This window comes from Pelophylax lessonae, assembly GCF_965119305.1.
Source record: "Pelophylax lessonae genome assembly, chromosome: 1".
NCBI lineage: Eukaryota > Metazoa > Chordata > Amphibia > Anura > Ranidae > Pelophylax > Pelophylax lessonae.
In genome coordinates this window covers 513534538-513606626 of record NC_138768.1, presented here as the reverse complement: position 1 = coordinate 513606626, position 72089 = coordinate 513534538, and the positions used below count along the sequence as shown (strand labels likewise).

The window sequence follows — 72089 nt, the reverse complement described above, 5'->3', positions numbered from 1 at the left end:
TTGATAAATCAATCAACTTGGGTACAACCAGCCTGCTGAATTTTAAATGCGATTATTGAAAGTGGCTGTTATAGCGAGTAGCAATAATCACTGTCTTCTCCCGGGTTCCACAATGAACACAATGGCTCGGCAGGAGAGATTTCCCTCTCAAGACAGTCTGTAATGTAATGTGTTGGGAATGAAAGGATGGCACATCTTTTGATGGAAAGGAAAACTCTCAACCAACAGAGAGAGCTGAATTCAAAGACCCCCTGAAAATCAAAGTGAACAAATGATGCAGCAGGCTAGTCCATTTTGCTGAAATTTAATTGCAGCAACTCAAAATGGTACTCAGTAGTTTGTTCTGCCCCCACATGCTTGTATGCATGCCTGACAATGTCGGGGCATGCTCCTAATGAAATGATGGATGGTGTCCTGGGGAATTTCCTCCCAGATCTGGACCAGGGCATCACTGAGCACCTAAACAGACTGAGGTGCAACCTGGTGGCATCGGATGGACCGAAACATAATGTCCCAGAGGTGTTCTATTGGATTTAGGTCAGGCAAGCATGGGAGCCATTCAATGGTATCCATTCCTTCAATCTCTAGGAACTGGCTGCATACCTTTTCCACATAAGGCTGGGCATTGTTGTGCACCAGGAGGAACCCAGGACCCACTGCGCCAGCGTAGGGTTTGATAATGGGTCTAAGGATTTCATCCCGATACATAATGGCAGTCAGGGTTCCATTGTCTAGCCTGTAGAGGTCTGTGCATCCCTCCATGGATATACCTCCCCAGACCATCACTGACCCACCACCAAACCGGTCATGCTGAATGATGTAACAGGCAGCATAACATTCTCCACGGCTTCTCCTGACCCTTTCACATCTGTCACATGGGCTCAGGGTGAACCTGCTCTTATTTGTGAAAAGCACAGGGCGCCAGTTGAGGACCTGCCAATTCTGGTGTTCAAAGGCAAATGCCAATTTAGCTCCACGGTGCTGGGCAGTGAGCACAGGGCCCACTAGAGGATATTGGGCCTTTAGGCTAAGCTGATGAAGTCCTATTCTGATTGTTTAGTCAGAGAAATACACACCAGTGGCCTGCTGGAGGTCATTTTGTAGGGCTCTGGCAGTGCTCATCCTGTTCCTCCTTGCACAAAGAAGCAGATACCGGTCCTGCTGATGCATTATGGACCTTCTGCGGCCCTGTCCAGCTCACCTAGAGTAACTGCCTGTCTCCTGGAATCTCCTCCATGCTCTTGAGACTGTGGTGGGAGACACAGCAAACCTTCTGGCAATGCAAGTATTGATGTGCCATCCTGGAGGAGCTGGACTGCCTGTGCAACCTCTATAGGGTCCAGGTATCGCCTCATACTACCAGTAGTGACACTGACCCTAGCCAAATTCAAAAGTAGTAAAAAACAGTCAGAAAAGAGGAGTAGGGAAAATGTCAGTGGCTTCCACCTGTAAAACCATTCCTGTTTTGGAGGTCATCTCATTGTTGCCAATCTAGTGCACATGTTGGTAATTTCATGAATACCAAAGCAGCCGAAACTGATTAACAACCCCTCTGCTACTTAACTGACCAGATCAATATCCCAGGAGTTTAATTGACTTGATGCTTGTACTCTGATTAAAAAGTGTTCCTTTAAAAAAATTTTGAGCAGTGTATTTTTTTTAAATAATCTTTATTTAACAAATTCAAGACAGTACAAGTATATGCAATTAATCTGAGTATCCTGAAGCTTATAGTGTGCTGAAATGCCTCAATGACTTCAAATGTATCAGACTGACATTCTACAGTGAGATCTATGTTTGCTGTATTTATATAAACCCAAATAAAATCTATATAGTAAATCAATATAAAATATATACATATGTATAATTTAAAAAATAATGTGTTAATAAGAAAGGTAAAATGCATGTCTAGCAAGCACACAGGAGTTACCACTTTCTAGCATCACATTTACAATTCAGCATGCGAAGACTATAAATTCTACAGCAGACAACTATAATTACAGGCTAAACATGAAAACACTCTGACTTGGAGTCTGGGGAACAGCATAATCACTTGTCATAGGTATAAAAATAAGACAAAATACAATTTTTTTATGTACTACAGAGGAAATGGTTATTATAGTTGTGTAATATACATAAAATATAGGTTTCCTCTTCATAATGCTTGGTTAAGATGCATAGCTGCTCATCTCTAGGGAAGTTTTGCCAAGCTACTTGACGGTTATCTGACTATGATAGAACATTGAAGAATTTGAAACTTATAGAACTGCCGTGAGCTGCGTGGAATAGTAATTGCTGTGAAGCCCCTGTGAATTGAATCGTTTATTATGGTATAAGTACACTGCTCAAAAAAATTAAAGGAACACTTTGAAAACACATCAGATCCCAACTGGGAAAAATCTAATGCTGGCTATCTATACTGATATGGACTGGGTAATGGGTAAGAAAGGATGCCACATCACTTGATGGTGATGAAAATTATCAACCTACAGAGGGCTGAATTCAAAGACACCCCCAAACATCGAAGTGAAAAAATTATGCAGCAGGCTAGTCCATTTTGCTGAAATATTATTGCAGCAATTCAAAATGGTACTCAGTAGTGTGTATGGCCCCTACCTGCCTGTATGCATGCCTGACAACATCGGGGCATGCTCCTTATGAGACGACGGGTGGTGTCCTGGGGTATTTCCTCCCAGATCTGGACCAGGGCATCACTGAGCTTCTGAACAGACAGGGGTGCACCCTGGTGGCGTCGGATGGACCGAAACATAATGTCCCAGAGGTGTTCTATTAGATTTAGGCCAGGCGAATGTGGGAGCCATTCAATGGTATCAATTCCTTCATCCTCCAGGAACTGGCTGCATACTCTCGCCACATGAGACCAGGCATTGTCATGCACCAGGAGGAACCCAGGACCCACTGCACCAGTGTAGGGTCTAACAAAGGGTCCAAGGATTTCATCCCGATAACCTGTGAAGGCCTGTTTCCCTCCATGGATATGCCTCCCCAGACCATCACTGACCCACCACCCAACTGGTAATGCTGAATGATGTTACAGGCAGGATAATGTTTTCCACAGTTTCTCCAGACCCTTTTACATCTGTCACATGTGCTCAGGGTGAACCTGCTCTTATTTGTGAAAAGCACAGGGCGCCATTGGAGGACCTGTCAATTCTGGTGTTCAATGGCAAATGCCAATCAAGCTCCACAGTGCTGGACAGTAAGCACAGGGCCCACTAGAGGACATTGGGCCCTCAGGCCACCCTCATGAAGGTGGTTTCTGTTTTTTTGGTAAGAGATATTCACACCAGTGGCCTGCTGGAGGTCATTTTGTAGGGTTCTGGCAGTGTTCATCCTGTTCCTCCTTGCACAAAGGAGCAGATACCAGTCCTGCTGATGAGCACAGACCTTCTATGGCCCTTTCCAGCTCTCCTAGAGTAACTGCCTGTCTCCTGGAATCTCCTCTATGCTTTTGAGACTGTGCTGGGAGACACAGCAAACCTGGCAATGACACAGATTGATGTGCCATCCTGGAAGAGTTGGACTGCCTGTGTAACCTCTATAGGGTCCAGGTATTGCCTCATGTTACCAGTAGTGACACTGACCCTAGCCAGATGCAAAACTAGTGAAAAACAGTCAGAAAAGATGAGTAGGGGAAAAAAAAAACATCAGTGGCCATCACTTGTAAAGCAATTCCTGTTTTGAAAGTGGTCTCACTGTTGCCCATCTAGTGCACCGTTTGGTAATTTCATAAACACCAAAGCAGCTGAAACTGATTAACAATCCCTTCTGCTACTTAACTGACTAGATCAATATCTCAGGACTTTAATTGACTTGATGCTATACTGTGAATAAAAAGTGTTACTTTAATTTTTTTGAGCAGTGTACATAGGTCTGAAGAGGTTGTCTTTGGATTTTTTCTAATTTACAAAATCTTTTTACTGTGGGAAAAAGCTTTAGCTTCACTAGTTTTAGGTCACCAAGAGCTTGCTGGTATAGGATCTCAGGTAAGGACTGGTAGATTTTGTTGTCTGATGGCCTAAAAGCATCTTTCAGTGGTTAATCAGTGTAAAGCCTCGTACACACGCAACGAATTTCCGCCGACTGGTCGTCCGTCTTTTGTCCAGAGTGGTGTCTGTTGGTTGGAATGTGCTCTAAACTACACACGAATTTTCCCGCACGACAGAATTCTACTTCAGAAGTGATGTCATGTGTTGGATTGATTTCTATGTGTTCTTTCATCTCTGAGCATGCCTAGTCTTGCTCATAAGATTTTTCCCCATCGAAATCTGTACTAATGAGACGAAAATCGGACGACACCAGGATTTTTTCAGCCGAAAAGTCGGAGTCGGTTGTCGGAAGCATCATACTAACAAGCCGAAAATCGGCAGATCGGTCGTCGGACGAAAATTCCTGGCCAAATTTCCACTCGTGTGTACGGGGCTTTAGAAATTACTATGTTCCGGAAATGCGTCGTATATGCACTTGCATGGGTAAACCCCCAAACAAACAAGCATCAGCTAAGCATTTAAAAAAGTATGGCCACATACAGCCAATGACTTGTATGGCAGGGTGTATGTGGCATCTGTGGATACTGGGCATGGGAAAATGTCCAGATTTCTATGCCTCCCACCACTTAAGTTCATGAGGCCTAAGGGTTAGAAACTGTATACATTTTATAGTGTATTGTAGTCTCAAAGTGAAACTGTAGGAACAGCAACTTTGCACATTATAGCAGACTTACCTTTTAGTTTGGTCTTCTGCAGGACGGACAGGTTCATGTTCCTGTTTGCTAAAGCTGCCACCTTTTCCTGTTTTTTTTTTTAACAGCATGTTCTCTCCTGAGCCATTGGGTGGCCACTAATGATGCATGTATGCACTCGAGTTACCTTACAGATCCTGGGAGTGAGTTGAGGGTGTACACTGCATGCACAATGTATACACATTAAAAAAAAAGCCAGCAGACAAGTTTTATTACACCAAAAACTAGTGGATAGCATTTTTTCATCATTTTATAAATGATGGTTTAGGTTTTAGGGGTAATATTAACAGTTTAATTGAATAATAGTAACCCTAGGCAGAATAGAACCCTAGGCGGTATGTAGAGCATACTTGGACTTAATGGCAGACTAGTCTGCTTTTGCAGCAATGACAGGTCCACACTCACTGTCACCACTATTGCTATCTTCTCCAGTAGCGGGGTGCCCATTTATTTACCATGCTCAGATGCACACAACTACCTGGGTTTCTGGACATGCCAGGGGAAAATAACTTTCTCAGCAGCTCAGAGATGCCACACCTGATAAGGTGGAGGTAGCTAGGTAAGTGATTTGCAGACAGGTGAGATTAAGCCCTGTGAAAAAAGAAATGCTGAGGATGGTTGGATGGGGAGGATTTGTTTGCTCTAGATTGCCAAAAACCTGGTTGATCCTGTGTTCACTGCCTCTTCCTCCTTGTCTGTGTTCCAGCTGCAATCTGAAATTGTGTGGACCAACTTTTGCCATAGCTAGTGATCATGCTCCAGTTTCAGTTCCCTTCTAAGCTGTTCATTTTCCTTATCTGTGCAGCCCATGTGACTATAGATTCACACATGGTATATTACACTCCGCCCGTCCTCTACGTCCTCATATTGCTAAATACTATGGGGCCAGGATATAAGATCTTGATTTATGTAGGCATCACCTAGCTGTTGGTCCCAGCACATACACACCATAGACACAGGATGGAGGGGTGTGACAATGCCTGTGATTAGCAGAACCTTCTTCCATTGTCAGACTGTAGACTTCGCCTACACCATGTAATTACAAAAAAAATAACATTTACTTTTAAATATAGTTTTGTAATAAGCTTTAACCACCTAAACCCCAGGAAGGTTTTAGCCCTTTCATGACTAGGCCATTTTTTCCTATTCAGCACTGTGCTCCTTTAACTGGCTATAACGTCATCATGCAACATTGTATGCAAATTAGATTTATATCTTTTTTTTTTTTTTTTTTACACAAATAGAGATTTCATTGGGTGGTATTTGATCACCATTGGTTTTTTTTTTTTTTTGCTATATAAATGAAAAAAAGACCAAAAATTTTGAAAAACAAATCCCTCAATATTTTTTACTTTCTGTTATAAAATCAAATTTCTTCATAAAGTTAGGCCAAAATGTATTCTGCTACATGTATTTGCTAAAAAAAAAGTGTATTTTAATTGGTTTGTGTGGAAGTTACAGCCCCTACAAACTATGGTGTATATATTTAAAAATTGATCTATCCTGATGTAGTGACGACCTCATATCTTAAGGTCATTAAAATGGCAGGACAGTACAAATATCCCTCAACGACCCTTTTTGGAAGGTATACAGTCTGAGGTATTTAGTAGGGCTCTGCTCACACCATGGTGTTCCGGATCGCGGGCAGACTCATCGTGATTCTACCCGGTATCCCAAATTGCCCCAAAAAGCTTGACACGCCCAATTGCGGTGCGATTGTACCTACGATTGTCGCCCGATGAATTGTGGTAAAATCGGCTGTTGTCCAAAAGAAGTTCCTGGCGGATTTGCTGCGATTGGGGTGCAATGGAAAGTAACGGGAATGGCAAACGCGTCCCATGATTTGTGGCAATTCTGGATCATGAGCAGAATCGCTGCGTTTCCACCCACGATCCAGGACGCCTATGAGACATGGCGAGTTTTTTTAAGTTGCAATTTTTTGTCACAATTTTTGGAAAAATTAAGAAAGTCAAAAAAATGTTTTTATTTTTTTTTTTTACATACTGTCACCAGTGCAGTACAGCGTCACCATATGACAGGTGTGGCATTGATCAGAGATACTGACTGATGACAATCAGTAAAAAAATTAATTAATTAATATTTTTTTATGAAAAGCTTTACATTTTTTAAACATTTTATTTTCTTTAACATTTTTACAATACTCTCAGAGTAGTTCAGTGTCACCATAATAACACTGTGCTACTTTGGAGGGAGTGATCAGGGATTTTTTTTTTTTTTTTTTACACTTTGATTGCTGTTACAATCATGATCATTGTAACATCTTTTTGAACTGTCATGAATGGGTTACCTTCATAGCAGCTGTAATTACTAGTGATCTGTGATTAGCTACAGCTAATCACATGGTACAGGGCGCTGAGTTTTGCCCAGGTACCATGTGATAGCTGTGGGCCAGTCACTGCTTTACTCTATAGGAAACGCAATTGTTATGAATGAAATTCATTTATAAATGCTTTGTTGACATTGTGATCATGTGATTGCATAGGGATCACATAAACCCCCAGCTGCCGAATGTGGCCATGTATCAGGATCCGCAATCCTGTGTCCAGTGGGAGCAACTTGCTGCATGCCCTTAACCCGGAACAGGCTGGATGACGTACATGTACGTCATCCAGGCGCCTGTGCCCACTGCCCGCAGTAAATTTTATTTTGTTTCTCTATTTTGAAAGCCATTTTTTTTTGTCATGTGACTGGCACAGCACCAACCAGCACTGTGCAGATGTTTTTTTTTTTTTACAATAAAGTAAATACAGTGGCATGATTTTTATACTTCAATAGGAGTGATAATGGGAACTAAATATTTGTATGTGTAATATAACTTTAAAGTGGTTCTACATGGCTAAAGTGGTACTAAAGTCTCGTTTTTTTTTTTATGTTAAAAAATAACAAACATGTTATGCTTGCCTGCCAAATGCATTAAGATAAAAAAACCTCCTGCCTTTACAACCACTTTAAGGTTTTTTACCTTTATGCATTCTATGAAAACCTTCTCTATGCAGCAGCCCCCCCCCCCCAAAGCTACATCCACACCTGAGCGTAATGAAATCGCAGGTGGGAAAAACAGGGGACATGTTTGCAATGCCATTATTTCTTAATGGCACCCCAAACGCGGGGCGATTTTGCCACAAGTCGTGCAACAAAACACACTAAAATATTGGCAAAAAAACGCGCCTGGCTCTGTGCCAAAATTTGGTACATGAGCTTCTTTGGCTCGTTTTTGAAGCAGAGGGAGGCCCACTCCAATGAATGGTGTCGCTCTAAAAACGCGCCACAAAAACACACTAAAAAAAAGCTAAAAAAAATAAAAAGTGGTGCAGCAGGTGCCGCTACAGAACACTTAGGTGTGAATAAAGCCTAATACTTACTTGAGCCCCATCTTCCTCCACTGCTGTGCACGAGAGCCTCGGCTCTCCGGGGACTCCGTCTCCTCATTAACTGAGACAGGGATCAGGGAGATTCTGGGGTATGCTTTCTTTTTTACTTGTTTATATGAAAAGAAACCTGTAAGAATGTAACTATAGGTGCTTACATCACTGATCTGGTTGTGAAACTACATGTGGTTATCTCTATTCTACATGTAACTACCCAAAGCATCACTGACCTACAAGTATAATCATATTAAGTTGTAAAGCGCTGCGTAACTTGACGGTGCTATATAAACCCTATATAATAATAATAATATTAGGTGGCTGAGATTTAATAGGCAACAACTTGTTAATAGTCAATAACAAACTAAGTAATGAAGGAATAGAGTGACACCCAGAGTTTTTAAAAACAAGTTAACAATAGTAGCCCCCTTAATAATGTCCTGACAGATACATGTGAAATATGAATGGGTAGCCTAAATAAGTAAAATAATAATATAGTCCCAAGAACAAAAACCCATGGTCAGTCAGCATTCCTAATGCCCCCTCACACTAAATAAAGAAAAGGTAGGTTGAACTGAAGAATATAAACTCAAAAGCGTTAAGAGAAGTATTGGTAACATGCAGTAAAAATATCACGAGCTGTAAGGTCTATTGGTGTTGTTTGTTCATTTGCTTTTCTCTTCTCAGTGAGGAAAGTAGTGATTGCCAAAGTCAAGGTCTCTACATGGTGCTCGCTATTTGTTGTTGGCCTTGGTTCAAGCGTGGTTGACTTCAGTCTATGCATACCCAGGAATAACCTACATTAATGCTTAGCACAGTCGCACTGCATTCTGGTAGAATAAATTCTCATAAATATGTTAAACAATGTGCCAGCTGGAAATATGAATGTGATTTTTAACTGGCATATTACATTTGAGTAATGAAAATTAATTTCCTTTATTGGGTAGAGCACTGATACACATAGTAACTGAGCCTTGTAGGAAAGGGGTCGATTTTCTACTGAAGGAAAGGCAGTTTGCTAATTATATGAAAGGTTTGTCTGGAGGAGCATGTAATTTAGGAATACAAGTGATGGCTTTAAAAGGATCATATAATTAAGATCCTAAACCTTTTGTAGAACAGAGACTATGTGAAAAAACTGGGCATTTGTCCCGGAATGTTATTTAGAGAAAATGACTAAAAATAAATATCTGTTTTTAAGGTTCATTGCTGCTTTTATGCAGGCAGACTGGGTTTGCTGTCCATGGTGATAGCAATTTTTTTTAAAAAAAAATAAGCATTTAGCTCATCTACATACTCACATAACATACAGGTGAAAGTAGAACACATCATATGAGAGAGTTGCCCTCACAGAACCTATATGACTGCCATCCATCTTGGAAATGTAATAACTCACCCACATGATGAAGCCAAAGATTCATACTCCAAAGACATGCTGGTAGGTTAATTGGATCCTGTATAAAAAAAGAAAAAAAAAATGTCTCTACTGTGTATGTATGTGAGTTAGGGACCTTAGATTGTAAGCTCCTTGAGGGCAGGGACTGATGTGAATGTGCAATGTATATGTAAAGCGCTGCGTAAATTGACAGCGCTATATAAGTACCTTAAATAAATAAATAAAATAAATACTTCCTCAGGACATAGCACAGTATAGCATTCTTTAACCACTTCCTGCCCGTAAGAGATCACACGACGTCCTGGATTTTTAGATGATGCCTGCAGCTAGAGGTAAATTTTCTTTAGGCGGCGATGCTGTTTTTTTTTTTTTTGCTGAAATGTTTTTTTATTGATTAGGAAAGCATCATAAATATAATTGCACATACAGTACATTGAAGCACAATAGTCACCATTAAACAACAGCACACATATATATAGGATATATAAAAGCATTACACAGAATCCATAGTCACAGAGAGGTCACCAATCTGGGTAATATCACTCACCACTGCCTGCCAAAAATCTCGAAGAAGCAGACATTCCCAGACCATATGAAGAAACATCCCCACCATCTGCTTACACCTGGGACAACTCTCAGATCCGGTAGTGTAGATTTGAGCAAGACGCTGAGGGATAAAATATGGCCTGTGAAGGAAATTAAGCTGGGTAAACCTATCTCTTGCCAAAATAACCCAGGGAACAAATCGAGGAAGCTGTTCAACCCAGTCATCCTCCAATAGGGTAGGATTATCATTCTGCCATGATTGAAAGAGACGAGTCCCTCTGCCCATGACTGAAAATAGAAATCTGGGGATAAATTGAGGAGAGAAGCCTATCTGCATTACGGGTATTGAGGAATAGTTCCACCTTATGGGGGGGGGACTACTGTCACTACCACCAGGAATGGCGCTTGCACCACATGTCACAGCTGCAGGTATCTAAAAAACATCCACGAAGGAAGTTGATAGGTTTCCCAGAGACAAGGAAAATAAAGGAGATGCCCAGATGGCATAATCTGTTGCACTTTTATAATACCATATCTACCCCATACGCTAGGGTCAGGAATGGAGCACAAGTGCTGCAGCTTGGGATTGCCCCAAAGCCCAGTATATGGGGAAAGAGTATTAGTCTCAAACTTGTCAAAGTCTACAGCAGGGGCGCATGGTCTGAAATGCCACGTGGTAGGATGGAAACCTTACAAATATGGGTAAACAGAGGAGCACTCACTTACATCATGTTGATTCGGGAAAGTTTAGCATATGTAGCCGAGAGACATGTACATTACATCTCCCGGGGATGTCTCCACTGCCATGCATCAAACAGACCATAGACCTCTGCCCATCGAGACAGCTTTGAGTCCAAAACCACATATTAAAGTCTCTGGCCTGGAGAATATTATTAGTAGAATAAAAGGGCCAGTATAGACACCACTTTTTGAAGTAGCAAAGGATTGGCAGGTGGTGGTTTATTGATTCCTTCGATAAGCAATTCAACGTGATCACACATTGTGTGAATAATTAAATATTTCCCCGCTGGGTTGAGATGGAGTAGGAGCCCACACTAGGTTTCTTAAGGGAGAGAACCCAACTTCCCATAAGATGCATCTCTTATATTATACAGATATGGGGATAATGTTTCAGGAAATTAAACATATTAGAATGTTTAAATTTAGAGTTTAAGCCCCTGACCTTCAAGGAGATCACTCTAAGGTGTGAGGGATTAGCTCGGTGGCGGGTGTGGATGACCCCTTGGGGGGTGCGTTTTCCCAGAGAGGTAGCCGACAAGTGCTTGCAAACAAACAGTGTGGTTTATTAAATGGTGTTTTCTTCACCAGGCTGTATGCAGCAAAACATCCAAAATAAAATAAAACAGAAAATAAATCCTTGCCTCTGTGGGCGGCTACCTTCTCACAACTGGAACCTGCCTAAGTGTCTGTCTCCAACCTACCGTCGGGCAGACTTCCTTGTCCTACAGCGGACACTCAATAGTCCTTTTATAATAGCTTCACAGGGCAACACAGTCCTTTTGTTTCTTTCACATCAACAGTTCGTCTTCTCACCTTTGAGACGTATTCACCCTTGGTTACCGTCCCGGGCACACATCACTCCGGGGGGTCTTCTCCCAGGCCCACACATCCTGTCGGGAGGCACACGCTGACTGTCCTCCTGCTCCCAGCCCACATGGCTTCAGGATGCAGCTTCTGGAGGCAGCAAACAATAGGACTTTCTCTGACCAAATTATAGAGCCTTAACTCCCTCATTCTGAACAGGTGAAGGCCTTTCAACTTCCTGCTGGCTAGCTCTGTAGCCAACACCCTAAATTAATTAATGGACTTTCTAAATCAGGTGGAAATGTATCTCCTTCCTGTGACTACATTCCCAGATTTAGCTGACTTCCTGTTACATACCCCCCCCTCTTGTTTCAACCCTAGGGTTGGGACACAGATTTCCAGGCACGCATGTGTCAAGCACTGCTGACTCACTGATAAGCCTCCTATTATCCTCAAGCTTCCGGATGAAACTGTTTTGTCATCTTCATTGACGGATTTCTCATAAATGCCACACAGTTTGTCTCTCATCTCATATACACATTCTTCAACTGCATTTTTGGCATCATTTCGCTCCTTCTCGTTTCTGTCATCTTCATTGACAGCTTTCTCATAAATGTCAGACAGCTTGTCCCTCATAACCGTCTGTCCAATCCACCATGGAGGACCGTGATCCATAGGCAACTCAATTGGGCTAGTCTTAATGTCTTCAACATTCTTAAGACGCCTCTCTCTGCAATCCATAAATGTTTTCCACAAAACTTTGAGAACCTTTGCTTCACTAAGCTTTGTTCCAAGTAGGGACTCTTGACATCCCTCTGTGACTTGAGTTGCCTCTCCATACAGCTGTACACAATCATTGACTTTTTGTTGTAAAAGGGAATGATCTTCCTTCTTGAGCTTTGCTTGCTCTAAGATGCTGTGCAGAGGATTTTCCAATTGAGACAACAGGCTGTCACACATTTCTTCAAAGTGACCCCTGTTCCTTTTCCCAGAGATATCAATATCATTCAAACATTTCATATTCATAGGCAGATCTGAAGCATTTGCACTCATCAACTTCTTAAACTTTTCGCCCTCCTGAGCGAGTCGCAGTAAAGGCCTACTATTTGATTTGATATTCAGTTTATATTTCTTGCCAAACTCTTCACAGAAGTAGCCAACCAGAACATCATCAACTTTCCTTCCACCAACATAGGGGTCAAAGGCAACAACACAGTTGAACCCAGCGATCTGGGTGGTATCCATTATAGACCTCCTCTCTGCATCAGTGAAGAAGCATGGAACTGCAACACATTCTTTTACAGGTTTCTTCAATGCACTTTCTGCTGAACTATTTGACCGCTCAAGGTCACCTAGTTGTTTTTCTCTATCTGAATTCCACATGGAATGCATCTCAAGATCACGATCAAACTTCTGCCACCCGTCTTTCACCAGTTCCATTTTGGAAACACTCCCTGAAAGGCACTTATTCATTTGCTTCACGTTTTCACCAACAGCCTTAGTTTTCTCCACTAGGTTTTCAGCCTGAACTGAGAAATCATCACATTTCTTACACAACTCTTTTGTTTGCTGAAGCTCTAATGATACATTTTCCAATGCTTGAAGTTTTTGAAGGAACGGTTTATTCCAAAGGGGTGATTCAAGCCACGTGTCATCACATTTCTGAGGCTCACTCAGGACAGACCCCAAAACACTGATCCTTTTAAAAACTGCATCAGGCACACTATCCCCTCTTTGGGACAGATCCTCTGTTGCCTGGAATTCCTCTTCCAGTTCCTGCAACGGAATCTTCATCTCTTCTACTTGCTGTTCTAAGGCTCGCTTAGACTTTTCTAGCTCCTGTATGCTTTTCACAACATCATCCTTGGAGCTGACCAATTCTTCCATTTCTGTACACAGCTGTTTAACACTTTCTAGTTCAGCCTTACACTCTAGAGCTTCCTCCAAAGAGCGAGCCAAGAACAGGGCTTTGCTCTCGTTATCACGCACCTCCGTTTCTGCACGTGCGCGTTCTTCTGCATATTTTGCAGACACAGTCTTCTCTTCACCAAGCATCTGATCAAACTTCTTTTTCACATCTTCAACACACTGTAATGAACCAACGCTTTCTTCCATGCGTTTTTTCATATCCGCTATCTGAGCTTGCAATGTTGCGACTTGCTCTGATAGGTTTTTCTTTGCTTCCGCCTCCTCTTTTAATTGTTCCAGGAAGCCATTTTTCTCATCTTCCATTTGTTTGAGCTTTGTGCTAAAACTCAGCCTTTGACACCTCTCTTCCTGTAAGAGTTCCTGCGTGTCTTGCAGCTGCGATTCCAAGATAGAAAAATCTTCCGCAATTTCTCTAGATTTGCTGTCTGCTTGAGAAAGCTGATTTGTAACATTGTCCAACTCAACCTGCAGTCGGTTTGCCTTCTCTGACAGCTTAGCACACAATCGGTCACCTTCTGACACCTTGACTTGCGATTCCAGAAGCTGTGCCTCTACTTTTTCCCTCTTATGTTCACAATCTCCTTTTCCCTGCATAAGAGCCTTCACCTCATTGGCTAGCATCTGGGAATAAGAATGTAATTCTGCCACACAGGCTTCTTTCTCCTTTAACTGCTGCTGGACACGTTGGGCTTCCCCTTTCCAACTTTCACAGTCCGCACGCCATTCATTTACCACATTGCTCAAAGTAGTGAGCTCATACACAGTACTCAGTAATTTAGCCTCTCTTTCACTTTTCTCGTTGTCGCTGAGAGACAATGTCGTTTTCAGAGCGACATTCTGTTCCTGCGACTCCTGCAGGTCTATTTTTGTAGCTCCCAAAGACTGAAGACTTTTTTCCAGCTGATTACGCAACTCCAACATATCAGCCATACTTTGCTTCTGCAAAGTCTGAATTTCACTTTCCTTTTCCATGAGGATGGTATCTTTCTCCATTATAGTCTCTCTGCGTTTTTGCAACTCGACCAAAAGAAGAGCAGTGGATTCTTCCCACTGTAACACATGAGACTTGAGTAGTTCATTCATTTCCTGCAAGTTTCTATGCTCCATTTTAAGCAATTCCAAGGCTTGTTCCTTTTCTTCCATTTTCCGTTGCAAGGCATCCAACTCAGCCCTGCACACATACTCGGTTTCCTCCAAACCGATGGCCTCCATTGGCTGCTGGCGTCTCTGTTTCCAGCCTGCCATGCTCTCTTGATGAGCCTTTTGTTGAGCTGCAAAGCTCTGCTGAAAATCCGCATTTGCCTGCTGTTGAGCTGCATTTGCTTGCTGTTGAGCTGCATTTGATATAATCAGATGTTTCAACATCTCCTCCATTTTGAGCTTACTTTTCATCTGAGCACACTGCGTCTCCATAGCAGTTTCATCAGTGTTGCTAGGGACAACAACCTTCCTCTTTAGTAGACTCTCTTTAGGCATGGATGGGGCTGGTTCAGACGGCAACATCCCCTCCATCCATAGAATCCGGTCTCTCATTTCATCTATCTTTGCATTTTTCAGGCGTTTGGAACGCCCCATCTTCAATAACTCCACAAACAAATTTTTCACAGTCCAGCAAAAATTTTTCAGACCACTGTCTCTTTAACACATGTAGTTTTTCTCTCTCTTGCAAGATCTCTTTTCCTGCGCACACAGTTTGTGCAGTCACTTGCACCAGACACAACAAAGTTCATCAAATAATTTTGAGACCGCTGTCTCTTTAAAACACTTTTTTTTTTTCTGTCAGGATCTTCTCTCCTGCACACATAGATTGTGCAATCTCATGCACCAGATAAAGTTCATCAAACATTTGCACTTCCTTGCAGGGATCTCTGCTTATGCCCACTGCATACCTCCACCATATGTGAGGGATTAGCTCGGTGGCGGGTGTGGATGACCCCTTGGGGGGTGCGTTTTCCCAGAGAGGTAGCCGACAAGTGCTTGCAAACAAACAGTGTGGTTTATTAAATGGTGTTTTCTTCACCAGGCTGTATGCAGCAAAACATCCAAAATAAAATAAAACAGAAAATAAATCCTTGCCTCTGTGGGCGGCTACCTTCTCACAACTGGAACCTGCCTAAGTGTCTGTCTCCAACCTACCGTCGGGCAGACTTCCTTGTCCTACAGCGGACACTCAATAGTCCTTTTATAATAGCTTCACAGGGCAACACAGTCCTTTTGTTTCTTTCACATCAACAGTTCGTCTTCTCACCTTTGAGACGTATTCACCCTTGGTTACCGTCCCGGGCACACATCACTCCGGGGGGTCTTCTCCCAGGCCCACACATCCTGTCGGGAGGCACACGCTGACTGTCCTCCTGCTCCCAGCCCACATGGCTTCAGGATGCAGCTTCTGGAGGCAGCAAACAATAGGACTTTCTCTGACCAAATTATAGAGCCTTAACTCCCTCATTCTGAACAGGTGAAGGCCTTTCAACTTCCTGCTGGCTAGCTCTGTAGCCAACACCCTAAATTAATTAATGGACTTTCTAAATCAGGTGGAAATGTATCTCCTTCCTGTGACTACATTCCCAGATTTAGCTGACTTCCTGTTACAAAGGGTAGTCATGGTAACTAGAAAATATAATTAAATAGCCACCTAAGCAGTAATCCTTAAGCTGGACCCAGGGAGATTCTCACAGCTTCAATCATCTATAGTGGATAAAATAGGAGCAGGCGGTGAGCCTGAGCTTACCACTTTAAAACGTCCCAACCTGGACACCATGTGCTTCAAAAAAAAAAAAAAACAAAACAATCCAACAAATCTTCTCCTCCTACTCCCTTCCCAACAAAAAGGGATCTGAGAAATATAGTGCGTAAGTCAAACAGTAGTCCAACATTAAGGTGCAGCCTGGAAGGAAACAAGGGGTTATACAGTATATCCCTGCAGATCAAGAATCCCCCAGATAGTACTGGGGGCACCAAACTTAGTAAAGAAAACCAAGAACATAGAACAAGTTCAGCTGAAGTAGGCAGACAGTGCCTATCTCACCACTGCCCAGTGACAGAGTATCCAGGAGATGTCATTCTCACGGTCACCAGGACGTAGGCATAGTAGAAGAGTCCCCGTTAGCCACAGTAGCGCTGAGGGGGTAAGTATAAATATATATTTGACAAAAATGTGAGAAAAACGATGATAGGATTGGAGGTATTTGTCTCTGCATATAACTAAAGTATAGTTCTAATTTCCAATTCTTCATTCAGGCCATTAGGCTTGAGGGTATCCAAAGTGAAAATCCAGAACGTTTCGCACTGGCAAAGTCTGAAAAAACGTTCGGCCTCCGAAAGATTTTGGGGATAGCCTCAATAATCCACACACGCAGGCCTGCTGTCGATTTATTGTGTACCTCCAGATAATGTCTAGGAACACTAGATTTGTCGCAACCTTCTATAAAGCAACTGTGTTTACCAAAATGTTGTCGCTGGGGGCAGATGGTACATCCCACATATAAGGGTTTACATGGGCAAGTCAAACAGTAAAATACATGGTCAGTGGAACAAGTGTTAGGCCGCAGGCCTGTATTTGTGGGAGGAGTTAGCGTGCCTTTAAGACGCTGCTCCTCCCTTCCCCGCCTGCCGCGCCCACTCGCGGTCATCCCGGACAGCCGAACTTCCGGTCCTCCAGGCACCGCACCGCTCTGCTCCGCACCGCAGCATTGAGCAGCAGCCGCTGACCCCACTGACCGTGCCGACCCCGCCGCCACCGCTGCCTCCACCACCACCGCCGCCATTTCCCTCCGGCCTGCCTCCAGCCTGCTTCAGCCTCCTGCCCTGACTTCATCCGCTCGTGCGGCCGTCCATCCATCCGGCCGCCGGGCGGCAGGTACCGTTGGGGGGGAGGGTTTCCTGCGGGGGCTTGATTCCTGCCTTGCCTGCACCAGGCCACGGCCCTGCTTCTTCGGGGGGGTTTCTGGGGGGGGGGGTCTTGATTCCTGGCTTGCCTGCACCAGGCCACGGCCATGCTTCTTGGGGGGTTCTAGGGGGGGCTTGTTCTGCCTTGCCTGCACCAGGCCACGGCCCTGTTTCTTACCTTTCCCTACACTTACTGTTACCACTGGTACTAGCTGTTGTACTTCATGCTGTTGTTTTTTCTACTGCTACTTGTGTACTGTTGCTCTGCCTATGGACACTGCTTTGTTACTTGGGTACTGCTACTCTTAATTATTATTGTGACTAGGGGTACTGTTACTGCTAATACTTTTGCTATGGGTATTGTTACTCTCATACTAGTGTTACTACTGCTACTGCTACTCTAATACTGTTGTCACCAGGGGTACTGCTACTCTGCTAAGACTATTATTTTGATGTGGGTATGGCTACTCTAAACTATGTTACTATAGGTATTGATACTCTTATTACTATGGTTAGTATGCGTACTACTACTCTGAGATTACTATTTTTCTATGGTTACTGCCGCATTGTTACCGTCATTCTACTGTTACTGCTGATACCTCTTGGACTATCACCTTACGTGCTGCTACACTCCTATTTCTGTGCTCTACTGTTCATGCAGCTACGCTGCATACTATTACTACCACAACTAACCGCGTACTGATACACTGCTTCGCCTTTTATGTGCGCCATGGCGATATACTGCCTTATTATCGTTTACTACCGCACGCGCTACTGCCTTACACTACGGACACGCTGCCAATACCATTACCTCACGTGTACTATTGCCATACATGCCGTCACGCATGTCACTTCTGTGGACGCTACTATACGGCCACGCCACATCACGGCTGATACTATTACTACCATATTTTGCCATACACTATTTTCTTCACTACTAATGCTGTTACTACCGCCTGTGCTACGGCCATATACACTGCTACACCACACGACTACTAGATACTATCGTTACCGTGTGCATTACCACTATTTTTACTACTACACTACTTTGCTACATTGTGTACTACTACTACTTCTTCGCTAGGTATGTTGCACTACCCCTTCGTCAAGCCCCCGTATAGGGTTAGAGAACTGGCTATTTAGGGCTAGGTGCTGGCCTTAGTCTCCCTGGTAGCTGGTCCCACGAGGCCAACTCCCCAATCTCAACATGGAGATTTTCGCCCTCGGGCCAAATCATAGTTAGTGCCTCGCACCCCCCATCTCTTGGGGTCATAGTTAGGGCCTCACCTGTCACGGCCACACGTTTTAATCTTTTACTGTCATCGAGAGGCCAACACCCCGCCACCACGCTAGTGGCTCGTGCCCCACGCCCAAATCATAGATAGAGCCTCTCACCTGTCACGGGGTAGTCAGCTTTTCGCCTCGGCACTAGTTAGCCAGCCAGTTCTGTGTTAGCTTTACGGTGTTGTTTAACCAAGTTCCTTTGTTTGTTATCTTCTTTTTTTTTCAGCGTGTCTCAAGGTGCCAACATAGGTGAAGGGTCGTCTCCCCCAAGCACACCCCCTAGGCCTACCACCCCTGCTAAGAACTGGTACCCCCAGGGAATTCCGAGAACCTTCCACGCCAGGCCCTTTAAGACCCTGGACCATCCCCAGGATTTCGTCTGTTTTGCACCACAGGGGCGCCCCTTTTTCAGCTACGGCAAGAAGGCTGAATTCTACGTACAGCTCTCAGCGGATCCTGGACTGGGTACCAGCTCTCGGGGGGGGGGGGGGGTTAGGACGGACATACAAGGGACACTAGACACCATCCTGTGATCACTACAGTCAAACAGTGACAGACCGTCCAACTGGATACGCTGGCCATCCCACGTGGTCCCACCTCCCTCTAGGCCGTTACAGGCTCTCGCTCCTAACAGTTGGCAGGGTAGGCCCCCAGCCTCGCCACTTTCTCCCCTTCTGTTTCCCCAGTCTTTACCCCAGCACACATGGTCCCCCTAGCCCTCCGTTAGGACATCTTAGATGGAAGGACATGAATCCGGTTTCCTTGCTGGTTGTCTCCCAAGACGTTGTAGGGTACTGGGTGTAGAATTACGGTGATTTGGCCATCGTTTGAAGGCTGAGACCCAAGACTCAACAAAAGCTTGCCATACCAGATTTTGTCCTAGCCTTCGGCATCTACAGGGACATTGCGTGCTCCGTGCGTCTGCATGCCGGGAGGTATTCGATTTATTCCTTCATGAAGTGGTTGACTTAGGCCACAAGTACGGGGGGGTTTTTTCTCATTCTACGACTTCCACAAGTCTGTGTCAGCTAAACAGTTGCAGCCTTGGCCCAGTCTAACATCCATTCTCACTAGAGCTTCTTGGGCTCGGAACTCTTTTTCAGATATTTTGCAGGCTTTGTGCCCCGTCTTGTGCAGTCTGCTCTTTCACCTCTCATACTGCCGACCTGGGCCCCTCAGAGGCCGATCCCTCCTTTCCTGGTTCCTCGTGGGGAGCTAGTAAGCTTGATCAACGTGGCCTAAGGGACAAGCTTGGTCGTCCCGTCGTTTATTTGGCTCATTTATGCAATAACCTTAATGGAGGTGCCTGTAATTTCAGCGCCGGCAGACTACTGCACGTCTGTTCCATATGCTTTCGGGCCTATGCAAATCCATGTGCCCTTCTAAGCCTTCTGGTGCACAAACCCTATTGGGATAGCCTCTAGTGTTTATTAAAAAAAAAAAAATAATAATAATAATCTGGTCATTAATCTGCTCCTCATTCGTCCACTACCCGAGCCTGAATTGCCCTCGTTCCATCTTCCAAATTCTCTCTTTACTTCTTCTCCGTGGATTATGCCATTCAAGCAATCTTGAAGGCAGGTAGGGCCGCATGGCTCAGTTAGTCCGATAACTTCAAACGCCTTCAATCGTTTCCCGTTCGTTCCTCCTTTTGGCATGTTCATGGTGTCAAGGGCAGAGGAATGTTACTTTGCTGTTAGTTCGAGAAGATTCGTCACATTCGCCGAGACTCTCTGCTGGTTCCTCCTCTATGTCTTTAGGTGCCCCACGATGTGACACCATGTGGATGGTTTTCCTGTTGGTCGTACATAGCGACTGCAACCCTGTCTGTCTCAAGGCACTGTAGCACTGTTACTACCTTAGGCGTCCCCCTGTCACTAGACTAGACTACTGAACCCACCACTAGTCTAGTCTTCCTAGTCATCACACTCGATTCGGACACCACGCAGTCTAGTCTCCCCGTGGACAAGCTCGGGCGCTTTCGCAAGGGCGTAGTCAAGTTCCTACAAGTTGGAACTTTTACTCGTAAGGTTCTACAATCCTGGTAGGTTCTTTGTTCTTTGCGATGTGCTTTATTCCCCAAGGTAGGTCAATTATTTTTAGGCATTGGGCTTATTACCAGGCCTTCCAGATGAACTTTGGTCACTCAGATTCCCCAGCTAGGGCAAACCTGGCCATGTGGATGGAATTCCTGGAACACTGAAATGGGGTCTCCATGTTCATCCCTCCGTTATCCGCCTGTCCACAGTTTCCGGACGGACGCAGCCACCGGTTCCGGGGTTGCAGCAACATACAAAACTCTTGGTTAAGAGATTGTTGGCTGGAAGAGTCTCTTGGCTTACCGGCCTTTCGCGAGACTTCGGCCTCATCAGGAATTTACCTGATAGTGACGGCGGCTTTCGCATGGGGCAATCCTGGTCAGGAATGGCTGTGAAGTGTTACAGTGTCAACAGGACAGCCTGCGACGTAATCAATTTAGGGCCGTTCATCTTCTTTGATCATTGTGAGGCTAGTTCGCTGGCTGTCCTGGTTGGCGGCCACCTTTCAGTTCTCCCTCTTCTGCGTTCTCATCACAAGTTCCCCAAGTTCGACAAGTTGATCCTGGGCCAGCCTGGATTTGGCACACAGTGTCAAGTGTCTCGGGTAGCCTCCTCTGCAAACACCAGGAGGGCTCGCGTCAGAGCCATGACCATCTTCCAAGGTTCTCAGTAGAATTCGACTTACACGTTCGTTCAGTTAAACCATGGTCGCATTCGCTGTTTTGCCACCTTTCAGCTCAGACTTTCATTCAACACGTTCAAACTTTACTTGTCTGGCATTCGACACCACATCTTGTCATCTGTTCCAAGCTTTCTCTTTTCCTCAGGGCTTACCCGGTGAAGGAAGTATTGGAAGGTATTAGTAAGGTTGTTCATCATGAGACAATGTACGTTTGCCCATAGATGGGAATTCCGGACCTTTTCTGGCGTACTGGTCACATTACCATTCGAACCTCATACAAACCTAGTCATCAAACCTCCATGCTTTAGCCTCATGGGTTCCTTAGACCCGGAGAATTCACCTTTGCGACCCAGTCAGTCAGGCTATCATGCCTCCTCTAGAGGTTTTAGGTAGAGGACCACTACGTCCTTTACACTCCGACGTTCAAAGACCGGGCAGATACGCCATCCGTTGGCTTCCCTTCCACCCGACCGAGATTAACTGGTGCCCTAGATTTCCTAAACATCTACCAGCTCAGGCCACTCCCGGCCTCTCTCCGCTATTCTTCCTGTCAGGTAGTCCCCTAACCACTACTAAATTATTTTACATACGCACGTTATGCTTTGAATTAGGCTGGGGCCCCTCATCGCATTCCGGACATTCGTTCTGAATAGGGGCGGCTTCAGCTGCTTCTAGTGCCAATACGCCAGGGCACATAATTAATATCTAGGGCGGTGGGAATCAGCTATTTTCCACGCATTCATCTCACATCCGGAGAAACAGGTAAGGTTGGCTTTCAAGAATCTTGTATCATAAGTTGTGTCATGAATAAGTGTGTTTATTGCTTCCTTTTTTCCCTCTTTTATTTACAGGCCTACCCCCTACTTAACCAGACTCGCAGTTTCCAATCACCATTAATTTACCGACCACAAGTGTTAGGCCGCAGGCCTGTATTTGTGGGAGGAGTTAGCGTGCCTTTAAGACGCTGCTCCTCCCTTCCCCGCCTGCCGCGTCACTCGCTGTCATCCCACCCACCTTCACCCCTTTTTTCCTTGGTACACTATCCCTCGGGTGGCCCTCTTTTATTTACAGGCCTACCCCCTACGTCGGTTCCGGCACACCACACCGACTTAACCAGACTCGCAGTTTCCAATCACCATTAATTTACCGACCACAATTGTAGAAATTCTCTAGATGATAGGTCCATATGCGATAGCTGAGAGCCGGAACTTGTATATCTCCTCGCATAGACACCACGCCAAAGGAAGAAAGGCACTCCATAACACAGTTTGAATGCCAGGTTCTCTCCGCCCCTACAGCAGTCACACCATTCTCATTTAACCCATAAGTGAGTTTTTGATGTGGTAAATGCTTGTGACCCATTAAATATTATACTCAGAGGCGCTCTCCTGTTTCTTTTATGGACCCTTGAGTTGGCTTCACTCTGCAGGAGATACTCTAGCCCTAGTGTGGATTATGTACTGACTTTCTACAGCCTACCCAATTGACTCTTTGGACTATCCATGGATTTATTGTCATTTTATTTACCGTCTCCATTTTTTTTATATATATATAGTTCACTATTTGATTTTACCTGTGCGCCAGCATTTTATGTAATTTAGAGATTTACCAAGGATCAGAATGTCCCTAATCCTCTCTATGGTCTAAGAATCCAGAAACAATGAGTAGTTTGTCACTCCTGGTTTTGCCCGGATGTAAACAAGCCTTAAAGTGTTACTAAACCCAGAACCTGCATTCACTATATCTGGTCTCCCACAGTACACAGAACATGGAAATGCAAATATTTTAGTAAATATAGACAAATACATTTTCTCATCAGCAGTATATAGCAGCCTTGTGTCTTGTATCAGTCCCTAGTAAAGCTTGTAGGAGGAGCTTTCTTTCCCCCCTGATCCTCTGTCTGGACAGTGCTGATTGGCCCTGTGCCGATCACATGCACTCCAAGAAAAAAAAAAACTCTCTAGCAATACACACCAAACTGAGCTTGTGCAGCTGTCCCTTGATTCTGTAAATATCAGGTTATTTTTGGAGACATTGAAAGAAGAGGAGGACCCGAGAGACAGGATCAAACAGCCTTTATACACAATGCAAAGGATTAACCCCTAAACCCCTTATACTCCACAGTGAGTATAACAAGCCTGCTTTACTGCATATACCGACTGATTTTACTGTTGTGGGTTTAGTAACACTAACTGGGTTGTGAAAGCATCTGATTAAACCAATCTCAGTTTGATCAGATTATTTTAAGGGCAGAGGAGAGATCTAGGGTCTAATAGACACCAGATGTCTAAGTAAAGAGAAACTGTCACTGTCCATGCTTTCACAAGGGATGCTGTTCATCCCTTGTGATAGCAATAAAGTTGAATCAATACAATTAAAGAGACATTGTAAAAATACAATTTTTTTTAAATAAAATAATGAAATTGAAAAAAAAAAAAAGAAATTAAAAGGCATCTGTGCCTGTGCTCACACGCAAAGGCAAAAGCATACATAAGTCCAGCACACATATGCGAATGGTGTTCGCATCACACATGAGGTATTGGCGCAAACATCAGAGTGAGAGCAGTAATTCTAGCGCCAGAGCTCCTGTGTAGCGATAAACGGGTAATCTGTAAAGTCTTATAATACGTAACCTATGGAGATTAGGTACGAATTAGGAAGTATTTTAGTTCCACGAGTCTACACAATTTTAAAGCTAGACATGTTAGTTATCTATTTACTTGGCGTAACTTTTTTTTTTATATTTTATTTAAAAATAGGTATTATATTGTATTTGTGTGCACTAACATTCATTAAAGTGTTTTTTTTTTTTTCGAAAAAATTGTGTTTAAAACATTGCTGAGCAAACACTGCAAGACATAAAAAAATTGAAACCCACCCCCCCCCCCCCCATTAGGGCCTCTGCTAAAAATATATATATATGTTTGGGAGTTCTAAGTAATTTTCTGGCAAAAAAAAATACATTTTCAGTAGGAGTTAAATGTCAGAATTGGCCCAGTAGGGATGTAGTTAGAAGTGCATAGTTGCATAAAAAAAAAAGAAACTATTGATTAAAAATAAAAAACCTGCACATATATATCCATACACTAACTCTGCATACCCCTGTTACTTATAGATTCAGATCCGTATGAGTTTTCACAGTCAAAGAGTGGACAAGCAGTGCTATACAGAGGATTCCGCATACCTCCTTTGTTAAAACACTGTTCTAAAATAAACATTTTATTAAAATAATGAACAAATTTAAATTTCTTTGGGTAAACATAAAAAAAAATATTATCCAAAGTGAGCTAAATTTTAATAAAATTCTGCAAAATACAGCAGTTAACAAATCAATAATTTTCATAAAAAAAAATAATGCAATATTGATTGCAGAAATAGCATACTAGATTGTAGATCCAGACAAGAATTTTTTTTATGTTAGTAATTGCCACTACCCTTTAGAGATGTTACAACGATAACCAACTCAGTGGAATATTTTATGCTTGTGGAGATTCTCAAACAAATGCTAGATTAAAAATGCTTCCATGTCATCCAGCCTTTCATAAAACAGGAAATAATATTATTCTGAATAGCCATATATAAAATCAACTGTTCTTTTGTATTTTTTAGGGCTCAATTACATCATGTGCACTGCATAAAGCAGGTCAACCCTAGGGCAAATGATACATTATTTTCTATGATACCCGTCCGCATGACAACAGTGTGTGCAGTGTGGAAAAATGTAGCATGACTGCATTTTTCCACACAGAACTGGATGACATTGCTTCTTACTGTGCTGTTATGCAGTGACATAAATGAAGTGCCATTTTAAATAAAGTTTAAAAAAAAAGGCAGTACAATATGCTGAAATGGACATCACACTGTTCCCTTCCAAAGAAAATACATAATCTTTCCTTGAAAAGTTCAGCTGTTTAACCACTTGCCGACCGCCGCATGACTATCTACGTCGGCGGTCAGCCCCTCACAGGCAAACTAACGTAGGGCTACGTTGCTTGCTTGTGAGGGTCTAGGGAGCGAGCGCGCACCCCCGGAGGCGCGCTCCCGCTCCCGTGTGGTCACGGACCCCCCCGCGCGTGTGACCAGCGGACCCGATGTCCGCCGGCCACTCGGCGATCGGCGGGGGAGAGGGAGAATGTCAGGCAGCTTGTGTAAACAAGCTGCCTGTCATTCTCCTCGCTGCAAAGACACTGATCACATGGATCTACTATGTAGATCCGTTGATCAGTGTCCTTACAGCTGAAGCCACAGCCAATCACAGTAGAAAGCACGCCCCTAGGGACACACACAGCCCCTCCCTCCCAAATAAAGTTAACCCCTTCACTACCAGTGTATTTTTACAGTAACAGTGCATATATATAGCACTGATTACTGTAGAAATGTCACTGGTAACCCCAAAAGTGTCAAAAATGTCAGTCAAGGGTCCGATCTGTCCGCCGCAATGTCGCAGTACCGCAAAAAAAATCGCAGATCGCCGCCATTACGCGTTAAAAAAAAAACAACAAAAATCTTTCCCTTTGTTAGTAAACGCGATAACTTTTGCGCAAACCAATCAAAATACGCTTTTTGCGATTTTTTTTACCAAACATAGGTAGCATAAAACAAATTGGCCGAAAATGTTAAAAAATTTTGATTTTTACATTTTTTTTGGGGGAATTTCATATAAAAAAATGTGAAAAATATTGTTATTTTTGCAAAATTGACGCTCTTTTTTTGTTTATAGCGCGTGATCAAAAAATCGCACAGGTGATCAAATACCACCAAAAGAAAGCTCTGTTTGTGGGAAAAAAAGGACACCAAATTCGTTTAGGTACAGCGTCGCACGACCGCGCAATTGTCCGTTAAAGTCACGCAGTGCCGAATCGCAAAATACCCCCTGGTCGGAATGGGGGTAAAATCTTCCGGGGCTTAAGTGGTTAAAGCCTAGTTGCACCCCCTAATTTATTATTGTAATGCTGCATATGCAATAATAAATATATATACAGTGGGTACGGAAAGTATTCAGACCCCCTTAAATTTTTCACTCTTTGTTATATTGCAGCCATTTGCTAAAATCATTTAGGTTCATTCTTCTTCCTCATGAATGTACACATAGCACCCCATACTGACAGAAAAACACAGAATTGTTGACATTGTTGCAGATTTATTAAAAAAGAAAAACTGAAATATCACACGGTCCTAAGTATTCAGACCCTTTGCTCAGTATTTAGTAGAAGCCCCCTTTTGATCTAATACAGCCAGGAGTCTTTTTGGGAAAGATGCAACAAGTCTTTCACACCTGGATTTGGGGATCCTCTGCCATTCCTCCTTGCAGATCCTCTCCAGTTCTGTCAGGTTGGATGGTAAACGTTGGTGGACAGCCATTTTTAGGTCTCTCCAGAGATGCTCAATTGGGTTTAAGTCAGGGCTCTGGCTGGGCCATTCAAGAACAGTCACGGAGTTGTTGTGAAGCCACTCCTTCGTTATTTTAGCTGTGTGCTTAGGGTCATTGTCTTGTTGGAAGGTAAACCTTCGGCCCAGTCTGAGGTCCAGAGCACTCTGGAGAAGGTTTTTGTCCAGGATATCCCTGTACTTGGCCGCATTCATCTTTCCCTCGATTGCAACCAGTCGTCCTGTCCCTGCAGCTGAAAAACACCCCACAGCATGATGCTGCCACCACCATGCTTCACTGTTGGGACTGTATTGGACAGGTGATAAGCATGTGCCTGGTTTTCTCCACACATACCGCTTAGAATTAAGGCCAAAAAGTTCTATTTTGGTCTCATCAGACCAGAGAATCTTATTTCTCACCATCTTGGAGTCCTTCAGGTGTTTTTTAGCAAACTCCATGCGGGCCTTTATGTGTCTTACACTGAGGAGAGGCTTCCGTCGGGCCACTCTGCCATAAAGCCCCGACTGGTGGAGGGCTACAGTGATGGTTGACTTTCTACAACTTTCTCCCATCTCCTGACTGCATCTCTGGAGCTCAGCCACAGTGATCTTTGGGTTCTTCTTTACCTCTCTCACCAAGGCTTTTCTCCCCCGATAGCTCAGTTTGGCCGGACGGCCAGCTCTAGGAAGGGTTCTGGTCGTCCCAAACATCTTCCATTTGAGGATTATGGAGGCCACTGTGCTCTTAGGAACCTTAAGTGCAGCAGAAATCTTTTTGTAACCTTGGCCAGATCTGTGCCTTGCCACAATTCTGTCTCTGAGCTCTTCAGGCAGTTCCTTTGACCTCATGATTCTCATTTGCTCTGACATGCATTGTGATCTGGAAGGTCTTATATAGACAGGTGTGTGGCTTTCCTAATCAAGTCCAATCAGTATAATCAAACACAGCTGGACTCAAATGAAGGTGTAGAACCATCTCAAGGATGATCAGAAGAAATGGAAAGCACCTGAGTTAAATATATGAGTGTCACAGCAAAGGGTCTGAATACTTAGGACCATGTGATATTTCAGTTTTTCTTTTTTAATAAATCTGCAACAATGTCAACAATTCTGTGATTTTCTGTCAGTATGGGGTGCTATGTGTACATTCATGAGGAAGAAGAATGAACTTAAATGATTTTAGCAAATGGCTGCAATATAACAAAGAGTGAAAAATTTAAGGGGTTCTGAATACTTTCCGTACCCGCTGTATATTTTTTTAAATCTGCTATGTGTTGCAGCAAGGCTCTCTGATATGCACTTCATCCCAAACACTGCTCTAATCAACAGCTCTACAATGCTGTTGACAAATTTTTTTAGTGGGGTATGTAGTGTAGGGATTGCAGGAGAGCTGGGCACTGCTTATAAGTAAGAGCAGTGGCCCATTTTTCCTACTGCTGCCAGGAAGGAAAAAAATAAAAGTAGAACTTAGGTATATTTTGGCATATGTATTACTATATATGCAGCCTGACTACAATACAGTAATTAAGAAGGCTCCTTTGAGCTTTAAAAATTTGGAAGCCTTGTTCAATTATGACCCTGGTTTGGGAAAGTGAAAATGTAAAAAGAAATGTAAGAACATGTGGCTGTCGGTACATCAATAGAAGAATTACATTTTTAGAACACACCATTTGTCACTATGTAGTGTGGGAATATCCCACTCTCTACATGCTTATCGCATTGAAAGATTAGTAAAAGGGGGGGGGGGGGGGGAGTGTGTTATCGATCATCAGAGACTGGGGTGTTAAATACCCCAGGTGAAGGAATGGCAGTGCTCAGCAGCAGTATGAGAATCATTCTATTTCGGGTCCAATATAGAAAAACAAAGCTAAGATGAATCAGGCTGGCAATAGATTAACATTGAAGAATCCATTGTACCAGTAATGAGAGATCTATACTTACCTGAAAGGCCACACACTCAAGAGCATAATAACTCTATGTTACAGGGCAAAAAAGCATGTTTGACTTGAAATATATTAGGTCCATCTTGTGAGGTGGAGCGTTATTATAATGGTGGAGGGATAAGTGCACTACAAATACAAGCAAGCCCATATTATCCACTGGTTGAGAAAAAGTTATGTACAAATCTTTATTCCTTTACCTACCATCTTCTGCTGCCAAAGTATAGCACACTAATGAAAATGGACACAGGACATGGAGATATATATTATATACAGTATCTCACAAAAGGGAGTACACCCCTCACATTTTTGTAAATATTTTATTATATCTTTTCATGTGACAACACTGAAGAAATGACACTTTGCTACATTGTAAAGTAGTGAGTGTACAGCTTGTATAACAGTGTAAATTTGCTCCCTCAAAATAACTCAACACACAGCCATTAATGTCTAAACCGCTGGCAACAAAAGTGAGTACACCCCTGAAGTGTAATTGTCCAAACTGGGCCCAATTGGCCATTTTCCCTCCCGGTGTTATGTGACTCAGTGTTACAAGGTCTCCGGTGTAAATGGGGAGAAGGTGTGTTAAATTTGGTGCTATCGCTCTCACTCTCTCATATTGATCACTGGAAGTTCAACATGGCACCTCATGGCAAAGAACTCTCTGAGGATCTGAAAAAAAGAATTGTTGCTCTACATAAAGATGGCCTAGACCAGCCCTCAAATTTTCCACTCGCCTGCTCGCATTTTGCGAGTGGAAAATTATGTAGGGCGAGCTCCGGGAGCCGCTCAGGTGAAGAGAGGAGAGGAAAGCCGGCCAGCCGACGGATTGGATAATGTCAGAGCGGCGGATCATCCAACTGTAACAGCTTTAATTGTAATTGTCGGGCGCTCGCATGACACACACAGTCCCGCCTCCTAGCCCGGCTTCTTTGATAGACAGAACGCCTGGCCAACCAGGACGTGTGATGTCTATCAAAGGAGCCGGGCTAGGAGGCGGGACTGTGTGTGTCATGCGAGCGCCTGGCAATTACAATTAAAGCGGGATGATCCGCCGCTCTGACATTATCTGGCCAGCAGTGGCAATGGGGGGTGTCAAGCCGGTACTCGCGCCGATCAGCTGCTGCCTTGGTCTGTGCTTGCGGGGGCTGGAAGAAGGTGAGTGCCCAAGGATTGAGAGAGGAGAAAATCAGCGCTAGATCTCTAAAATTGGTGGACCATAAATAAATCACTGATGGAAAAGTAAGAACATATACAAATAAATACAGATAAAAGCAGTAATATTCTTATATGCAAAGTAGTACAACAATAAATGATGTATAAAGTGCAATAGCGGTGATCAATCAAGTGCTCTTGTGCTCATTCATAAATAAGGATAAATTAGAGAAAGTGCTGCAAGTGATGGGTACAGGTGGTGATCTTCTTATCACAGTATAAAAAAATGCTCAAATGGCAATGTAAAGATGAAGTGATCTATGCCCAAAATAAATAAATAAAAAAAGAATGATGAACTGCAACTTCAAAGTTGCTAAATGATGAGAAGTGGAAAGCTGCAACTCCAGGTTGCAAAGTGGTATTCTAAATAACAGAATCAAGTGCAAATATCAATAGATTATTCAGTGAAAATAAAAATCACTTAAAGTAATAATATCCAATAAATAAAGGAATAAACAATAATTTTAGATAATAATAGCATAAAACCGCAAAGTCCCAAAAAAATAGGTCTATTTCTTTTTATTGTGCCCAAGGATTGAGCAGCCTCCCTGTGTGACTGGATAGGAGGAGCGGTGGGGCGGCTGCATATAATTGATCTTTCCATATTACTCCTGCAGCCGCTGGATGCCTGATTCTCCTCTCTGCAGGCATTCAACAGCTGCAGGAGGAATTTGGAAAGATCAATTCCTCTATATGCAGCTGCCCCACCGCTCCTCCTATCCAACTTCTTTTTTCTTTTGCTGGCCCCCCCCAGTGCTGGAAAGGCCCCCCTCTCCAGCCCCTTAGTGCTCTTCAGCCCTCCCAGTGCTCTTCAGCCCCCCCAATGCTCTTCAGCCCCCCCTCTCTAGCCCCCCCAGTGCTCTTCAGCCCCTCCTCCAGCCCCTTAGTGCTCTTTAGTCCCCCCCTCCAGTGCTCTTCAGTCCCCCCCCTCTCCAGCCCCCCAGTGCTATTAGCCCCCACCCTCCAGCCCCTTAGTGCTCTACAGCCCCCCCAGTGCTCTTCAGCCTCCCGACCTCCATACTCTTGATGGGCACTGATGAGACTGCACTGATGGGCACTGAAAACGTTGTTATTAATATTTATTTTTGTAACTTCTGCATTAATGCAAAAACATTTAACAGTGTAATTTTATGAGATAATTTATGAGGGCGGAATTAGGGGCGGAGCAGGGTAGGAGTTGGGTAGGGCAACTGGTGGCGAGTAACCCTTAAGGCCTGGCTAGTAGCTCAGGACATTAAATTTTGAGCCCTGGCCTAGACTATAGGAAGATTGCCAAGACCCTGAAGTTGAGTGCACATGCTCAGCGCCATATCCAGAGGTTGTCTTTGGGAAATAGACGTATGAGTACTGCCAGCATTGCTGCAGAGGTTGAAGGGGTGAGGGGTCAGCCTGTAAGTGCTCAGACCATACGCTGTACACTGCATCAAATTGGTTTGCATGGCTGTAGTCCCAGAAGAAAGCCTCTTCTAAAGATGATGCACAAGAAAGTACGCAAACAGTTTGCTGAGGACAAGCAGACTAAGGACATGGATTGCTGGAACCATGTCCTGTGGTCTGATGAGACCAAGATAAACTTATTTGGTTCAGATGGTGTCAAGTGTGTGTGTGTATGGCGGCAACCAGCTGAGGAGTACAAAGACAAGTGTGTCTTGCCTACAGTCAAGCATGGTGGTGGGAGTGTCATGGTCTGGGGCTGCATGAGTGCTGTTGACACTGGGGAGCTACAGTTCATTAAGAGAACCATGAATGGGAACATGTACTGTGGCATAGTGAAGCAGAGCATGATCCCCTCCCTTCGGACACTGGGCCACAGGGCAGTATTCCAACATGATAATGGCCCCAAACACACCTCCAAGATGACCACTGCCTTGCTAAAGAAACTGAGGGTAAAGGTGATGGACTGGCCAAGTATGTCTCTAAACCTAAACCCTATTGAGCATCCTCAAACGGAAGGTGGAGGAGCGCAAGATCTCCAACATCCACCAACTCCGTGATGTCGTCATGGAGGAGTGGAAGAGGACTCCATTAGCAAACTGTGAAGCTCTGGTGAACTTCATGCCCAAGAGGGTTAAGGCAGTGCTGGAAAATAATGGTGGCCACACAAAATATTGACACTTTGGGCCCAATTTGGAATTTTCACTTAGGGGTGTACTCACTTTTGTTGCCAGCGGTTCATAATTTAATGGCTGTGTGTTGAGTTATTTTGAGGGGACAGCAAATTTACACATTTATACAAGCTGTACACTCACTGCTTTACATTGTAGCAAAGTGTCATTTCTTCAGACACACACACACACACACATACAGATACACACACATTTTTTGAATGGACTGTTTGCAAGTTTATTTTATTATATTATTTATGTGAAACGTTTATTATGAAATGCACACATTGTATTATTTATGGCACAGAAAGCACTTTACTGAGTATTGAAAATTTGTAATAATTTCACATTGTGAGGATTATAGCAAATAATTTATTGCGTAGGCACAGTTTTATTTTAAAACAAAAAAACCTGTTGCATTAAGAGACCTAGCGCCTAGATCATATGAACTTATGTTGCTAAAAGCACTGAGAATGTTTCATAGCATTTGCGACTGCAGAGGGCCTACTGTTTTCAGTCACACATGATTCAAGAGAGTAAGCAAAGTACAATCGGGAAACAGAGTCTGTGTAAGTGACAGGTACCAGTCCCAAATATATTTATACAGTATACTATATATAGGTTTCAAAACAAAAACACTGATAGCATTACAAGAGCTTTTTAATATGTACAGTATATGTAAAAATATTAAAAATACTATACTTTCTTTTTAAAGGCAATTTAGTAGTCATAAAGAGTCCTTTCTTTGAAACTCATAACCTGGATCCCTCTAGTGGTCATAACTAGAGTTTTACTAAACAAAACAGTTCAGTGTTTATCACTTTACAAAAGGAAACATTTAGTAACTCACTTTAAAAAAAAAGCTGATGTTTTTTTTTTTGGTAAACAGACACTTTTTTGTTTACAGGAGGAAACAATTATTTCGCATACCAGATTCAAATAAATGCAATCAGTTTAAAAAACTTTACATGTTTTGAACCAAAACTTTCATGAAGAATATTCCTGAGGACAAATGACAAGAAGAGATTGACAAAAACTGATAAAGAAGGCATTGTTTTTTAAATGTATTTTGCTTCCTTTTTTGCATGGTTTTATTCAAACTCTTTATTTACTTCATTTCTTTTGTAAAATGGGCATCCTTCCAAAATCACACCACTAGAAAAAGTTATGTTTTAAGGAGAAATGATATGTGAAAATATAATGTAGTGCACACTGTAAAAGATAACTGTGCCTTTGGCTCCATGGTCTCATTCATATTTAAAGCTGGATTCCTATAAGAAGCCAGGTTCAAGGCAACCTCCAGTGGTACGGTAGAGTAGGGTTCTCCCTGTAGAATTGAGTGGGGTCATGGTGTGTATGCACAGGATAAAGAGGACCCAGCAGGAATGTTTTTGGAATAAAGGGTGTGCAGTTCCAGGCAGTGCATACCCCAGATTGATAGAACCATGAAACCGGGGGCAGAGGTAAGCAATGGACTGTGGGTAGAGCAAATTGAGGCAACCAATTGTCCTTTAAAGTAGATTTAGAGAACTATTATTACCAAAAGCAATAAAGATCTCCATGGCCAGGCTGTAATTTTTTATTTTTTTTGTTTTGTTTTTTAACTTGCAATATGCAAACACATTTCCCTGGCAAGTGGATTAAAGTGGTTGTAAAGGCAGAAGTTTTTTTTTTATCTTAATGCATTCTATACATTAGGATAAAAAACCTTCTGTGTGCAGCAGCCCCCCTCAGCCCCCTAATATTTATCTGAGCCCCATCTAGATCTAGCGGTGTTGTAGGAGTGTCTCGGCTGCCTGGGACTCCCCTCATTGGCTGAGACAGCAGCGTGGTTCCATTGGTTCCTGCTGCTGTCAAAGTCAGTCAGCCAATGAAGAGAAAATGGGGGTGGGGCGGGGCCTGGCCATGTCTCTATGTCTGACACAAGAAGCTGCAGTTTGGCTTGGGTGCCCCCATAGCAAGCTGCTTGCTGGGGGGCACTCAATAGGAGGGAGCAGTGACAAGGGACCCGAGAAGAGGGGGACCTAGGCTACTCTGCTAATCCACTGCACAGGGCAGGTAATTATAACATGTTTTTTATTTTTAACTTAAAAAAAAAAAAAAAAAAAGACTTTAGTATCACTTTCATTAATTTTTTGCATCACAAGTCATAGCTTTTCTCTAAGGAGGTGAAAAAAATCATAGAGTTATGGAAACTACAGCATCCCAACACCTCTAGGAAATTATGGAAAGCACCTTCTAATGGTAAAAGGATGAGTGCCATCTGTAAGGAAGCAAATAATGGCTTGTTTTATCTAGTTTTGTATGACACAGACCTAGTTGCAGTGGTTGTGAATGCACACTAATATTGACATGTGGTGACGTGAAAAACAAAGTGCATTGCAACATGTATTAAACCATGGGTTGATGTGCTTTCATCGATAGCAAAACACATCTTGTAAAAATACAAGTATAAATAAGCCCTGTTTTTCACGCATAGAGAGTGGTTATTTCTCTCTCTATATCTGCCTTAGGATTTTATTAAAGCGACAATTTAGCAGAAAATACAGTTTCTTGGATTTCTTTTAGACCCGCTTTCATAAAATTAATTATAACATTTCAAAGTCCTACATTAAACTTAAATTTTATCCAGCTGCATTTTTATTAAAAAAATAAAAATCTAGTCAAGCAAATTACTAGGATACCTGCATTGCAGGACATGCCGACTACTACCGTGATTGTGCCTAAATAGCAATTCGCTTACCACACACTGATTATTTATATCAGCATTTAAGGACAGTGGATCAGTCCAGTTTTAGAGAAACATAGTTCAGGCAGAAGGCAAGGTGAACCCACAAGGTTTTAAGCCCACTCTTGTGTTCCTTATCTCATACACCTGCAGCACTTCCCCCAACAGCAGTCTGGTAGATCCCAATCAATGATGAGATTGTCCCCATCAGACCCACCAACCATGTAGGAAAGCAACCACCCCACAGAAAACCAGGTGGCATCCAGTGGATGGCATTAGTCAGATCGGAGAGGCAGCTGACGATGCACAACATCTCTGACCTTATCTGAAATTTGATTTCACCCCAGCTTTTTGGCATACCACTCCTGCAAAAAAAAAAAAAACACAATTGCATATCAAAAAAACATTATATATATATATATATATCTATATATATATATATATATACACACACACACACACACACACACACACAATATGTTTCATAAAGGAGCAGGTTGTTAATTCTAACAACAATCGGGGCAGGTTTTCTATTCTCCTTCATTAACTGTTCCTGCTGCGGCTGTCCTATAGCTATGTGATAATTGCCAAATCCAGTCTTAAAGTGATTGTAAAGTCTCATTTTTTTTCAATAAAAATAACAAACATAATATACTTACCTGCCCTGTGCAGTTGGTTTTGATCCTCCTCTTCTCTGGTCCCTTTTCGGCTCTCCTGGCCCCTCCCTCCCTTTGAAGTGCCTCCACAGCAAGCAGCTTGCTATGGGGGCACCCGAGCCAAGTCACAGCTCCATGTATCTATGCAGACACGGAGCTGCGGTTCGGCCCTGCCCCCTTTCTCTCCTAATTGGCTAACTGACTTTGATTGACAACAGCGGGAGCCAATAGCGCCACTGCTGTGTCTTAGCCAATGAGGAGGGGAGTCCTTGACGGTTGAGACAGTCATGGACATCGCTGGATCGAGAGGGGGCTCAGGTAAGCATTAGGGGGGCTGCTGCACACAGAAGGTTTTTTATCTTAATGCATAGAATGCATTAAGATAAAATAAAAAAACCTTCTGACTTTACAACCCCTTTAATGGCCTTTAATCTCCTTCATGGTGTGCAGGTGTCTGGCACAGCCAATATTTTCTGTGGCCAGACTCAACACATGCACTGTTAATAAAGCATATTTAAACCCAAAACAAAAATGTAATATATTGCAGCTTACCAGTTACATATGTTGGCTCTATTACTTTACTCTTTTCAGGCTTTTGCCTTTATTTTTACATGGTAATCCTGCAAATCCTGACCCTTTGGTAATCTCAATTACTTGGTAATTCATGAGATGAGAAGTCATTTACACAAACAAAAAAGGGAAGATAATGTTCAGGAAGTGACAATTACTGCATTTCTGGCAAGATAAAGAGATATTTTCTGTTCTTGCTAAAAACAATATTTTCCCGAAAAATAAAATATTGCAGCCACATCTAAGGAATGGTAAGATGCTATATATTATTTCTGTTTTTTTTTTTTTCGTTTGGGGGTCAGGTATGCTTTATGAGGTATGAGTGTCGAAGTAGAAGGATTTTGTAGGGACCTGAGCATGCCAGACCAGGTACACTTGGCTTTTTGAGTGTCACAGTTATGCCCCTCTATTTTTCTGAATGTGCTCCTAGGCATGGGTTCAAAGCAAAGGAATTCCAGATTCATCCTAAGAGCAAAAAAATTCTTGCTATACATATGGCTAATTGCCTAAACGAAATATGTCCCTAGATCCATTATTGATCTTAACACCACACCCTGAAAACTACAAACTTTTGTAGGTGTCACACCACCAAAAAATTCCTCTTCCTGAATATTAAATCCAGAATTTTATGCATATGGTTAATCAGTCAAAACATTCAGAACATACCTTTATCTCTAAACATGCTTCAAAATAATTACAAGCAACTTACTCAGAATGCTTTCCTTTACTTCTTCTCAGTTTTAGTAAAATTCTTAAAGATCTAAATCAGAAAAAAAGAACAATCCAATAAGAAAAACCAAGCCTTGCATTAAACAAATTTAAATCAACCTATGAAAAAAAAAAAAAAGAAAATTGAAATTGTGTTGTCATTCCCAACCCCCTTCTAAAAAATGTAACTGCCTAGCTGTCACCCTGATCTTCAAGTCTTCCTACTTAGCGAGTCACTGAATGCTGAGCAAGCATTCAGATTGGGTGTTGCAACTTCACTATTCACATTCATCTTCCAGATTAGTGAATAAGTATTGAAAGGTGAATGCTGAGGATGATAGCCAAACAACTAGAATTTTCAAAAAGAGGCCAGTATGGGCAGAACAGTAATTTTTGCTATTGACAATCTTTACCGTAAATCTGTAGATTCCTGTGCAGAAACAATTTGCACGTGATACCTGTGTTCTGAACAGGGCACATAGAGAACAATCATGGGTGTCTGCAGGTAGGGTCGGGGGGGGGGGAATGCCACTTTACACCATCCTGTCTAGTCTGTTTAATAATCCTATGTGCCTGTGTGTATGTGTTTTAAAAAAATAAGCCGTTCTTTACCAGTTTTCAGAGGGTCGAGCACCGCTCACGTGACCCGTTGGCTTTCTCCTCTCCCTGTCTGACAGCTGCTTGCAGTGGGCGGGGCCAAGGATTCCTCACTGATGTCAGTCGGGAGGGGAGTAGAGAAGCGGAGGGTCACGTGAGCTATTAGTTGCGCTCTGAAAAGTTGTAAAGAATGGCTTATTTTAATTAAACACAGAAACAGGGGCACACAGGATTATTAAACAGATTGTACACAGGATATGAAACGTTAAATGAAACTACAGCAGCAGGAGCAGACAGGCAGGGAGAGAGGACAGAGGAGGACAGGAGGGCTGCGGATGACGGAGGCTAGTAAACTGACCACGGTTTCAGGGCTCAGCAGCCATTATATACCGTGGTCAGTTTACAGAGGGGAGGACATAGCCAGGCAGGATAAACCAGGTATTTCAGGTGATACAAGGGGCCAAATTACACAGCAAATCACTGTGCTGTATAACATGCTGTAAGGGAACAGGATAATTTTTTAGGTTAACAAATGCTTTAAAAATAAATGCTGCTGTTGGCTCTTTAAAAAGAAATACTCAAAATAAGTATGACTAAAGGGGGGGGGGGGGGGGGGGGAGTACTGCGCTTCAGGGAGGTAATTAGTATAAATTCAAATCAAATATCACAATTCATCACATAGGTTATACCATCATAAAAGACATCAATATGTGAGTATATAAGTGGTGCACCAGTGGGCTCCTTTATATTAAAGTGCTTGTGTGCATAAAATAATCCATACTGCAATTCCGATTGCATTGAATTCGGGATGGAGGTGATTACATTTGACAGTGCGAGACCATTCTATCTATTATTTGCCTGAACCCGGGTGGAAGACACCCATTGCCCGCCTTTGGTCCTGCACTGTCCTATTCTGACATACAGTGCATTGCAAAAGTATTCGCCCCCTTGAACTTTGACCTTTTGCCACATATCAGGCTTCAAACATAAAGATATAAAACTGTAATTTTTTTGTGAAGAATCAACAACAAGTGGGACACAATCATGAAGTGGAACAAAATTTATTGGATATTTCAAACTGTATATCGGCGCCATGCCTCCCGCCCACCACGTGTGAACGCCGTTTTCGGGGCTTGCACGGACTGGCGGTGGTTTCAAATCAGTGGTTGTGGTTGCCAGCTCCGGCTGGCTCTTACCACTGGACGGCATGTGTGCACCCGTTGCACCTCTGCCCTTATTACCACACACATCACTCTGGGACTGGACTTCTATGCTTATGCTGTGGGTTGTCAGGTGAGGATTAACATTATGTTTCAATTGCCACCTATCTCTGTTCCATTTCCTTCCCCGTCTTCTCACTATGGTGTTTCACTTCAGAGGGATGTGTTCTGTCCCCTTACCCTTTTCATTTGAGGCTCACCCTCCTTTTCCCTTTTTTCAGTCCACTCCTGGCTGACTTATCATCAACACTTTGTTTTAACCACCACTTTTCATCAATTGGTTTCCATTCATTGGTCTCCATATTACTCCTGAAGTTCAAACCCTGTTTTTTTATATTTTTACATATTCTTATATTGGTCATGTATCACTTCAGTGATACGGTACTCTATCTATATAATTAGCATCATAGCCAACCCAGTATACTTTTGCATACCTACCAAGATCAGACCCTTTTTCAACTCACCTCACCCTTTTTCTTTTTCCTTTTTTCCCTCACCATTTCACATCTGCTCACTGGCTTTCTAACAGCCTGGCGGCACTCTTTGGTGGCACTCTAGCCTCTCCTTTTCCTTTACTACTTGCCTTGGCTGGATTATTGTTATAAGTATCGAGACCCTACATATACATATATACATCTTTACTTTTTCTGATATCACTGCGTGATATATTAATCCTACTTTTATACTTCTTTGAGATGTATGTTCATTCATTTCCAGCCAATGCTATGCTATCAAGCAGAAGCTCTGTACTCTACAATCCACGTTTCCTCGCCTGGCTTCCCATTTTGTTCGCCATATTTTCATGTCCTGTCAGCTCCCGGATTAGACTCTGGCAACTCCTTCCTTATGGTAGCATGCATCCATAATTTTTCTTTGGGCCGCATGTGAGTGCGATTTCCCCACTTGGGTTTTACATACAGATGTTGTAATCTCACACTTGCTGGTTTACCTCATGCATATTAACATGTTGTTTATTGTTTTATTCATAGATATGCTTTATCTCATATATACTCCTGATGAGTGAGCTTACCAAAGACTCTAGAAATGCGGTGAGTTTCAATTCAATATATGATTTCAACACATGATATATATTTGTACTATTGATATTATTCTACATGCCTATTGTGCTGTATATTTATGATTGCTGTTATATTTATTGTATGGTTGTATGAATAAACCTGCCATGGTACAGTCATGGTTACTTATTGTCATTACCTCATTTAAAGTCCAAAAGGGAACCCCTTTTTTTCCTATTGCATTGAATTCGGGATGGAGGTTATTACATTTGACAGTGCGAGACCATTTTATCTATTATTAAAATAATCCATACTCATCATAAAGATTAAAGTGCAAACTAAATAAGGTGCTTATAAGTGTAGCCAGTGATATATAATAATTTTTAATTCATATAAAAAGACTGAAACTTATTATAATAAAGTGATGCGTGTGCAGAAAAATGTGCAAATAGTATCACAAAGCCCCTCCCCTCCATGACATTGTTGAAAAGGGGCGGCGCATGGGTGACCTTAAAATGATGCCCCCCCCCCCCCCCCCTGAAAAGAGTTCTGTGGACGCCCATGAGAACAATTGTTTTTTTTTTTGTACCCTTGCAGAACGCATGCAGAAAAACTGACCTCTCTGTATTATGATGGGAACGAGCCCTGCAGGTACGGTATACAGTTCTAGGATATGTCTGGCTAAAACTGCTAGAGGTTAAGAGCTGAACAAGGGGGCCCTAAAGTTAACCCATCCTGAATTACAAACATTGGAGTATTATTTACTCACAGCACTTGGCTCACCTTACCCAATGGCCAACTTGAACTTGAACACCGGGCAAATTAAAAATAAAAAACACCAATATGTTCAGGTGTGTGTTCATTAGGAAATCAATAAGTGTACTTTTAAAAAAGTAACTAGAGTAAGTACCCGAATTTGATTTGGTATCAGCCTCTTGCAGTCCCTTTACATTAAAGTTTAGGCTGGAAGCAGCACAAGAAGCCAATAATTTGTACTACAGAGCTAATGGGTTAACAAATAATATGCTGATAGGAGGGGGATAGAATAACGGACAGATGAGCTTCTTCTACTACTGCTCCTTCACCATAACTGTAATAGAGCAAAATCAGGTCAACAGGCTAACTGTGTGGCAGGCCTGTGTAATATATGGACAGAAATACAAACCTTGTTACAGGTAAAACAGCCTAGAGTTGAGTTTTAAAGTATAGATGAAATCCAAATGTTCCACAGCTGCGTGTTTTTACGTACAAAAGTACAAAAGTCCCGTTAAGTTATCTTTAAAGGTTTGAAGCAACATACCTTATTATTCCTACTAGAAGTGAAAGACCCCAAAGGGCAGTGCTCGCAGTCCACCAAATATCAGATTTGGTGCGAATCACCCCAGCATCAGCAGCCCAGGCCACATGCTCACACGGGTAGTAGAGCTGATCAAATATGTTACCAAGGACAGATATCCATCGGATAAGACGGTCCTCCTCCTGGTCAAATTTATATAAATAAAGAAATACTGTCAGTTAAAGAGTTCACAATAAATGTGGAAATATTAGGAAACTGAGGTTGCTTCTTTTTCTTTTCATGTAGCACACTAACAGTTTATGTACAGTTGTAATATCTTGGAATATTTAACTCTTTGCAAAAATGCATTAAAGGTAATACTCAGTGTAATGTGGGGCAGGAACTCAGGTGATTTAACTCACAGGCCCCATGCACACTGGTTAATTGTACACAAATTCCACAATGCATACTAAACGTAGGATATTTTTCATACGATTCTGGAAAAGCTTCCTGGTTGCTTAGCTACGTATCAGATAGAGCAAAACAAAAAGAATGGCAGCCAGGCTTTTTCCGGGTTATTTTCGCGTTTCTGATCATGCGTGGTCTTTGTCTATCGATTTTTAGCAGACGCATACTGTACTGATTAAACGATTGTTGTACGTTAGTCTATCGTACGACAAATGTTTTCGTGTATGTCCCTTCGGATTTTGTTGGACGAAATGTCCTGATCAGCTGTCGAAAGCTTTGTACTAACGATCAGATTATCATGCGATCAATTCAAAAGCGATTTTTTTCCTAAGATTATCTGATCGTGTGAATGAGGCATAAGGCCCTGTTCACACCAGAGCGTTTTTCAGCTTGTAAAACGCTCATCTCTGAAGTCTCAAAATGCCCAACAAGTAAAAACCCATTAATTTCAATGGCCCCTGTTCACATATGAGCATTTTGTTGCCTGGAGCAAAACGCCTGAAGCTCAAAAAAAGTACATGAGCTTCTTTTTTGGCAGATTACAAGCGTTTTTGTTAGATGTCAATGCCTCCAAACACCTGCAAAAAACGCCTGAAAATGATACACTCAAGGTGTGAATAGAGCCTAAAGCCTAGTACACACGGGCAGTAGAGCTGCATTACTAATCGTTAAAAAATCACGTTCTCGCTTATCCCCCCCGTCACGATCTTCAAACAGCATGCCCTTGATTCTTGCAGAGCCGTTCTCTGCTCACTCACAAGCTGTCAAAAAAAAAAAAAAAAAAGCCTCCGCAAATGTTTGTCAACATTGTTAAGGCTGCTAGATAACTATAAACACAATGCTTTACAATGTATCATTTGGTTCTTTTAGATTAAGGCTCCGTTCACATGTTAGCGTATGGATCACGGGCAGAACCGCCGCGGTTCCGCCCGCGATCCGGAGATTATTGCAAATCGCGGGACGCCTGTGCGTTGCCCGTTGATTTGCAATAGACCCCCAAACGCTGAGCGATGTTGCCGCGATTTCCGCCTGCCGAATCGCGGTAACATCGCGCAAAAAAAAATTGCAGGACGCATCACGACCAAAAAAGTACAAGAGCTTCTTTGGAGTGTAACGCGTCCCGCAATTTTTTTTGCGCGATGTTACCGCGATTCAACAGGCGGAAATCGCGGCAACATCGCTCAGCGTTTGGGGGGCTATTGCAAATCAACGGGCAACGCACAGGCGTCCCGCAATTTGCAATAATCTCCGGATCGCGGGCGGAACCGCGGCGGTTCTGCCCGTGATCCATACGCTGACATGTGAACGGAGCCTTAAGGAATGAACTTCTGTCTGTAAGTGACGGCAGTTTAACCTCTTAAAGACTTAGGATCCATGTACACGGGACGTTGTAAATGGCCGTTTAGGAGCAGTTGGGTGTTTTTTTCAGAAGCCCCTGAACCCATCTACATTTTATCTTATCTGTCCATGTACACAGGGTCGTTTACAGTCATTTGCAGGCAGTTGAGTTCAGGGACGTTTTTTGGAACGCAATTATTTGCGTTCGAACGTGTGTTTCCCAGCGTTTCAAACGCAGAAATGCGGCCAAACGTGATGAACGTACGTTCAGCCACGTTATAATTTTTTTTCTTCCATTCAAAATCAATGGTTCCCTATGGGAGCCTATTGATTTGAATGGAAGTCGCACCGCAAGTCGGATGAGGATGATCCCACTTGTGGCGCGACTTGCGCAGTGAGAATCTTGAGGGGGAACTCCACGCCAAAAATGGTAAAAAAACTGCGTGGGGACCCCCCCAAAATCCAAACCAGACCCTTATCCGAGCATGCAGCCTGGTAGGGCAGGAAGGGGACGAGCGAGCGGCCCCATCCCCCCTGGACCATACCAGGCCACATGCCCTCAACATGGGGGGGGTGTTGGTGCTTTGGGGCAGGGGGAGCTCTGCACCCCCCACCCCAAAGCACCTTGCCCCCATGTTGATGAGGACAAGGGCCTCATCCCCACAACCCTGGCCGGTGGTTGTGGGGGTCTGCGGGCAGGGGGCTCATCGGAATCTGGAAGCCCCCTTTAACAAGGGGGCCCCCCAGATGCCGGACCTCCTCCCTATGTGAATGGGTATGGGGTACACTGTACCCCTACCCATTCACCCCATAAAAGGCAGTGTATGGAAATAAGGACAGGAGTCGTTTTGGAAAGTTTACTAAAAATCTTCATCTGTTCTTCTCTGCTCTTCTCCCTCTACTGGTCTTCTGCTCCTTTGCTGTCTGCTCTTCTGCTGTCCGCTCTTCTGCTCTTTTGCTGTCCGCTCTTCTGCTCTTTTGCTGTCCGCTCTTCTGCTCTTTTGCCCTTGGCTCTTCTCTTCTTCTTCTTCCTCCGGTCCTCCTCCGACGATGTCTCCTGTGATTATGCCGGTCTCTGCAGCTTGTTATATAGCCATTGTGGGCGTGGCCCCCGATGACGTCATCGGGAGGCCCTGCCCCCTCATGTCGCAGATGACGTCATAAGTTAAGTCCCAGTAGAAACTGGGTTAAGTCAGATAACCACCCTGAAACCTACTCTATATTGAATTATATGTCATTATTTTTTAATGATATAAAATAATCTTTAATGACAGAATCTGAGAAAATAAAAATGTACCATTTTATCTTACATGAAAAGAAAAAAAAAAAAAAAAAAAGGTATTTCTAGGATTTGAATTCCCGCACTTCATTTTTACCAGTTACATTAGCGCTAAAAAATAAGGTACAGCTTTTGATGACAAAGAAGTAGAAAAAGTTTAAGCAACACAGTTAAAGCGGAGTTCCGGCCTCATTTTCTTCTTTTCTGATTCCTGTAGGAAAAGCATGTTAAAAACAATAGGACATTCATTTTTTTTTGGGGTCACCTACCTTATTTTAGGGGCATCTCTGTCCGACTTCCTTCCTCTGCGGCCGCGGCCCCAGATGTCACTTCTGGTTTCGCATTGCGTCCTGGGAGATGTGAGTCATCCATCCCAGGATGCAATGGGATAGGCCGGCCTCTACTCCGATTGCCGATCGCAATCTACAGCGCATGCGCGATATTGCGATTGGCATTCTGGGTAGCCAGAAACCAGAAAGAGGGACACAGCGGGGGACACAGCGGCTTCAGACGCCCACACCGGAGATGGCCGCGCTCTTCAATCAATTTTACAGCTAAGATTTTATCTATATTAATTTACTGTACTGTAATGTGGGAATAGTATTAATGTAATTGGGTATAGTTAAGGATTAGGGGGTTATTTTTATCCCAAAAATGTGTATGTGGCCGGAACTCCGCTTTAACTGCCTAAAAAAAAAAAAAGAAAAATAATAAAAAAATAAAATCTGTTCTTAGCAATAGAAGAGCCCTGGTAGCCTATTCCAATGGCCTTTGTTTCTTTAGTTTGCCCCATTCTAGAAATGTGGCCTTTGTCAGACTCTTCAGCATTAGACGCTTTCTGGAATGTCAGATACCTGTGTGCTGCAGTTCTATCCCTTAACGTCACAGCTGTGTACTGTCTATGATGTCTGAGGATGTACACAACGTACAGTGGGAAATCTAACACTTCCAAGTGTGGAATGCTAAAGAGTCTGGAATGGAGAGACAAAATACATAGAGTCCCAGATAAGTGGGCATAAAGAGAGAAGACAAAATACAAATGGGGCCCAGATAAGTGGGCATAAAGAGAGAAGACAAAATACATAGGGTCCCAGATAAGTGGGCATAAAGAGAGAAGACAAAATACATAGGGTCCCAGATAAGTGGGCATAAAGAGAGAACACAAAATACATAGGGTTCCGGATAAGTGGGCATAAAGAGAGAAGACAAAATACATAGGGTCCCAGATAAGTGGGCATAAAGAGAGAAGACAAAATACATAGGGTTCCGGATAAGTGGGCATAAAGAGAGAAGACAAAATACATAGGGTCCCAGATAAGTGGGCATAAAGAGAGAAGACAAAATACATAGGGTCCCAGATAAGTGGGCATAAAGAGAGAACACAAAATACATAGGGTTCCGGATAAGTGGGCATAAAGAGAGAAGACAAAATGCATAGGGTCCCAGATAAGTGGGCATAAAGAGAGAAGACAAAATACATAGGGTCCCAGATAAGTGGGCATAAAGAGAGAAGACAAAATACATAGAGTCCCAGATAAGTGGGCATAAAGAGAGAAGACAAAATACATAGGGTCCCAGATAAGTGGGCATAAAGAGAGAAGACAAAATGCATAGGGTTCCGGATAAGTGGGCATAAAGAGAGAAGACAAAATACATAGGGTCCCAGATAAGTGGGCATAAAGAGAGAAGACAAAATACATAGGGTTCCGGATAAGTGGGCATAAAGAGAGAAGACAAAATACATAGGGTCCCAGATAAGTGGGCATAAAGAGAGAAGACAAAATACATAGGGTTCCGGATAAGTGGGCATAAAGAGAGAAGACAAAATACATAGGGTCCCGGATAAGTGGGCAGAAAGAGAGAAGACAAAATACATAGGGTCCCAGATAAGTGGGCATAAAGAGAGAAGACAAAATACATAGGGTCCCAGATAAGTGGGCATAAAGAGAGAAGACAAAATACATAGGGTCCCAGATAAGTGGGCATAAAGAGAGAAGACAAAATACATAGGGTCCCAGATAAGTGGGCATAAAGAGAGAAGACAAAATACATAGGGTCCCAGATAAGTGGGCATAAAGAGAGAAGACAAAATACATAGGGTCCCGGATAAGTGGGCATAAAGAGAGAAGACAAAATACATAGGGTTCCGGATAAGTGGGCATAAAGAGAGAAGACAAAATACATAGGGTTCCGGATAAGTGGGCATAAAGAGAGAAGACATAATACATAGGGTCCCAGATAAGTGGGCAGAAAGAGAGAAGACAAAATACATAGGGCCTCAGATAAGTGGGCATAAAGAGAGAAGACAAAATACATAGGATTCCGGATAAGTGGGCATAAAGAGAGAAGACAAAATACATAGGGTTCCGGAAAAGTGGGCATAAAGAGAGAAGACAAAATACATAGGGTCCCAGATAAGTGGGCATAAAGAGAGAAGACAAAATACATAGGGTTCCAGATAAGTGGGCATAAAGAGAGAAGACAAAATACATAGGGTCCCGGATAAGTGGGCATAAAGAGAGAAGACAAAATACATAGGATTCCGGATAAGTGGGCATAAAGAGAGAAGACAAAATACATAGGGTTCCGGATAAGTGGGCATAAAGAGAGAAGACATAATACATAGGGTCCCAGATAAGTGGGCATAAAGAGAGAAGACAAAATACATAGGGTCCCGGATAAGTGGGCAGAAAGAGAGAAGACAAAATACATAGGGTCCCAGATAAGTGGGCATAAAGAGAGAAGACAAAATACATAGGGTCCCAGATAAGTGGGCATAAAGAGAGAAGACAAAATACATAGGGTCCCAGATAAGTGGGCATAAAGAGAGAAGACAAAATACATAGGGTCCCAGATAAGTGGGCATAAAGAGAGAAGACAAAATACATAGGGTCCCGGATAAGTGGGCATAAAGAGAGAAGACAAAATACATAGGGTCCCGGATAAGTGGGCATAAAGAGAGAAGACAAAATACATAGGGTTCCGGATAAGTGGGCATAAAGAGAGAAGACAAAATACATAGGGTTCCGGATAAGTGGGCATAAAGAGAGAAGACATAATACATAGGGTCCCAGATAAGTGGGCAGAAAGAGAGAAGACAAAATACATAGGGCCTCAGATAAGTGGGCATAAAGAGAGAAGACAAAATACATAGGGTTCCGGATAAGTGGGCATAAAGAGAGAAGACAAAATACATAGGGTTCCGGAAAAGTGGGCATAAAGAGAGAAGACAAAATACATAGGGTCCCAGATAAGTGGGCATAAAGAGAGAAGACAAAATACATAGGGTTCCAGATAAGTGGGCATAAAGAGAGAAGACAAAATACATAGGGTCCCGGATAAGTGGGCATAAAGAGAGAAGACAAAATACATAGGATTCCGGATAAGTGGGCATAAAGAGAGAAGACAAAATACATAGGGTTCCGGATAAGTGGGCATAAAGAGAGAAGACATAATACATAGGGTCCCAGATAAGTGGGCATAAAGAGAGAAGACAAAATACATAGGGTCCCAGATAAGTGGGCATAAAGAGAGAAGACAAAATACATAGGGTCCCGGATAAGTGAGCATAAAGAGAGAAGACAAAATACATAGGGTTCTGGATAAGTGGGCATAAAGAGAGAAGACAAAATACATAGGGTTCCGGATAAGTGGGCATAAAGAGAGAAGACATAATACATAGGGTCCCAGATAAGTGGGCATAAAGAGAGAAGACAAAATACATAGGGTTCCAGATAAGTGGGCATAAAGAGAGAAGACAAAATACATAGGGTCCCGGATAAGTGGGCATAAAGAGAGAAGACAAAATACATAGGATTCCGGATAAGTGGGCATAAAGAGAGAAGACAAAATACATAGGGTTCCGGATAAGTGGGCATAAAGAGAGAAGACATAATACATAGGGTCCCAGATAAGTGGGCATAAAGAGAGAAGACAAAATACATAGGGTCCCAGATAAGTGGGCATAAAGAGAGAAGACATAATACATAGGGTTCCGGATAAGTGGGCATAAAGAGAGAAGACAAAATACATAGGGTCCCAGATAAGTGGGCATAAAGAGAGAAGACAAAATACATAGGGTCCTGGATAAGTGAGCATAAAGAGAGAAGACAAAATACATAGGGTTCTGGATAAGTGGGCATAAAGAGAGAAGACAAAATACATAGGGTTCCGGATAAGTGGGCATAAAGAGAGAAGACATAATACATAGGGTCCCAGATAAGTGGGCATAAAGAGAGAAGACAAAATACATAGGGTTCCGGATAAGTGGGCATAAAGAGAGAAGACATAATACATAGGGTCCCAGATAAGTGGGCATAAAGAGAGAAGACAAAATACATAGGGTCCCAGATAAGTGGGCATAAAGAGAGAAGACAAAATACATAGGGTCCCAGATAAGTGGGCATAAAGAGAGAAGACAAAATACATAGGGTCCCGGATAAGTGAGCATAAAGAGAGAAGACAAAATACATAGTGTTCTGGATAAGTGGGCATAAAGAGAGAAGACAAAATACATAGGGTTCCGGATAAGTGGGCATAAAGAGAGAAGACATAATACATAGGGTCCCAGATAAGTGGGCATAAAGAGAGAAGACAAAATACATAGGGTTCCGGATAAGTGGGCATAAAGAGAGAAGACATAATACATAGGGTCCCAGATAAGTGGGCATAAAGAGAGAAGACAAAATACATAGGGTCCCAGATAAGTGGGCATAAAGAGAGAAGACAAAATACATAGGGTCCCGGATAAGTGGGCATAAAGAGAGAAGACAAAATACATAGGGTCCCGGATAAGTGGGCATAAAGAGAGAAGACAAAATACATAGGGTTCCGGATAAGTGGGCATAAAGAGAGAAGACAAAATACATAGGGTTCCGGATAAGTGGGCATAAAGAGAGAAGACATAATACATAGGGTCCCAGATAAGTGGGCAGAAAGAGAGAAGACAAAATACATAGGGCCTCAGATAAGTGGGCATAAAGAGAGAAGACAAAATACATAGGGTTCCGGATAAGTGGGCATAAAGAGAGAAGACAAAATACATAGGGTTCCGGAAAAGTGGGCATAAAGAGAGAAGACAAAATACATAGGGTCCCAGATAAGTGGGCATAAAGAGAGAAGACAAAATACATAGGGTTCCAGATAAGTGGGCATAAAGAGAGAAGACAAAATACATAGGGTCCCGGATAAGTGGGCATAAAGAGAGAAGACAAAATACATAGGATTCCGGATAAGTGGGCATAAAGAGAGAAGACAAAATACATAGGGTTCCGGATAAGTGGGCATAAAGAGAGAAGACATAATACATAGGGTCCCAGATAAGTGGGCATAAAGAGAGAAGACAAAATACATAGGGTCCCAGATAAGTGGGCATAAAGAGAGAAGACAAAATACATAGGGTCCCGGATAAGTGAGCATAAAGAGAGAAGACAAAATACATAGGGTTCTGGATAAGTGGGCATAAAGAGAGAAGACAAAATACATAGGGTTCCGGATAAGTGGGCATAAAGAGAGAAGACATAATACATAGGGTCCCAGATAAGTGGGCATAAAGAGAGAAGACAAAATACATAGGGTTCCAGATAAGTGGGCATAAAGAGAGAAGACAAAATACATAGGGTCCCGGATAAGTGGGCATAAAGAGAGAAGACAAAATACATAGGATTCCGGATAAGTGGGCATAAAGAGAGAAGACAAAATACATAGGGTTCCGGATAAGTGGGCATAAAGAGAGAAGACATAATACATAGGGTCCCAGATAAGTGGGCATAAAGAGAGAAGACAAAATACATAGGGTCCCAGATAAGTGGGCATAAAGAGAGAAGACATAATACATAGGGTTCCGGATAAGTGGGCATAAAGAGAGAAGACAAAATACATAGGGTCCCAGATAAGTGGGCATAAAGAGAGAAGACAAAATACATAGGGTCCTGGATAAGTGAGCATAAAGAGAGAAGACAAAATACATAGGGTTCTGGATAAGTGGGCATAAAGAGAGAAGACAAAATACATAGGGTTCCGGATAAGTGGGCATAAAGAGAGAAGACATAATACATAGGGTCCCAGATAAGTGGGCATAAAGAGAGAAGACAAAATACATAGGGTTCCGGATAAGTGGGCATAAAGAGAGAAGACATAATACATAGGGTCCCAGATAAGTGGGCATAAAGAGAGAAGACAAAATACATAGGGTCCCAGATAAGTGGGCATAAAGAGAGAAGACAAAATACATAGGGTCCCAGATAAGTGGGCATAAAGAGAGAAGACAAAATACATAGGGTCCCGGATAAGTGAGCATAAAGAGAGAAGACAAAATACATAGTGTTCTGGATAAGTGGGCATAAAGAGAGAAGACAAAATACATAGGGTTCCGGATAAGTGGGCATAAAGAGAGAAGACATAATACATAGGGTCCCAGATAAGTGGGCATAAAGAGAGAAGACAAAATACATAGGGTTCCGGATAAGTGGGCATAAAGAGAGAAGACATAATACATAGGGTCCCAGATAAGTGGGCATAAAGAGAGAAGACAAAATACATAGGGTCCCGGATAAGTGGGCATAAAGAGAGAAGACAAAATACATAGGGTTCCGGATAAGTGGGCATAAAGAGAGAAGACATAATACATAGGGTCCCAGATAAGTGGGCATAAAGAGAGAAGACAAAATACATAGGGTCCCAGATAAGTGGGCATAAAGAGAGAAGACAAAATACATAGGGTCCCGGATAAGTGAGCATAAAGAGAGAAGACAAAATACATAGGGTTCTGGATAAGTGGGCATAAAGAGAGAAGACAAAATACATAGGGTTCCGGATAAGTGGGCATAAAGAGAGAAGACATAATACATAGGGTCCCAGATAAGTGGGCATAAAGAGAGAAGACAAAATACATAGGGTTCCGGATAAGTGGGCATAAAGAGAGAAGACATAATACATAGGGTCCCAGATAAGTGGGCATAAAGAGAGAAGACAAAATACATAGGGTCCCAGATAAGTGGGCATAAAGAGAGAAGACAAAATACATAGGGTCCCGGATAAGTGGGCATAAAGAGAGAAGACAAAATACATAGGGTCCCGGATAAGTGGGCATAAAGAGAGAAGACAAAATACATAGGGTTCCGGATAAGTGGGCATAAAGAGAGAAGACAAAATACATAGGGTTCCGGATAAGTGGGCATAAAGAGAGAAGACATAATACATAGGGTCCCAGATAAGTGGGCAGAAAGAGAGAAGACAAAATACATAGGGCCTCAGATAAGTGGGCATAAAGAGAGAAGACAAAATACATAGGGTTCCGGATAAGTGGGCATAAAGAGAGAAGACAAAATACATAGGGTTCCGGAAAAGTGGGCATAAAGAGAGAAGACAAAATACATAGGGTCCCAGATAAGTGGGCATAAAGAGAGAAGACAAAATACATAGGGTTCCAGATAAGTGGGCATAAAGAGAGAAGACAAAATACATAGGGTCCCGGATAAGTGGGCATAAAGAGAGAAGACAAAATACATAGGATTCCGGATAAGTGGGCATAAAGAGAGAAGACAAAATACATAGGGTTCCGGATAAGTGGGCATAAAGAGAGAAGACATAATACATAGGGTCCCAGATAAGTGGGCATAAAGAGAGAAGACAAAATACATAGGGTCCCAGATAAGTGGGCATAAAGAGAGAAGACAAAATACATAGGGTCCCGGATAAGTGAGCATAAAGAGAGAAGACAAAATACATAGGGTTCTGGATAAGTGGGCATAAAGAGAGAAGACAAAATACATAGGGTTCCGGATAAGTGGGCATAAAGAGAGAAGACATAATACATAGGGTCCCAGATAAGTGGGCATAAAGAGAGAAGACAAAATACATAGGGTTCCAGATAAGTGGGCATAAAGAGAGAAGACAAAATACATAGGGTCCCGGATAAGTGGGCATAAAGAGAGAAGACAAAATACATAGGATTCCGGATAAGTGGGCATAAAGAGAGAAGACAAAATACATAGGGTTCCGGATAAGTGGGCATAAAGAGAGAAGACATAATACATAGGGTCCCAGATAAGTGGGCATAAAGAGAGAAGACAAAATACATAGGGTCCCAGATAAGTGGGCATAAAGAGAGAAGACATAATACATAGGGTTCCGGATAAGTGGGCATAAAGAGAGAAGACAAAATACATAGGGTCCCAGATAAGTGGGCATAAAGAGAGAAGACAAAATACATAGGGTCCTGGATAAGTGAGCATAAAGAGAGAAGACAAAATACATAGGGTTCCGGATAAGTGGGCATAAAGAGAGAAGACATAATACATAGGGTCCCAGATAAGTGGGCAGAAAGAGAGAAGACAAAATACATAGGGCCTCAGATAAGTGGGCATAAAGAGAGAAGACAAAATACATAGGATTCCGGATAAGTGGGCATAAAGAGAGAAGACAAAATACATAGGGTTCCGGAAAAGTGGGCATAAAGAGAGAAGACAAAATACATAGGGTCCCAGATAAGTGGGCATAAAGAGAGAAGACAAAATACATAGGGTTCCAGATAAGTGGGCATAAAGAGAGAAGACAAAATACATAGGGTCCCGGATAAGTGGGCATAAAGAGAGAAGACAAAATACATAGGATTCCGGATAAGTGGGCATAAAGAGAGAAGACAAAATACATAGGGTTCCGGATAAGTGGGCATAAAGAGAGAAGACATAATACATAGGGTCCCAGATAAGTGGGCATAAAGAGAGAAGACAAAATACATAGGGTCCCGGATAAGTGGGCAGAAAGAGAGAAGACAAAATACATAGGGTCCCAGATAAGTGGGCATAAAGAGAGAAGACAAAATACATAGGGTCCCAGATAAGTGGGCATAAAGAGAGAAGACAAAATACATAGGGTCCCAGATAAGTGGGCATAAAGAGAGAAGACAAAATACATAGGGTCCCAGATAAGTGGGCATAAAGAGAGAAGACAAAATACATAGGGTCCCGGATAAGTGGGCATAAAGAGAGAAGACAAAATACATAGGGTCCCGGATAAGTGGGCATAAAGAGAGAAGACAAAATACATAGGGTTCCGGATAAGTGGGCATAAAGAGAGAAGACAAAATACATAGGGTTCCGGATAAGTGGGCATAAAGAGAGAAGACATAATACATAGGGTCCCAGATAAGTGGGCAGAAAGAGAGAAGACAAAATACATAGGGCCTCAGATAAGTGGGCATAAAGAGAGAAGACAAAATACATAGGGTTCCGGATAAGTGGGCATAAAGAGAGAAGACAAAATACATAGGGTTCCGGAAAAGTGGGCATAAAGAGAGAAGACAAAATACATAGGGTCCCAGATAAGTGGGCATAAAGAGAGAAGACAAAATACATAGGGTTCCAGATAAGTGGGCATAAAGAGAGAAGACAAAATACATAGGGTCCCGGATAAGTGGGCATAAAGAGAGAAGACAAAATACATAGGATTCCGGATAAGTGGGCATAAAGAGAGAAGACAAAATACATAGGGTTCCGGATAAGTGGGCATAAAGAGAGAAGACATAATACATAGGGTCCCAGATAAGTGGGCATAAAGAGAGAAGACAAAATACATAGGGTCCCAGATAAGTGGGCATAAAGAGAGAAGACAAAATACATAGGGTCCCGGATAAGTGAGCATAAAGAGAGAAGACAAAATACATAGGGTTCTGGATAAGTGGGCATAAAGAGAGAAGACAAAATACATAGGGTTCCGGATAAGTGGGCATAAAGAGAGAAGACATAATACATAGGGTCCCAGATAAGTGGGCATAAAGAGAGAAGACAAAATACATAGGGTTCCAGATAAGTGGGCATAAAGAGAGAAGACAAAATACATAGGGTCCCGGATAAGTGGGCATAAAGAGAGAAGACAAAATACATAGGATTCCGGATAAGTGGGCATAAAGAGAGAAGACAAAATACATAGGGTTCCGGATAAGTGGGCATAAAGAGAGAAGACATAATACATAGGGTCCCAGATAAGTGGGCATAAAGAGAGAAGACAAAATACATAGGGTCCCAGATAAGTGGGCATAAAGAGAGAAGACATAATACATAGGGTTCCGGATAAGTGGGCATAAAGAGAGAAGACAAAATACATAGGGTCCCAGATAAGTGGGCATAAAGAGAGAAGACAAAATACATAGGGTCCTGGATAAGTGAGCATAAAGAGAGAAGACAAAATACATAGGGTTCTGGATAAGTGGGCATAAAGAGAGAAGACAAAATACATAGGGTTCCGGATAAGTGGGCATAAAGAGAGAAGACATAATACATAGGGTCCCAGATAAGTGGGCATAAAGAGAGAAGACAAAATACATAGGGTTCCGGATAAGTGGGCATAAAGAGAGAAGACATAATACATAGGGTCCCAGATAAGTGGGCATAAAGAGAGAAGACAAAATACATAGGGTCCCAGATAAGTGGGCATAAAGAGAGAAGACAAAATACATAGGGTCCCAGATAAGTGGGCATAAAGAGAGAAGACAAAATACATAGGGTCCCGGATAAGTGAGCATAAAGAGAGAAGACAAAATACATAGTGTTCTGGATAAGTGGGCATAAAGAGAGAAGACAAAATACATAGGGTTCCGGATAAGTGGGCATAAAGAGAGAAGACATAATACATAGGGTCCCAGATAAGTGGGCATAAAGAGAGAAGACAAAATACATAGGGTTCCGGATAAGTGGGCATAAAGAGAGAAGACATAATACATAGGGTCCCAGATAAGTGGGCATAAAGAGAGAAGACAAAATACATAGGGTCCCAGATAAGTGGGCATAAAGAGAGAAGACAAAATACATAGGGTCCCGGATAAGTGGGCATAAAGAGAGAAGACAAAATACATAGGGTCCCGGATAAGTGGGCATAAAGAGAGAAGACAAAATACATAGGGTTCCGGATAAGTGGGCATAAAGAGAGAAGACAAAATACATAGGGTTCCGGATAAGTGGGCATAAAGAGAGAAGACATAATACATAGGGTCCCAGATAAGTGGGCAGAAAGAGAGAAGACAAAATACATAGGGCCTCAGATAAGTGGGCATAAAGAGAGAAGACAAAATACATAGGGTTCCGGATAAGTGGGCATAAAGAGAGAAGACAAAATACATAGGGTTCCGGAAAAGTGGGCATAAAGAGAGAAGACAAAATACATAGGGTCCCAGATAAGTGGGCATAAAGAGAGAAGACAAAATACATAGGGTTCCAGATAAGTGGGCATAAAGAGAGAAGACAAAATACATAGGGTCCCGGATAAGTGGGCATAAAGAGAGAAGACAAAATACATAGGATTCCGGATAAGTGGGCATAAAGAGAGAAGACAAAATACATAGGGTTCCGGATAAGTGGGCATAAAGAGAGAAGACATAATACATAGGGTCCCAGATAAGTGGGCATAAAGAGAGAAGACAAAATACATAGGGTCCCAGATAAGTGGGCATAAAGAGAGAAGACAAAATACATAGGGTCCCGGATAAGTGAGCATAAAGAGAGAAGACAAAATACATAGGGTTCTGGATAAGTGGGCATAAAGAGAGAAGACAAAATACATAGGGTTCCGGATAAGTGGGCATAAAGAGAGAAGACATAATACATAGGGTCCCAGATAAGTGGGCATAAAGAGAGAAGACAAAATACATAGGGTTCCAGATAAGTGGGCATAAAGAGAGAAGACAAAATACATAGGGTCCCGGATAAGTGGGCATAAAGAGAGAAGACAAAATACATAGGATTCCGGATAAGTGGGCATAAAGAGAGAAGACAAAATACATAGGGTTCCGGATAAGTGGGCATAAAGAGAGAAGACATAATACATAGGGTCCCAGATAAGTGGGCATAAAGAGAGAAGACAAAATACATAGGGTCCCAGATAAGTGGGCATAAAGAGAGAAGACATAATACATAGGGTTCCGGATAAGTGGGCATAAAGAGAGAAGACAAAATACATAGGGTCCCAGATAAGTGGGCATAAAGAGAGAAGACAAAATACATAGGGTCCTGGATAAGTGAGCATAAAGAGAGAAGACAAAATACATAGGGTTCTGGATAAGTGGGCATAAAGAGAGAAGACAAAATACATAGGGTTCCGGATAAGTGGGCATAAAGAGAGAAGACATAATACATAGGGTCCCAGATAAGTGGGCATAAAGAGAGAAGACAAAATACATAGGGTTCCGGATAAGTGGGCATAAAGAGAGAAGACATAATACATAGGGTCCCAGATAAGTGGGCATAAAGAGAGAAGACAAAATACATAGGGTCCCAGATAAGTGGGCATAAAGAGAGAAGACAAAATACATAGGGTCCCAGATAAGTGGGCATAAAGAGAGAAGACAAAATACATAGGGTCCCGGATAAGTGAGCATAAAGAGAGAAGACAAAATACATAGTGTTCTGGATAAGTGGGCATAAAGAGAGAAGACAAAATACATAGGGTTCCGGATAAGTGGGCATAAAGAGAGAAGACATAATACATAGGGTCCCAGATAAGTGGGCATAAAGAGAGAAGACAAAATACATAGGGTTCCGGATAAGTGGGCATAAAGAGAGAAGACATAATACATAGGGTCCCAGATAAGTGGGCATAAAGAGAGAAGACAAAATACATAGGGTCCCGGATAAGTGGGCATAAAGAGAGAAGACAAAATACATAGGGTTCCGGATAAGTGGGCATAAAGAGAGAAGACATAATACATAGGGTCCCAGATAAGTGGGCATAAAGAGAGAAGACAAAATACATAGGGTCCCAGATAAGTGGGCATAAAGAGAGAAGACAAAATACATAGGGTCCCGGATAAGTGAGCATAAAGAGAGAAGACAAAATACATAGGGTTCTGGATAAGTGGGCATAAAGAGAGAAGACAAAATACATAGGGTTCCGGATAAGTGGGCATAAAGAGAGAAGACATAATACATAGGGTCCCAGATAAGTGGGCATAAAGAGAGAAGACAAAATACATAGGGTTCCGGATAAGTGGGCATAAAGAGAGAAGACATAATACATAGGGTCCCAGATAAGTGGGCATAAAGAGAGAAGACAAAATACATAGGGTCCCAGATAAGTGGGCATAAAGAGAGAAGACAAAATACATAGGGTCCCGGATAAGTGGGCATAAAGAGAGAAGACAAAATACATAGGGTCCCGGATAAGTGGGCATAAAGAGAGAAGACAAAATACATAGGGTTCCGGATAAGTGGGCATAAAGAGAGAAGACAAAATACATAGGGTTCCGGATAAGTGGGCATAAAGAGAGAAGACATAATACATAGGGTCCCAGATAAGTGGGCAGAAAGAGAGAAGACAAAATACATAGGGCCTCAGATAAGTGGGCATAAAGAGAGAAGACAAAATACATAGGGTTCCGGATAAGTGGGCATAAAGAGAGAAGACAAAATACATAGGGTTCCGGAAAAGTGGGCATAAAGAGAGAAGACAAAATACATAGGGTCCCAGATAAGTGGGCATAAAGAGAGAAGACAAAATACATAGGGTTCCAGATAAGTGGGCATAAAGAGAGAAGACAAAATACATAGGGTCCCGGATAAGTGGGCATAAAGAGAGAAGACAAAATACATAGGATTCCGGATAAGTGGGCATAAAGAGAGAAGACAAAATACATAGGGTTCCGGATAAGTGGGCATAAAGAGAGAAGACATAATACATAGGGTCCCAGATAAGTGGGCATAAAGAGAGAAGACAAAATACATAGGGTCCCAGATAAGTGGGCATAAAGAGAGAAGACAAAATACATAGGGTCCCGGATAAGTGAGCATAAAGAGAGAAGACAAAATACATAGGGTTCTGGATAAGTGGGCATAAAGAGAGAAGACAAAATACATAGGGTTCCGGATAAGTGGGCATAAAGAGAGAAGACATAATACATAGGGTCCCAGATAAGTGGGCATAAAGAGAGAAGACAAAATACATAGGGTTCCAGATAAGTGGGCATAAAGAGAGAAGACAAAATACATAGGGTCCCGGATAAGTGGGCATAAAGAGAGAAGACAAAATACATAGGATTCCGGATAAGTGGGCATAAAGAGAGAAGACAAAATACATAGGGTTCCGGATAAGTGGGCATAAAGAGAGAAGACATAATACATAGGGTCCCAGATAAGTGGGCATAAAGAGAGAAGACAAAATACATAGGGTCCCAGATAAGTGGGCATAAAGAGAGAAGACATAATACATAGGGTTCCGGATAAGTGGGCATAAAGAGAGAAGACAAAATACATAGGGTCCCAGATAAGTGGGCATAAAGAGAGAAGACAAAATACATAGGGTCCTGGATAAGTGAGCATAAAGAGAGAAGACAAAATACATAGGGTTCTGGATAAGTGGGCATAAAGAGAGAAGACAAAATACATAGGGTTCCGGATAAGTGGGCATAAAGAGAGAAGACATAATACATAGGGTCCCAGATAAGTGGGCATAAAGAGAGAAGACAAAATACATAGGGTTCCGGATAAGTGGGCATAAAGAGAGAAGACATAATACATAGGGTCCCAGATAAGTGGGCATAAAGAGAGAAGACAAAATACATAGGGTCCCAGATAAGTGGGCATAAAGAGAGAAGACAAAATACATAGGGTCCCAGATAAGTGGGCATAAAGAGAGAAGACAAAATACATAGGGTCCCGGATAAGTGAGCATAAAGAGAGAAGACAAAATACATAGTGTTCTGGATAAGTGGGCATAAAGAGAGAAGACAAAATACATAGGGTTCCGGATAAGTGGGCATAAAGAGAGAAGACATAATACATAGGGTCCCAGATAAGTGGGCATAAAGAGAGAAGACAAAATACATAGGGTTCCGGATAAGTGGGCATAAAGAGAGAAGACATAATACATAGGGTCCCAGATAAGTGGGCATAAAGAGAGAAGACAAAATACATAGGGTCCCGGATAAGTGGGCATAATAGCTCTCCTACAGCATGGAACTGCTACTTAGATTGCTTTATGTGATTGACAGAGGTACTTTAATGGGCTATCATCATACTGGTAAAAGATTTTAGGCAGTATATTGAGAAATGGCCTTCCCTGTATGCTGGCTTTTCACTAGGTGTTGATCAGGTAATATACATACAAACATATTGGTCTACTCACTTTTTTTCCTAGGCCATACTGAAACGAGTATACAAGCATAGACAGGTCATCAAACAGCCTCAGTACAGTCCGGCAGTGGCTTAGTTGTGAAGCTATAATGAGAAAGCTTTTTCCATACTGCTGTTTATCTCCATGCTTCTGTGTAATGACACCCCCAAGTAATTGGCAGCTGTAGCACAATGTTCGCATCTATGAAAAGAATATGCAAACATTCACAAGTATAGGACCTTTAAAAAAGAATCTCATCCAAAACATTATACAGTATTGTTATTAACTAAATGCTTCAGACTTTTAGGGCTATCTGCAGCTCTGCTAGTGAGATGTCCCCAGTGATAATGGTTTTACCAATCAGGAAGTGAGGAGAAATCTGCAAAAGCAGTAAAAATGCTTTATTGTAAAGAATCCCTGTCGACTTTTTCTTTGCAGTCTGTATCAGTGATAGAGATTTTTTTCTTTCTTCCCGCATGGTGAAACAGATAGCACTGTGACAATAAGGAAAGGGAAATCTCTTTACTGGAGCACTGAACAGCAGTGATCTACATGTTTTTTCCAGGTCAGTGACTCAGAAATATCATCATGAAAGCCAGACAGCTAGCATTTTTAGGATAGTGATGAAAGCAAAAATATTTTTACAACCATTTTTTGTTATTTCCACAAAAAATGTATTCCATGTGCATGACAAATGCCCCAAAGTAGCTCTAGAACCTTTTTGGTCACAGAGCGTCAGGTGTTTTTTCATCGTGCTATTTGTCGAGAGTCTGATACCTGTGCTTGGGGAGCTACTAACATTTAATGCCACTGCAAGCACCACTGCAACGCATGTGCAGCAAAAGGCACTCTTTTGTGGGTTTTGTTGTGCATTTAACCACTTGCCGACCGCCGCAAGTACATATACTGCGGCGGTCAGCCCCCCTGGGCAAAGTGACGTATTGATACGTTACTCGCCCACGAGCCTCTAGGGGGAAAGTGCACGCCGCCTGAGGCGCGCTCCCGCCCCCGCTCGTTCCCGGACATCGGAGCCACCGGTCACTAGCGATCTCCCGCTGGAGAGGGAGAAAGGCAGGTGGCTAATGTAAACAAAGCCGCCTGTCATTCTCCCTTGGTGTAACTGCAGAGATCATACGATCCTGCTATGTAGGATCGTATGTCTCTGTGGTTACATCACAAGCCACGCCCCTTAACCGTTAGACTCACGCCCCTAGGGACACACTTAACCCCTTAATCACTAATAAAGTTAACCACTTCCCTGCCAGTGTCATTTTTACAGTAACAGTGCATATGTATAGCACTGATTACTGTAGTAATGTCACTGGTACCCCCAAAAGTGTCAAAAATGTCAGTCAGGGGTCCGATCTGTCCGCCGCAATGTTGCAGTCCCGGAAAAAATAAATAAATAAATAAAAATAAAAATCGCAGGTGGCCGCCATTACTAGTTAAAAAAAATAAAACAATAAAAATGACATAAATCTTTCCCGTAGTTAGTACACGGAATAACTTTTGCACAAACCAATCAAAATCCGCTTATTGCAATTTTTTTTCCAAAAATATGTAGCAGAAAAACAAACTGGCCTAAAATGTTAAAAAATTTTGATTTTTACATTTTTTTTTCAGAATTTCATATTAAAAAATTGTGAAAAATATTTTTTCAAAATTGTCGCTCTTTTTTTGTTTATAGCGCAAAAAATAAAAAAAAAAAATCGCACAGGCGATCAAATACCACCAAAAGAAAGCTCTATTTGTGGGAAAAAAAGAACGTCAATTTCATTTGGGTACAGCGTCGCACAACCGCGCAATTGTCCGTTAAAGTCACGCAGTGCCGAATCGCAAAATAGGCTCTGCGCTTTGAGCAGCCAAATCCTCCGGGGCACTCTTTTGTGGGTTTTGTTGTGCATTTAGGAAATGTGTCCCTGGTAGGTGCTGGCATTTTCTCCTGTACTCCGGTCTTTGTCCATCTTCATTGGCTGGCATGACGTTCTTCCTGTTGCACACGCAGGTGTCAGTCATCTCCGCACACAGGGACCATGCCTGCTCAGTTTATGAAAGACTGTGAGCAGGCAGGTAGGTGGATTTTATCGCATATCAACCATTGCATATCTCTTTAGCACAAAAATCCTGCCTGCTCACAGTCTATTATAAAACACCTTCTGTTCCCCTATAAGTGTCTGCTAGATTTCACCTTGCATGCTGTAGGTTTTGCACATACACCTAAATGACTGAGTAAGGACAATATGAACAACAACCTGGGAGGTGTTTATTGAAAAATAAATTGGAGGGGGTACCTTTTGCCTTTAAAGAGGTTGTAAACCGATAATTTTTTTTTTATTTTCTTTACATCCTGAAAGATAAAGACATAATGAGCTAGTATGCATTGCATACTAGCTCATTATCAAATACTTACCTTAGAACGAGCCCTCGCCGCGCCGCTCTCTTACCTCTATGACGGGCGACATGTACAGTCGCCCATCTTCCGGGATCGCGGCATCCGGCCATCTGATTGGCCGGAGCCGCGGTGACGTCACTCCCGCGCACGGGAGCCAACGGTCACGGCACAGGGCTCTGAAGGAACGGTGTAACGTTAGAATTCCATACCCCGTGAAGAAACCATACCCTCGTCACTTCCTGTGGGAAACAGCTGAGCAGCGCAGCAGTGCGCATGCTCAGAGCCCCGGATACCTAATTGACAATCAAAGAATTTGACAAGTGTGCATGCTCAGAGGTTAGGAAAAACTCACGGCACTGTGTGAAATTTAATGCTTGCGGCGGGTACATTAAAACAGTTCGGCTGCAACATAATTCATCTCCTCTGCTATCGCTGTCACTTCCCTCATCTCCAGAAATAAATATAAAAGCGGCGGCAGGAGTATGAGAGGTAAATGACGGCGATCGCGGCTCCGTGATCCGCTTTTATATTTATTACCGGAGATCAGGGAAGTGACAGGGGAAGGAGCGGAGATGATTTATGTTGCAGTGGAGCTGTTTTAATCGAAGCGCCGCAAATGGAACTACCGTGAGAAATCCATACCCTCCGTAGGAGCACCGGAAGTGACGAGGGTATGGTTTTCTCACGGGTATGGTTTTTTCACGGAACAACGGCACGATCTGCCGTTCCTTCAGAGCGCATGCGCCAGTGACGTCACTGGCTGCATCAAATGTAAATATCTCCTAAACGGTACAGGTTTAGGAGATATTTACAGTACCTATAGGTAAGCCTTAGCATAGGCTTACCTATAGGTACATTTCCTGAGGAGGGTTTACTTCCTCTTTAATCTATGAGGGCACCCCTCACTAGGGTCCCTTTAAACCATGACACAGGTTCTGTGGCTGATTAAGATGGTAATTAAACTCAATTAGTGCATTATATCAGCCTCAGAACCTCTGTAATTAATGTGTCCTGGATTAAAGGGATGAGGTGGCAACCTTACCTCTAACCCCTGTCTAGACTGCCACAAGTCTCACTCACCAGTCTGTCTCTCCCTCTGTATGACTCCAACACATTCACCATTCCAGCTACTGCTTTGGCCATTGTGACAATCAGAGCAGGCAGTATTCTCCAGCAGCTTAGGACGGTATAAACATGATGAGCACACACAGACTGTGCACCTCACTGCAGGACTTCGGACATCCGCGTTGCAAGCCTCTCTCTCATACAGACTGTGCACCTCGCTGCAGGACTTCGAACTTCCGCGTTCCAAGCCTCTCTCTCACACAGACTCACTGCAGGACTTCTACGTTTCAAGCCTCTCTCTCACACAGACTCACTGCAGGACTTCGGACTTCCGCGTTCCAAACTTCTCTCTCACACAGACTGCGCACCTCACTGCAGGACTTCGGACTTCCGCGTTCTAAGCCTCTCTCACATCTCACATCACACGTCCTGCTACGCTAGTGGCTGAACAACACACAGTCACTTGGGCAAGCTTGTGTTTGTTCTGGAAGCAAACTCTGGCATCCAGTTCAGGCACTACATCACAAGCGTGATGCAACAAGAGCAGGAAACAAAGATAAAAGGATAGGAATTACCGAGAGCTAGAAATAAAGCGCTGCAGTGTTTATTATATCACATAGAGCTACAGCAGGGAGATTATTTCAAGAGTGCAATGTCCCCTGTGTGAGGAAAGTGCAATCACAGATATAAAGGAACAGACAGAATCTGGAGCAGCTTTGCATGGCAACCAATCAGCTTCTAGTTTTCATTGTTAAACCCCGGTTCACACCGGTGTTCCGTGAAAAAACCATACCCGTGAGAAAACCATACCCTCGTCACTTCCGGAGGGTATGGATTTCTCACGGTAGTTTAACTTGCGGCGGTTACATTATAACAGCTCCTCTGCATCATGCCTCATGTCCGCTCCTTCCCCTGTCACTTCCCTGATCTCGGTTAATAAATATAAAAGCGGATCACGGAGCACAGATCGCCGTCACTTACATTTTATACACCCGCCGCCGCTTTTAAATTTATTAGGGGAGATCAGGGAAGTGACAGGGAGAGGAGAGGAGATGATTGATGTTGCAGCAGAACTGTTTTAATTTTACCGCCGCAAGTATTACTGCCGTTACCATATCATACCCTCCGAGCATGCGCACTTGTGAACTTCTTTCTTCTTCAATTACGTCTCCGGGGCTCTGAGCATGCGCTCTGCTGCGCTGCTCAGCTGTTTCAGACCGGAAGTGATGAGGGGTATGGTTTCTTCACGGGGTATGGTTTTTTAACGTTACACCGGAGCGACTTGTCATGTGATTTGATAGGTCAAATCACATGACAAGTCGCACCCTATTGTCGGCAATGGCAGTGTTCGAATCGATTTGAAAAAGTAGTTCCTGTGTAACGTTAAAAAACCATACCTCGTTAGAATTCCATACCCTCGTCACTTCCGGTCTGAAACAGCTGAGCAGCGCAGCAGTGCGCATGCTCAGAGCCCCGGATACGTCATTGCACAGCAGAGAAGTTCACAAGTACGCATGCTCGGAGGGAATGAAATTATTACGGAGTGTGTGTAATGTTATACTTGCGGCGGTTACATTAAAACAGTCCGGCGGCAACATGGGGCATTTCCTCTCCTATCCCTGACACTTCCCTGATCTCGGCTAATAAATATAAAAGCGGCGGCGGGTGTATGAAATGTAAGTGACGGCGATCTCGGCTCTGTGATCCGCTTTTAGATTTATTAGCCGAGATGAGGGAAGGGACAGGGATAGGAGCGGAGATGAGTGATGTTGCAGAGGAGCTGTTTTAATGTAACGGCGGCAAGTATAACATTACATACACTACTGTGAGAAATCCATACCCTCCGTAGGTGCACCGGAAGTGACGAGGGTATGGTTTTCTCACGGGTATGGTTTTTTCACGGAACACCTGCACTACTTTTGGCGATTTTGGTGTGACTTGCATAGACATCTGTGCATGAAGACACAAGTTGCACCTAAAGTCACACTGACACGCGGCTTTAAAAATTGTGCGATTTTCGCTCACACCATAGTAGGGGTCTCCTGCTTACCACATATTGTATGTTTTCTTCAGGTTTTACGTTCCATTGCCATTTTGGTATTTGCTATGCTGTCCTTTTGCAGGTGCTGTAATAATGTGCTGTCTTAGATGATTTGTTACTGTACGTTATCACACGGGAATTTGTTGCCTGTGTTGTATTCTTCAAAAAAAAAAAAAATCGTGCGATTTCAGATGAAGTTGCACGATCTCAAAGCCACATTTAATGTGAATGAGGGCTTTAGGCATCATGCACCCTGAACTTTTTAACGCTGCTCTTAGGAGCTTTTTTTTCTTCCTCTAAACACCCCTACATGTTAGCTTGTGTGTCCAGGCACACATAGGCATTTAGAGGCAGAGGAAAAAACCCACTGCCAGCGCCTCCAGGAGCAGCATCGCTTTATGCGTGTTAATGCAAGGAGCATTTAGCTCTTAAGCATTCATTTAATTCAGTGGCCAGAATGAACTTATTCTTCTGGCCAGCGTTTTTTTCTTTCCCTCAGAGAAAAGGTGCATGTACACCTCCCTCCCAAGTCACCCCTTGTCTCTACTTCCTACCCACCTTTGAGTGCTGTCCCTTGTTTCCCGCCCTCCAAGTACCACCCCTTTGAGAGAATACAGAACCAAGTATAATTTTGTGGTGCTAAGTAATTTAGCACCACAAAATAACCCTGTGATTCAGAAAAGTGGGGTAGTTTGAGGGTGGAGGCTGCAGAATGTAACTGTGTTGCATGTCATACAGATTGACTTAGCCTTTAAATGTCATTCTAAATACATTCATTGTGTATTTCCAGATCTGTGCAGTAATCCAATGGGAAACTTTGCCTCTGTACAGGAGTTCACTTTGCCTCCCTCTACTTGTGCATGGTGAGGCAAAGTTCACTGCTGCTCCCTCTCCTTGTGCATGGTGACTAGTCTTGTCTCCATACCGTTCTGTTTTCTGCAGGCAGTCTTACTGGGTGGGGCCTGTTAGGTCCCTCCCCCTGCCCTGCCCTCTACAGGGGCTGCAAAGGCATTTGGTGCACACAAAGTGGATTTATGTTTTGTCGCTGTTGAGGAAAATATTCGAAATAATTTTTTTTTTTTTTAATCCCAGCTCAGTTTTAAGGGTGGATACATTAAACAAAAAGTAAACAGATCCCCAGCTCCCCAAACTGTCACCTGGAATGTAAACCAAGGAGCAGGGATAATGGCTGACATCATTGACTAAATATGAACATGAGGGATTGCAAGACAGTAAATTTATGAGGCTGGATGATGTCACTGGTTGCTAAGAACATGGCAGGTGCTGGCACCCACTGTTTCCTTAACAACCATTGACAAGGGAAGAAAAAAAACACTACTATGTAGCAATATTATAAAACAAAGGGTGCAGTGCCAACAAAAAGTTCTATAAACCATTATATTATGAAGTCCACACGTTACAGCATGCAAAGACGTAGAAGAAAGTCCCCACACCAGCTGAGGTGAGAAAGGTGCACACGTCACCAACGTGGAAAAAATTGCTACAATGGTGTAGTGTATCTAAACAAGCTGAGCAAACTATTTATTATAATAAGATGCACTCACATTCCATAAAAGCATTACAAGTGCGTCAACATACAGTGCCTTGCGAAAGTATTCGGCCCCTGAACTTTTCGACCTTTTGCCACATTTCAGGCTTCAAACATAAAGATATAAAACTGTATTTTTTTGTGAAGAATCAACAACAAGTGGGACACAATCATGAAGTGGAACGAAATTTATTGGATATTTCAAACTTTGTTAGCAAATAAAAAACTGGAAAATTGGGCGTGCAAAATTATTCAGCCCTTTTACTTTCAGTGCAGCAAACTCTTTCCAGAAGTTCAGTCAGGATCTCTGAATGATCCAATGTTGACCTAAATGACTAATGATGATAAATAGAATCCACCTGTGTGTAATCAATCTCCGTATAAATGCACCTGCACTGTGATAGTCTCAGAGGTCCGTTTAAAGCGCAGAGAGCATCATGAAGAACAAGGAACACACCAGGCAGGTCCGAGATACTGTTGTGGAGAAGTTTAAAGCCGGATTTGGATACAAAAAGATTTCCCAAGCTTTAAACATCCCAAGGAGCACTGTGCAAGCGATAATATTGAAATGGAAGGAGTATCAGACCACTGCAAGTCTACGAAGACCTGGCCGTCCCTCTAAACTTTCAGCTCATACAAGGAGAAGACTGATCAGAGATGCAGCCAAGAGGCCCATGATCACTCTGGATGAACTGCAGAGATCTACAGCTGAGGTCGGAGACTCTGTCCATAGGACAACAATCAGTCGTATACTGCACAAATCTGGCCTTTATGGAAGAGTGGCAAGAAGAAAGCCATTTCTTAAAGATATTCATAAAAAGTGTTGTTTAAAGTTTGCCACAAGCCACCTGGGAGACACACCAAACATGTGGAAGAAGGTGCTCTGGTCAGATGAAACCAAAATCAAACTTTTTGGCAGCAATGCAAAACATTATGTTTGGCGTAAAAGCAATACAGCTCATCAGCCTGAACACACCATCCCCACTGTCAAACATGGTCGTGGCAGCATCATGGTTTGGGCCTGCTTTTCTTCAGCAGGGACAGAGAAGATGGTTAAAATTGATGGGAAGATGGATGGAGCCAAATACAGGACCATTCTGGAAGAAAACCTGATGGAATCTGCCAAAAGACCTGAGACTGGGACGGAGATTTGTCTTCCAACAAGTCAATGATCCAAAACAAAATGCAAAATCTACAATGGAATGGTTCACAAATAAACATATCCAGGTGTTAGAATGGCCAAGTCAAAGTCCAGACCTGAATCCAATCGAGAATCTGTGGAAAGAACTGAAAACTGCTGTTCACAAACGCTCTCCATCCAACCTCACTGAGCTCAAGCTGTTTTGCAAGGAGGAATGGGCAAAAATTTCAGTCTCTCGATGTGCAAAACTGATAGAGACATACCCCAAGCGACTTACAGCTGTAATCGCAGCAAAAGGTGGCGCTACAAAGTATTAACTTAAGGGGGCTGAATAATTTTGCACGCCCAATTTTTCAGTTTTTTATTTGTTAAAAAAGTTTGAAATATCCAATAAATTTCTTTCCACTTCATGATTGTGTCCCACTTGTTGTTGATTCTTCACAAAAAATTACAGGTTGTATCTTTATGTTTGAAGCCTGACATGTGGTAAAAGGTCGAAAAGTTCAAGGGGGCCGAATGCTTTCGCAAGGCACTGTATTAAAAGATGGCAGCGGCGTACAGCGTGCTGATGGCACATCGTGTGAGTCAGCTTACGGGTTTCGGCAAACGATAATGTCTTTAGAGGCATGGCCGGCAGACGTAAACATGCTTTAAATAGCACAAAAGCCAGAAATGACCGACGGCTACACAGCAATCGTCACCAGCTTGCGCTCCACGATGCTTTCCATATAAAGGAAGAGTAAAAGAATATTCTCATGACTAAAATAAAATAATAAAAACCATACTGAGCACGATATAAAAGGAAAAAAGGAAGGAAAAAAACTATCCCGATATGGACCAAAATTTGATTCTATTATTATATAGAGCCTCAGTAAAACATTAATAAATATTATATTAAAAAAAAAAATCCCGATGTCACGCATAGTGAAGGCGCCATCTAGTGAACTTATAAAAGTAAGCAATCACAACTATCTAAAATTCTACATATACAATGGATAACATATGTAGTGTAAAAATAACAAATAGTTCCAGCATGATATTAAAAACCAGGGGTGTGGAGTCGGTAGATAAATGTTCCGAATCCGACTTCTCAGTTTTTTGTACTCCCGACTCCGACTCCTCTGTATTAATATGTATTAATCTTTCGACACTGACTTGGGTGGGTGACATTGCAGTAACTATTCTGGCCACATCACTAACGATCTCTGGATAAACAAGGATGGCTTCTTCAACAGTAAGTTTTGATGAGCAATCATACTTTTCAACTTCTTTTAGTGCTATATAAAACTCCTGTTGGAATTTTTTTATTTGGACATTTACTGGTTCTGTAACGCTTATGCGACGTCGCTTTCCTTTAGCAACTTCCATTTTGTCTAAGAAGGAATCAAAGTCTAATTCTTCGTTTGAAGAAGATGATCCTGAGTTACCACTATTGCTTAAAAGAACTTCATCCTGTGGAGGTATTTCAGGTCGTAATCCCTTCATGCGAACTGCTACGTCATAGAGGGCCTTTTTCCCAGTTGCAGTCTGTTCACTGTTCAACAAAAGTCGGCTCATTGGGTCGACATAAATAGCCGCTAACAAGATTTCATTTTCCATCAAAAGACTCTCTCTATGTAGCAGTGGGGGGAGTACCAGTACAGTAATCTAGATACAATAGCTGAGGTATAGTACATTTCAAAGTCTGGAAGTCCTGCCCCTCCGTCTGATTTGGGATAGTAGAGAAGTTTATGTTTCAATCTGGGACAACCTCCATGCCAAACGAACCTGATCATAAGAGAGCGAAGGTTGCGTAAAAAGGGGGAGGGTAGCACAATTGGAAGAGTTTGGAATAAATATAACAGTTTGGGAAGTATATCCATTTTTATTATGTTAATTTCGACTAAACGATGAAGCTTGAATGTCCTGCCAAGATCCTATTATTTTATATTATTTATATTTTAGTGAGCAGTGGGCTATAGTTAAGGGCATATATGTCTGTGATATGTTGGGATCGCAGTACCTAGGTACGTAATTGCTTTGGGTTGCCAACTAAACTGAAAGTTTGATTTAATTACAGAGAGCATTCTCTGGGATAGAGAAATGTTTAAAGCAGTGGTTCTTAACCTGGGTTCGATCGAACCCCAGGGGTTCGGTGAGTCAGTCTCGCGGGTTCGGCGGAGGTCAAGACACTCCCCTCCTGACACCCCATGGTATGTCCTCCCAACCCCCCCAGTGTGTGCCCTCCTGATACCCCATGGTATGCCCTCCCAACCCCCCCCCCCCAAGTGTGTGCCCTCCTGACACCCCATGGTATGCCCTTCCAACCCCCCCCAAATGTGTGCCCCCCTGACACCCCATGGTATGCCCTCCCAACCCCACCCCAGTGTGTGCCCTCCTGACACCCCATGGTATGCCCTCCCAACCCCACCCCAGTGTGTTCCCTCCTGACACCCCATGGTATGTCCCCCCAACCCCCCACAGTGTGTGCCCTCCTGATACCCCATGGTATGCCCTCCCAACACCTCCCCCCAGTGTGTGCCCTGCTGACACCCAATGGTATGCTCTCCCAACCCCCCCTCACCCCAGTGTGTGCCCTCCTGACACGCCATGGTATGCACCCCCCCCCCCCCCCCAGTCACACTGATTTGCAGTAAATATTCATTATGTTTTTGTTTTTGTGTGAAAATCATGTTTTAATTATGGTTTTGTTCTTTAATGGTTTTGTTCATTTTGTGCACCTATGTATAAATATATACCCAAATATATACCTATGTTTTGAATTTGAAAAAATCATATTTTATTTTTCGAATTAGGAAGGGTTCGGTGAATGCGCATATGAAACTGGTGGGGTTCAGTACCTCCAACAAGGTTAAGAACCACTGGTTTAAAGCTTCCGTTTTGGAGAGATTTAACTTAAAGTTGCTAAACGTTCTGAATTTTTGGATTTCACTTAAAATGGAGGGAACACTAATGTGTGGCTGCGTGACATACAGAGGGAGATCATCCGCATAAAGGGATAGTTTACAATATGCTGACTGGGTGTGTATGCCTTGGATGGAAGGGTTAGAACGTATAGCTTGTGCGAGGTGCTCTATAGTGATAGCAAATAGCAAGGGTGACAATGGACAGCCCTGTCTGGTGCCGTTGGAAATTGAAAAGTTATTGGACTGGGTTCCATTGACTCTTACCGAGGCTGAAGGGTTAGAGTATAAGGACATGATATGGGAGAGCATTTTAGAACCCAGTCCTATCTGAATGAGTGCTTGGCGAAGGAAGGACCAGTTGACCCTATCAAAGGCTTTTTCCGCGTCGTATGATAAGAGACAGGCTGGGATGTTATTACGTTGGGCGAAAGCTATAAGATAAATTGTTTTGGTGGTGTTGTCCCTAGCTTCCCACCCAGAAACGAAGCCAACCTGATCTCTATGAATGATCGCTGGAAGCAAATGAGACAATCAGGTGGCCAAAATCTTGGCGAAGATTTTCAGATCTACATTTAATAAGGAGATTGGTTGGTAATTGCTACAGATTGATGGGTTTTTCCTGGCTTGGGGATTACTGCGATCAGAGCTTGTAAAAGCAAGGGAGAGGGTATATTAGAGTCGTCGATTGACTCATATGCTTTAGAAAGTATAGGTGTTAACAGAGGTGCAAAGTCTTATAGAAGGGATGAGAGAATCCATCGGGGCCTGGACTCTTTCCATTTTTGAGATTTTTAATTATCTGAAGGAACTCCGCGTCCGATAATGGAGCGTCCAGCTCCTCAGCAGCGTGGGTGGGAATGGTGGGGAGAGCAGTATCCTGAATATAGGATAGCATGTCTGGGTTGACAGAGTGAGGGGAGGAAGCAGTAGGTAAAGGTAAATTGTATAAGGATGCGTAATATTGTCGGAATTGTTCCTGCAATTTCCGTATTTGTATATTTTTTGGTGTTTGAGGAAGAGTGAATGTAGGGGATTGTTGGTTTGCTCTGTTTAGGATGTAGAACAGAAGCTAGATGTTTACCGCATTTGTTTGCCTGAGAGTAATAAATGTACCATCCCATATCTCTGGCTATTAAGGAGTTGTCAGAGAGTAATCCTAAAAGATTGCGGCAAGAATTCGATAGCTCTACTAACGTCCGAGGGGCCAAGATGAGTTTATGAGTGGATTCAAGGGAGGAAATTTTAGTTAAAAGGCTTGTAATGTCCTTTTGTCGTTTTTTCTTGAGTCTAGACCCTTGTTGGATAAAAATGCCCCTAAGCACACATTTCAAAGCTTCCCATTTGGTCAAGGGGTGGGTTTGGTCTTGAGCATGGTCATTGACAAAGTCTCGAATAGCCTGTGAGATGGCTTGAGTACATACAGGGTCTACAAAGAGGTTGTTAAGTCGCCAGGAGCTGGGGCGAACTGACCATTAGGGCACTCGGGCACTACCCGAGTGCCCAGGGCCAGTAGGGGGCCCCATGAGAGGCTCCCTCACGGCATCACTACTTGTTAAAGAGCACTGATCATACAGGCTCCCTAAAACGTTTCTGAACAGTGGTTCAGCACAGCGGTCTAGGTGTACTCGGTGCTCTCCTTAACAATTTCCTATCAGTTCCAGTAGATCAGTAACGTGATGGTCCCCCCCATCCTCCATGCACACACAGACCTCCTAACTCTAGGACAGGATGGAGACAGGACAGAAAGCCCCATGCATGGCAAGCCCTGCCCCTCCTCCGCTGCCCGGCCAATGGGATCACAGTCCCAGCTCTGCAGCCCTGATCTCTGATTCATTTAGTTGTGTCCCCTGCTGGGGCAATCCGAAGATGTTCCTGTTTGTGGATGGAGGATGATCAACTGCATAAAAGAATATAGGACTCCCGTACAGTGCACACACTGCTGTGAAAGGGGCCATA

General features: G+C 42.8%; 1 protein-coding gene across 1 annotated transcript; it reads right to left on the bottom strand.

The window, feature by feature from the left end:
* Window positions 1-34744: 34744 nt before the first annotated feature.
* PEX11G (peroxisomal biogenesis factor 11 gamma) lies at window positions 34745-62674 on the bottom strand. The gene is made up of 5 exons (XM_082261355.1): window positions 62512-62674; window positions 59052-59240; window positions 40880-41058; window positions 36748-36798; window positions 34745-35177 (listed from the first exon to the last, which is right to left on the bottom strand). Exons 1-5 carry the CDS (start codon window positions 62572-62574, stop codon window positions 34952-34954), a joined length of 708 nt encoding a protein of 235 aa, XP_082117481.1. The 5' UTR covers window positions 62575-62674; the 3' UTR covers window positions 34745-34951.
* Between the last annotated feature and the right edge of the window lie 9415 nt (window positions 62675-72089).

What these genes read in the sequence shown, in the direction of transcription:
- PEX11G (XM_082261355.1), bottom strand. Translation starts at nt 62,574, where the DNA reads ATGGCCAAAGCAGTAGCTGGAATGGTGAATGTGTTGGAGTCATACAGA. An exon ending in CTTCTAGTAGGAATAATAAG is followed by an intron (nt 36,799 to 40,879) that starts GTATGTTGCTTC and finishes TTTCTGATTTAG; the next exon opens with ATCTTTAAGAATTTTACTAA. An exon ending in AGTAAAGGAAAGCATTCTGA is followed by an intron (nt 35,178 to 36,747) that starts GTAAGTTGCTTG and finishes TTTTTTTTGCAG; the next exon opens with GAGTGGTATGCCAAAAAGCT.